The sequence below is a fragment of the Anolis sagrei genome, chromosome 5, assembly GCF_037176765.1.
Source record: "Anolis sagrei isolate rAnoSag1 chromosome 5, rAnoSag1.mat, whole genome shotgun sequence".
NCBI classification, from domain to species: Eukaryota; Metazoa; Chordata; class Lepidosauria; order Squamata; family Dactyloidae; genus Anolis; species Anolis sagrei.
Genome location: NC_090025.1, coordinates 8,060,412 through 8,132,500, shown reverse-complemented (window position 1 = coordinate 8,132,500; position 72,089 = coordinate 8,060,412). Strand labels below are relative to the sequence as shown.

Genomic DNA, 72,089 nt, shown 5'->3' with positions numbered 1-72,089 from the left:
TAATCCAACTTTTTATATATTCATCAAAGAATGGAAATGATTAGAAGGCACATAACAACAACAACAACAACAGATGACCCAGCATAATTTAGTGATTTGCGTATTGGGTTAGGACTGTTGTTGTTGTTGTTGTTGGACTTTAGAGGAACAAATGCAGATGCATAAATATAAATATAACAACAACAACAACAACTGATGACCCAGCTTAATGTAGTGATTTGCGCATTGGGTTAGGACTGTTGTTGTTGTTATATTTATATTTATGCATCTGCATTTGTTCCTCTAAAGCAGGGACCCAAAGCTGCCCACAACCTAAAAAGCAATGCAATTAAAAACATGAAAAAATTAAATATTAACATAGAATTAAACTAGTGGGTTTTTTTTTGTCATGTCAGGAGTGGCTTGGGAAACTGCAAGTCGCTTCTGGTGTGAGAGAACTGGCCGTCTGCAAGGACACCTGGATGTTTTGATGTTTTATCATCCTTGTGGGAGGCTTCTCTCATGTTCCTGCATAAGGAGCTGGAGCTGATAGAGGGAGCTCATCCATGTACTAGTTACAGCTATTAGAACAATTCAGATAAAAGGCAATTTACATTTATAGTTGTTGTGTGCCTTGCAATTGATGCCAACCCTAAGGCAAATCTAGTGTGGGATTTACTGAGGTTGAGAGAGTGTAACTTGTGCAAGGACACTCAGTGGGTTTCCATGGCCGAGCGGGGAATCAGATCCTGGTTTTTGGAGTGAGTCTAATATCCAAAGCTAGGAAACCAGGATCCAAACCCCTGCTGTGCAAGTCACACTCTCTCAGCCTCAGAGGATGGGAATTGCAAGCCTCCTCTGAAAAATTCTGCAAAGAAAACCTTGCAATAGGGTGACCTTAGGGCAGGCATGGGCAAACTTTGGCCCTCCGGGTGTTTTGGACTTCAACTCCTACAATTCCTAACAGCCTACCGGCTGTTAGGAATTGTAGAAGTTGAAGTCCAAAACACCCGGAGGGCCAAAGTTTGCCCATGCCTGCCTCAGGACTTCTGAAAGGCACACAACAAACCAAAAACCTGGAAGATGAAAGGAATTAAAGGCAGCATTTTCTCTCTTTTTCCATGCATTCTCTTTCTTTCTCTCTCCTTCAGTGTTACCTGTCGGATCTCGGTGTCCGGATAGGCCCTCTTTCCTCCTCGAGGGCAGTTCTGGATGTAGCAGGCGGAAGAGAAGGCAAACAGGCAAAAGAGGAAGACTGGGATGGATGCTGGAGTCATGGTGGTGATGGTGGTGATGGTCTCGCAGCTCTGCTTTCCGACTCCTGCCTCCGGACGTTTGCATCTGGCACCAGCCCGGTCCACCTGGCTATTTATGCCTGCCTGCCTTGGCTCGCTTCTGCCCACCCACCACGTAATGCCACATGCGCCAGGGGTGTTCATTTCCACTTTCCGCCCAACCCGGGCTCTGAACGCAGTTGGTAATTGAGCCAATTTGGTGCCGAGACAAGCTCAGGTCCCCAAAGCTTCTCCTGGGTTGTTTTTCATACATGCATCATCAGCATAAATTGGCATGTGATGAAAATAGAGAAGAGGACCACTTTGTGATTTCTCTCTCTCTCTCTCTCTGCATTGCAAAGGCTATTTCGTTAGAAAATAAATTGGGCAACAATTTCAGCAGAGCATCACTTGGCTCCATTATATCTTTTTCTGAGTGTGTGACCTAGTCATATAGATGGATAGTTTTAAGTTAAATATGATAACAGGTGCATAGATGGATGGTTTTACCCTAGTTCTTAGACTGAAGCTAAGTGTTATATCAAATGTAAGGTAAAGGTTTTCCCTGATATTAAGTACAATCGTATCCAACTCTGGGGCTTGGTGCTCATCTCTGTTTCTAAGCCGAAGAACTGGCCTTGTCCATAGACACCTCCTAGGTCATGTGGCTGGCAAGACTGCATGGAACACCATTGACTTCCCGCTGGAGCGGTACCTATTGATCTACTCAAATTTCATAGAATAATAATAATAATAATAATAATAATAATAATAATTTATTTATACCCCGCTACCATCTCCCCAAGGGACTCGGTGCGGCTTACATAAGGCCGAGCCCAAACACAACAATACATGCAATAATCACAACAATACAAGCAATTAAAAATAAAACATAGACGATAACATATAACACTATCAATAAGACAACCTACAATTAAAACTGTGGGAAGGCCAAATGTAAAAATTAAAATTGGAAATAGTGCTGAGGCATGGACGAAAAGGTGATAGTGGCGTTTGTGGAAGACATACGAGCAGACCTAAAAGTATAAAGTGCTTTGGAGGGACAAAGTGCTATAGGATCATTATTCCGGGAAGGCACCCTGGAACAACCACGTCTTCAAGCTCCTCCTGAAGACTGCCAGAGTTGGGGCCTGCCTGATGTCCTTAGGGAGTGAGTTTCAGAGTCAAGGGGCCACCACTGGAAAGGCCCTCTCTCTCGTCCCCACCAATCGCACCTGTGAAGCTGGTGGTACCGAGAGCAGGGCCTCTCCGGATGATCAAAGGGATCGTGTGGGTTCATATACAGAGATGCGGTCACGCAGGTAGGCGGGTCCCAAACAGTTCAGGGCTTTGAAGGTAAGAATCTGCACCTTGAATTGGGTCTGGTAGATGAATGGCAGAATGATAGAATCAAAGAGTTGGAAGAGACCTCCTGGGCCATCCAGTCCAACCCCCTGCCAAGAAGCAGGAATATTGCATTCAAATCACCCCTGACAGATGGCCATCCAGCCTCTGTTTAAAAGCTTCCAAAGAAGAAGCCTCCACCACACTCCGGGGCAGAGAGTTCCACTGCTGAACGGCTCTCAAAGGAAGTTCTTCCTCATGTTCAACCGAAATCAACTGAAGTATGAGTAGTGCAAAATATAGTGGGCTGTTGCTTCCCTTGACTTGGGCACTCTGGTGTGTACTACCATAGCCAAGTCTGGCTTCCCAAGGTACGGGCGCAGCTGGTCCACAAGTTTTAATTGTGCAAAAGCTCCCCTGGTCACCACCAAGACCCTGGGCCCACACAAAAAACAAATATCTATCCTCCCAATTCAGGGAAGCTTCCAAAAAACTGATCAGGGCCCCCATGAAAGCTGGGACAGAAACAGGGCAAGGTTTACCGAGAAAGCACAATCCTAATAAATATTACCACTGCTACTCATAGAATCAAAGAGTTGAAAGAGACCTCATGGGCCATCCAGTCCAACCCCTTTCTGCCAAGAAGCAGGAATATTGCATTCAAATCACCCCTGACAGATGGCCATCCAGCCTCTGTTTAAAAGCTTTCAAAGAAGGAGCCTCCACCACACTCCGGGGCAGAGAGTTCCACTGCTGAACAGCTCTTACAGTACTACTACTACTACTACTACTACTACTAAAATATGGCAATCTATGGATGTGGTAAAACTGTGTTCCTTATATAAAATGGCAAGCCATGGATAGTTGAATCCATGGATGCAGAACCTGTGGATAAGGAGGGAGGAACCTGTGGATATCCTGGATCAAAATGGTTTGCTCCCCTTTTCTCCTCCTGATGAACAATGATACTTCTCTCTTCCCAAAACTGTTCCTCCAGAATTAAATAAGACACTCTCTTCAAGTCCTTGTTTTGTGAACTATGATTTTCTGAAGAACTATTGTGCGAAACCAATGGAAAAGTGCTTCCCAGTATTTCTGCTACTTTGTCCATAGTTTTTTTTTGGGGTGGGGGGGTGGGGGGGAGAGATGAACGAACGAATGTAATGACCGGAGTTTGGAAATGTTGATCTTTTGGACAAAATTTTTGGAAAAGTAACAACTTGAAGAACACACCAACATCGTCCACACCTGAACATTAATGGGACAACACTGCGTTGTGGATGGCATCAGCTTCTCATTGCATTATCTCTTCTTAAAAAATAGCTTCCAGCTCTATGATATATATTATTTAGATATTTTTGTCCCTGGGACAAAGTGGGAGGGAGAACTTGGCACTTCACAGACAAGTTTGGAATGATTCCCTTTGCCCACTCCTTGCGCCAGCAAAATTCCTGGAGGATGGATGTGCCAGGTTGCAGATGGCACCTTGCACTGACTCAACACCATGACGGAGGTGAAACCATCCATCCCCAGTTTGCTTTTCCAAAAACATATCTCCCACTCATCTTCCCATCTGTGCAAAGGCAAGGAGCTTCCATAGCAGCCTTCTCTGGTTCTAGGTTTGCCATTTTATAAGATAAATACGTTGGGAGAACTCAACTTCTACCCTAGTTGTGGACTTCATTAGATGCACCTTTTCCATAGCTTGATCCCATTGAGCCCAAATCTCCCATTTTTGAAGAGGATGAATGTTGGGAGAACTCAGCTTCTACCCTAATGTAGAGTCCATTGGGTGCATCTTTTCCACAGCTGTGTTGTCCCTTCCCTTGATCCCACTAAGTCCCAATCTCCCACTGTATAGGAGTGTACATTGGGAGGACTCAACTTCTACCCCAGTTGTAGACTTCATTGGATGCACCTTCCCTATAGCTGGCTTGGGCCTTCCCTTGATCCCATTGAGCCCCAAATCTCCAATTGTATAGGAGAAATACATTGGGAGAACTCAACTTCTACCCTAGTTGTGGACTTCATTGGATGCACCTATTCCAAAGTTGGGTTGGCCCTTCCCTTGATCCCATTGAGCCCCAAATCTCCAATTGTATAGGAGAAATACATTGGGAGAACTCAACTTCTACCCTAGTTGTGGACTTCATTGGATGCACCTATTCCAAAGTTGGGTTGGCCCTTCCCTTGATCCCATTGAGCCCCAAATCTCCAATTGTATAGGAGAAATACATTGGGAGGACTCAACTTCTACCTTAGTTGAGGACTTCATTGGATGCACCTATTCCGCAATTGGGTTGGCCCTTCCCTTGATCCCATTGAGCCCCAAATCTTCCAATGTATAGGAGAAATACATTGGGAGGACTCACGTTCAAGTTCACTTTATTACGGTCTATGACCAGCTCATTGGGAGGACTCAATCTCCACCCTAATTGAGGATTTCATTGGATGCACCTATTCCACAGCTGGGTTGGTACTTCTCTTGATCCCATTGAGCTCCAAATTCCTCAGTTTTTAAAGGAAATGCATTGGGAGGACTCAATTTCTACCCTAGTTGTGGACTTCATTGGGTGCACCTATCCCATAGCTGGGTTGGTCCTCCCCTTAATCCCATTGAATCCCAAATCATCCATTATATAGGGGAAATATATAGGGAGGTATTCAATATCTACCCTAGTTGAGGACTTCATTGGGTGTACTTCTTCCATAGCTTGATCCCATGGAGTCCCAAATCATCCATTTTATAGGGGAAATGTGTTGGGAGGACTCAATGTCTACTCCTGTTGTGGACTTCATTGGGTGCACTTCTTCCATAGCTTGATCCCATTGAGCCCCAAATCTCCAATTTTATAGGGGAAATGTGTTGGGAGAACTCAAGCTTCTACCCTAAAGTAGAATTTGTTGGATGCATATTTTCTACAGCTGTGTTAATTCTTCGCTTGATCCCATTGAGCCCCAAATCTCCTATTTTATAGGAGAAATACATTGGGAGGACTCAACTTCTACCCTAGTTGTGGACTTCATTGGATGCACCTATTCCACAGCTGGGTTGTCCCTTCCCTTGATCCCATTGAGCCCCAAATCTTCCATTGTATAGGAGAAATACATTGGGAGGACTCACATTCAAGTTCACTTTATTATGGTCTATGACCAGCTCATTGGGAGGACTAAATTTCCACCCTAATTGAGGATCATAGAATCATAGAATCAAAGAGTTGGAAGAGACCTCATGGGCCATCCAGTCCAACCCCATTCTGACAAGAAGCAGGAATATTGCATTCAAATCACCCCTGACAGATGGCCATCCAGCCTCTGTTTCAAAGCTTCCAAAGAAGGAGCCTCCACCACACTCTGGGGCAGAGAGTTCCACTCTCTGCATTCCATCGGATGTACCCTTTCCACAGCTGGGTTGGTCCTTCCCTTGATCCCATTGAGTCCCAAATCTCCCATTTTATAGGAGAAATACAGTGGGAGGATTCATCTTCTATCCTAGTTGTAGACTTAATTGGATGCACTTTTTCCATAGCTGAGTTAGTCCTTTCCTTGATCCAATTGAGTCCCAAATCTCTTTCCTTGTCTACCTTTGCCAGTTCAGGATGGGTTACATGGGGGGCACATTCTCCATTATATCACCCCATTTGGAATTCTGTCTTCTTTCATTACTGAAATTTCTATATAATAATAATAATAATAATAATAATAATAATAATAATAATAATAATAATAATTTGCTGTTATCGACTATAGGTGCACCTACACTATAGAATTAATATAATTTGATATCTCTTTAAATGCTATGGCCCAATGGTATGGAATCATGGGAATTGTAGTTTGGTTAGCCATTACTACTCTTGGACAAGGAATGCTAAAGACCTCGCAAACAACAACTCCAGTGATCCCATAGAATTAAGTCTGAATTAATATAATTTGTAAATGCTATGGCCCAATGGTATGGAATCATGGGAATTGTAGTTTGGTTAGCCATTACTACTCTTGGACAAGGAATGCTAAAGACCTCGCAAACAACAACTCCAGTGATCCCGTAGAATTAAGTCTTGGCAGTTATGGTGTCAAATTGCATTAACTCTACACTACAGAGCCACCTTAACGTTCTCAATGGTGCAAAATTGTCCTGCATTGATAAGATGAAGATCCCTCAAACAGAATAACATAATGCCAATTTTAGGCCTTGTATTCATAGCTATCTGTGACTTGTCTTTATAAGAGACATAGTTTGGGTGTAGAAACATAGTTCTTTTCTGTTTGGATAGATGTAGTTCCTTGTGACTAATTGGCCCTCGAAGTGTATAGGCCAAAACCTAAAATGCCAGCATAAATTCTGTAGCATAACCTCTTTCTCTTAAAACTGAAACATTAACAACCTTAGATATGCAGATGATACCAATTTAATGGCTGAAAGTGAGGAGGAGCTGAGGAGCCTTCTAACCACATAAAAAACCAAGATTTTGGCAACCAGGCTGATTGATAACTGGCAAATAGAGGGAGAAAACATGAAGGCAGTGACAGACTTTGTATTTCTAGGTGCAAAGATCACTACAGATACAGACTGCAGCCAGGAAATCAGAAGACATTTCCTTCTTGAGAGGAGAGCAATGACCCATCTTGATAAAATAGTGAAGAGTGGAGACATCACACTGGCAACGAAGATCCACATTGTTAAAACAATGGTATTCCCCATAGTCACCTATGGAAGTGAGAGCTGGGCCAGAAGGAAGGCTGGGTGAAGGAAGATAGACACTTTTGAACTGTGGTGTTGGAGGAAAGTTCTGAGAGAGCCTTGGACGACGAGAAGATCCAACTAGTCCATACTTCAGGAAATAAATCCCAACTGTTCATTGGAGGGAAGGATAGTAGAGGCAAAGATGAAGTCCTTTGGCCACATCATGAGGAGACAGGCAAGTTTGGAGAAGACAATGATACTGGGGAAAGTGGAAGGAAAAAGGAAGAGGGGCCGACCAAGGACAAGATGGATGGATGGTATCCTTGAAGTGACTGGATTGACCTTGAAGGAGCTGGGGGTTGTGACGACCGACAGGGAGCTCTGATGTGGACTGGTCCATGAAGTCACAAAGAGTCGGAAACGACTGAACGAATGAACAACAACAAACCTATGGATGTGGGAGCTGGACCATAGGGAAGGCTGAGCGAAGGAAGATAGATGCTTTTGAATTGTGGTGTTGGAGGAAAGTTCTGAGAGAGCCTTGGACCGCGAGAAGATCCAGCCAGTCCATACTTCAGGAAATAAAGCCCGACTGCTCATTGGAGGGAAGGACATTAGCTGCAAACAGGAAGTCCTTTGACCACATCATGAGAAGACAGGAAAGCTTAGAGAAGACAATGATGCTGGGGAAAATGGAAGGAAAAAGGAAGAGGGGCCAAGGACAAGATGAATGGATGTTATCCTTGAAGTGGCTGGCCTGACTATGAAGGAGCTGGGGGTGGCCATGGCCGACAGGGAGCTCTGACGTGGGCTGGTCCAGGAGGTCACAAACAGTTGGAAGTGACTGAACGAATAAACAACAACAACCTCTTTCTCCTAGCTCGTCTTTCAAATATAGAGAGACCTAATTTGCCCATGCCTGGTGTAGAAGCACCCTAAGTTGTCTGCACTTTTGCAATCTTCCTACTTGCACTGAGTCCACTTCTCCTCCAATGAGGCAATGAAGCCGAACTTTAACTATGGCTCTCTAGAGCTGAACTGCTTGCTCATCTTTCCGGGCAACTATGAGCCTCCGAGGGGGGTCTTGCTGACGTGCTTCCCTGTTTACAAAGCCCTCCTTTGCATATTCATCCCACGTTCTTGGGGTCATTCCCCCGCTGGTGTCAGGTCTGAGACGTCTCTTCCGTTGGGAATGGCACTGCATGACGGTGAGGGGCATCCAAGGAGAAACGGTTGGGGGCAACGGGAGGAAATTAAAACACAATACGTCAAAACCTAATGAGAAGGGACTTGGGGAAAGAATGGGTTCAAGTCACGTAGTCCTCTCCAAACTCTCTTCCTGTCTTTGGACAAGAGTCATTTTGGAAATGTCAGAAAGTAAACAAGAAGCATCTTTAGAGAAAGGATTAATGGAAACCAATGGTAGGCCATCATACACTCCAGCATTTCTGGTTGTCTATCTATCTATCTATCTATCTATCTATCTATCTATCTATCTATCTATCTATCTATCTATTTATCTATCTATTTGGGTTTAAAAAAATGTTTCCTTTTTTAAAAAAAACTAAAGTTGACTTTCAGATGAGTCTAGGTTTTGGGTTTTGGTGGTGGGTATGTTTTCTTGAGATTTTTGGTAGCTTGTTCTTGGTGCAGTTGGCAACATCAGTTTTATCGTAAGTGTGCATGTGTTAACACTTGTCTCAAAACAGACAAAGGGAATTGGCATTCTGTGCATTGATTAGCAAGAGTGCAGGAGAGACTAGTTGTTTGGAATGAGTTCCTTGTTAGATACATAATGCACTGTTAGACAGGAATGCATTGACTGTAGCCCTATTGTGTAAAACTGGTGGAAAATACAGTTCTAATGGACATGTGGTCACACACCTGCTGAAGGGTTAACTAGGTGGTGATGTGGAACTTGATTTATTTATCATGTCAGGAGCAACCAGACATTTGTATTACATTTTTAACAAATCAAACAAACAGATAGACAAAACACAAAGTTTGCAAGCTTGGTAGTTGATTAAATGTCCTTTGACCAGTAGCTGGCCACTTGTGGAACTTGAGGGACAGGCTGAAGAAGTTGGGTCATGGACATGTGACAGTCATGATGACGGTTACATGGTTCACTCTTGTGCCTGACTGAAGACAAGAGGCAATGGGTGTAAAATAAGTCAGCAAGCATGTGTTCTTTCTTTTGCCATGATTCTCTTGCTTCTCACCATACATCTGTTGCTGATATCTGTCATGAGTATATCTCTGCATGTGCCATTGACTGATAGGACATCCGGGAATCCTGATGCGTTTATATAACAGTAGCACAGCAAATTAAACCGCTAGCTGCAGAAAAAAATGCTGACTGGAAGGTTGGCAGTTCGAAGCTGTGGGTCAGGGTGAGCTCCCGCTGTTAGCCCTAGTTCCTGCCAACCTAGTAGTTCAAAAACATGTAATGTGAGTCGATCAATAGGTACTGCCTTGGCAGGAAAGTAAAAGGTGTCCATGCAGCCATGCTGGCAATCACGACCAGGAGAGTCTATGGACAACAGGCTCCTTGGCATGGAAAAATGGAACAAGAGCACCTCCCCATGGGCAGAGTTGAGCATTGCTTCAAGATGCCGGAGATGGAAAGGGAAACCTTTGCCTTTGTGTATTATATGTCATTGTTCACTTCATAAAAAGCATTGAATGTTTGCCTGTGTGTGTGTGTGTGTGTGTGTGTGTGTGTGTACACATACTGTAATCTGCTCTGAGTCTCCTCGGGGAGACAGAGTGGAATATAAATAAAAATGTTAAAAATGTACATAAAGCAACATGTCATGATTAAAAGCCTCCACTGTGAGTTTGGATGAAAACTGAGTCAATGAGTTTTTGTTAACAGTGAGCAGCACAAAGTCAGATGACGCAGTAAAACTCTGCTGACAACTGATGCGGACTCTGCTATGTTTGGTTTGATTTTTAAAGCTTGCCTCTCAGACAATCAATCCGGTTCGCAGCTTATTATGAGAGGATGCGATTGGAAGGAGAAAACGATGAATCACGCACCTATCCTGCATTTTGACATTCCTTCACCAATAACCCTGCCAAAAATCGATTTACCTAGCAAGTCTAACTTAAGATGAACAGTATTAATTTTTGTGTGTGTGTGTGCAACATCAGAAAGGGCCATAACACAATGACAAAAGATTTGATTTCCTCACAGAAGGTACAAATTCCTCATTCCTTGAGATATAGCATAGAATCCCACAGTTGGAAGAGACTCCAAGTGCCATCCAGTCCAACCCCATTCTTCCATGCAGGTAAACACAATCAAATCCCTCCCAACTGATGGCCATCCAGCACCGTAGCAATCTCTTCTCCAAGCCAAACCTATTCCCTAAGCTGTATCCTGGACGTTTTGCAACTTGTTGTTTTTTTAATTTTAGGGCCCAGAATTGGACACAGGATTATTCCAGGTTTGGTCTGACTAATAAACCAATTCCATGTTTACATGTCCACAAAACCATGCAATGTAAACATGCAAATACGGATATAACACTAGCTTTTCCCTAAGTATTTGAAGGGAAAACTGAAGGTCATCAGGTACCTATGAGAATCATATACTCTACTTTGATAGAAGTAGAATATGGCTTAAATCGGTGCCATTTAGCTTTCCCGCAGTTGCTAAATCTATATAAAATTATATTATCTCTATCCCCGTTCTGCAGTTATTGTTGTGTCTGAGGAGCAGCTGCCAGAACCTCTTACAAGGAGATGACCGAATTAATGGGCGCTATCCTCAAATTGCAGCTAAACTGTACTTTAGGTAATTTATACATCTTTTCCAGAGCCACATACACACTTGATGACATGGCCAAATGACTATAATATAGTTGGCGTTTGAGCACAAACGTTCACATGCAATGAAAGAGGGGCGGGCAAGGTAAAATAAGTGTCAGAATGACCCAGCTGCATTCACTCGCTTGCTTAACAATCGGGCAGGAAGAAAATCTCAATTTCCTTGTTCTTTGGGAATATAACATACTCAGCCTTTGCACGTCGGAGCATCTCTAAGCCAGAAGTGGAGGCTGTTACAATGCAGAGCAGAACAAGGGTTTCCCCATTGGCTGCGCTCCAATTTTATGACTCCATCATTGACTGATCCCCCAATTTTTGTATGGTGCCAACCCCATATTCTAAGTTTCAAATGACTCTCCCAAGGCTCAGTTGCCAACAGGGAGAGCTTTAAGCACAAAAACATTGCTGTTTCCATTCCCACCCTTTTGCTTTGGCCTCCTACAGTGTTGATTCACTCTGCGGCTGAGAAAGTGTGACTTGGGTTTCCCTGATTGGGTGGAGGTTCGAACCCCGACTACCTGGAATCCTAATATATACTTGAAATCCCAACTGCTACACTGGCTTCCATGGTATCAAACTTATATAATTAAGTAGCGTAATATAAGCTTAATGTCTGTAGCAAAAGCAGCAAAGCCTTTTGGGTCACTCTAAGGCAGTGTTTCTCAACCTGGGGGTCGGGACCCCCATGGGGGTCACGAGGGGGTGTCAGAGGGGTCGCCAAAGACCATCAGAAAACATAGTATTTTCTGTTGGTCATGGGGGTTCTGTGTGGAAAGTTTGGTCCAATTCTATCGGTGGGGTTCAGAATGCTATTTTATTGCTGGTGAACTATAAATCCCAACAATTACAACTCCCAAATGGCAAGGCCTATTTTCTCCAAACTCTACCAGTGTTCACATTTGGGCATATTGAGTATTTGTGCCACATTTGATCCAGATCCATCATTGCTTGAGTCCACAGTGTTCTCTGGATGTAGGTGAACTACAACTCCAAAAAACTCAAGGTCAATGTCCACCAGACCTTCCCAGTATTTTCTCTTGGTCATGGGAATTCTGTGTGCCCAGTTTGATCCAGTTCCATCATTGGTGGAGTTCAGAAGGCTCTTTGATTTTAGGTGAACTATAAATCTCAGCAACTCCAGCATTACCAAATGACCAAATCAATCACCCCCAACCTCACCAGTATTCAAATTTGGGAGTATTGGGTATTTGTGCCAAATTTGGTCCAGTGACTGAAAATACATCCTGCATATCAGATATTTAGATTACCATTCATAACAGTAGCAAAATTACAGTTAGTAGCAACAAAAATAATATTATGGTTGGGGGTCGCCACAACATGAGGACCTGTACTAAGGGGTCGCGGCATTAGGAAGGCTGAGAACCACTGCTCTAAGGCCTATTGATGAGGAGATATTGGAAAATTAGATATTGATTTATGTTTTAATTGTATGTACTTTATAAGCACTGAGAAAAATCAGGCTCTCTCTGTATAGAAAGAATGCTAACGGACAAGCAAGCTGCTGTCCAGGCACAGCAAGAGGGGGGCTGAAGAGGGAGGCATGTTGTCTATACATTCCAAGAGAGAGATAAGCCACAGAGGCTGGTACAAACAGCCCAGTGCCTTCCTTCTAGGGAAGGAGCCAATGCCTCTCCCTCATGACAAGTCAAAGTTAGGCCCCTTGATTGATGAATGTAAGATGCTGCTAGAAAGAAAGACACAGAGACATGCTTTTTGTATGTTGGAAGATAGAATTTGATGCTAAGGTGATGTAGAGAATGATGTAAATGTATGTAGACGCATGTTCTTTGTTTGCTTGCATTTGGAGGCTATAAAAGCCATAGTCAACGCCTCTATCATTCCTCTATGCTTTTGGAGACAACTCCTCACCAGAGTCCCAGCTGGAAATAAAGCTGTAAAGGATCTATCTTGATAGTATCTCTCCTATCTATGCCGCAACATTTCGATATATCCTTTCAAATTACAGGAAAGAAGATTTCACTTGAACATTAGGAAGAACTTCCTGACCATAAGGAGAGCTGTTCAATAATGGAACTCTTTGCCTTGGAGTTTGGTGGAGGTTCCTTCATAGAATCATAGAATCAAAGAGTTGGAAGAGACCTCATGAGCCATCCAGTCCAACCCACTGCCAAGAAGCAGGGATATTGCATTCAAATCACCTCTGACAGATGGCCATCCAGCCTCTGTTTAAAAGCTTCCAAGAAGAAGCCTCCACCACACTCTGGGGCAGAGAGTTCCACTGCTGAACGGCTCTCACAGTCAGGAAGCTCTTCCTCATGTTCAGATGGAATCTCCTTTCTTGTAGTTTGAAGCCATTGTTCCGCATCCTAGTCTCCAGGGAAGCAGAAAACAAGCTTACTCCCTCCTCCCTATGACTTCCTCTCACATATTTATACATGGCTATCATATCCCCTCTCAGCCTTCTCTTCTTCAGGCTAAACATGCCCAGTTCCTTAAGCCGCTTCTCATAGGGCTTGTTCTCCAGACCTTTTATCATTTTAGTCGCCCTCCTCTGGACACATTCCAGCTTGTCAATGTCTCTCTTCAGTTGTGGTGCCCAGAATTGGACACAATATTCCAGGTGTGGTCTAACCAAAGCAGAATAGAGGGTAGCATTACTTCCCTAGATCTAGACACTATGCTCCTATTGATGCAGGCCAAAATCCCATTGGCTTTTTTTGCCGATGGGATTTTGGCCTGCATCAGAGAGCTTTAAACAAAGGCTAGGTGTATTGTCAAAGGCTTTCATGGTCAGAATCACTGTGTTGCTGTGAACTTTCCGGGCTGTATGGCCATGTTCCAGAAGCACTGTCTCCTGATGTTTCGCCTGCATCTATGGCAGGCATCCTCAGAGGTTGTGAGGTCTGTTGGAAACTAGGCAAGGGGGGCTTATATATCTGTGGAATCATGTTCAGGGTGGGAGAAAGAACTCTTGTCTGTTCGAGATAGGTGTGAACGTTGCAATTGGCCATCTTGATTAGCATTTAATGGTGCAGCAGTTTCAAGGTCTGGCTTCTTACTGCCTGGGGGAATCCTTTGTTGGGGGGTTATTAGGTGTCCTGGTTATTTGTTATCTGGAATTCCACTGCTTTTGAGTGTTGTTCTTTATTTACTGTTATGATTTTAGAGGTTTTTTTTAATGCTGGTAGCGATATTGTTCATTTTCATGGTTTCCTCCTTTCTGTTGAAATTGTCCCCATGCTTGTGGATTTCAATGGCTTCTCTGTGTAGTCTGACATGGTGGTTGTGAGAGTGGTCCAGCATTTCTGTGTTCTCAAATAATATGCTGTGTCCAGGTTGGTGGGAACAAGGGACAGGGCCTTCTTGGTGGTGGCCCCACAACTCTGGAACTCCCTCCCCAAGGACATCAGGCATGCCCCAACATTGGCAGTCTTCAGAAGGAGCTTGAAAACATGGATGTTCCAGTGTGCCTTCTCAGATTAAGGAATCCCAAGCAATATGTCCCAAATGCACTTTATGCGAGAGTTAAAAGTGTCTGCACACCCACTTACCCCCCAAAATATCCATCCTCTTTCACCTGGTCATGCCCAACATTTTTTGAAAAAAATTAATCTTTACATTTGGCCCTGCCAGGTTTTTAAATTGCGTTGTGATATTTTGTTATTGTTTTTGCTTTGCTATGAGTTATTTATTTCTGTATTGTATTGTTGTGGTTATGTTTTTTGTTCTGATGTATTTTGGGCTCGGCCTCTTGTAAGCCGCACTGAATCTTGCAGGTGATGGTAGCAGGGTATAAATAAAGGATTATTATTATTATTATTATTATTATTATTATTATATGTCATTGTCAATAGAGCCTGAGAGCATTCAACTTGTTCCTGCTTCTGGAAAGGTGTGAGCAGTTGAGGGACCCAGCAATCGGATACCTTATGCATGGGAAAACGGTCTTGGGTGATTTTTTCCACAGACCTCCACACTAATTTTGACATTTTGGGCTAGGTGGTGAATGGTTATGCAGCGATTTTCCAAAATGTCGACCTCCACTTGATGGATGGTGTGTTAATCAATAGCAAAATGGTGTTGTCTTGGAATTGGAGCTGTCTGCGCCAAAGTCCGACCACATTTGAATTGACGACGCCAATTCTGACTCTATCATATGATGGGGAATCATCACCATAAACCTCTTTCATCTCATCAAATGTCTCCTTTGGTGTGCAGCCCTTCAAGTAAAGGAACTTGAGGACTGCTTCATATTCCACTGGGTCCATTCTCAAACCTCACACCACTTCAGCACCTATGACATCAAGACCCTTATCAGTTCTGAGTTGTAAATTGGCATGTAATCTGTAGAGACTTATATCATTACACCTGTGTGGTTTCAGCATCCTGTGATAAATAGAAGTGATTCAGGGGAAATCTTTAATGAACCACCTTTGTATATGTTGGTATCACATAATGTATATATATGTGAGAGGAAGTCACAGGGAGGAGGGAGCAAGCTTGTTTTCTGCCTCCCTGGAGACTAGAACGCAAGGGAACAATGGCTTCAAACTACAAGAGAGGAGATTCCATCTGAACATGAGGAAGAACTTCCTGACTGTGAGAGCCGTTCAGCAGTGGAACTCTCTGCCCTGGAGTGTGGTGGAGGCTCCTTCTTTGGAAGCTTTTAAACAGAGGCTGGATGGCCATCTGTCAGGGGTGATTTGAATGCAATATTCCTGCTTCTTGGCAGAATGGGGTTGGACTGGATGGCCCACGAGGTCTCTTCCAACTCTTTGATTCTATGATTCTACTCAAGCTATACCTCCTGGCTACTTCCAATTTCACTTGAACAATGTTGAGTTCCTTAACAATACCTGTGTCTTTTACCACTTAACACATTGCATTCTACCTGTCTGTTCTGACCTTTTGCTTTAAGAAGTTAAAACAAAAGTTTTGAACATCAGTAAATTGCCATTCATTTCATCTCAAATTTCCATCCCCTTCTGCTCTCAGCAGGTTTGAATGAGACTCTATTACATTTTGCAAACAGACGAAAAAAATTATGACACAGACGGAGAACTTTATTAATATTCTTATTTTTTTTCCCAAAAACCCAGCCACTGTTCCAAGTGTCATTTCCAGAATGAATGAAAGCATTAAAAGACCAGACCAGACTGTATCTCAAAAGTACATTAACAGGAATTATCCCCCCGCAAATGAACCGCTGTCTAGAATGATAATGCAGGAATAAAAGATTAAAATGCAATTACCCTCTTAAAAGTCAAGGGAGGTTAATGAAATGTTTTTCACCAGTTAAGGAAGATCTGCACAACCCAGCCTGGAATCACTTAATGGAATTTGCTAACTTACTAATTCAAGGGTTAAAGGCAGAAAAGCGGCTATTAAGCACCGTGGAGGAGGCAGCAAAAGGCTGAAGCGTCCAGCAGGAACCTCTTCCAAGGTCCAGAATGAGCAACGGTCCAGCTCCACAGGAGGGGAAATAAAACATGTGCCTCGCATAGTAGATTCCCAGCTTCTCAGTTTGTCATTCTTATCTAAGCAGGGAAGATTTTCCTAAACATATTATACCTGGGGCCTGGTCTGTTGAAGCTGCTTGCAATTTATAATGTAGATTTCAAAGTATGTATGTATGTATGTTTAAAATGCAGTAGCTATGTGTGACGATGTGTAACTTTTATTCTTATGGTTATGTATTGTTTAAACAGTAGTTAATAAACGGTAAGTATGTAGGATTATACTTTGTTAGAGATAGTGGCAGGTTTGGCTTGAGCAGAGTTGCCATAGCAACAGGGGCGGAGCCAACTGCCAACTGCCTCTTCACGGGGCAGCTGTTTGAAAGTGGCAGTCTGTAAGCCGGTGAGCTACAGGGAAGGACTGATTTCTCTAGTGGGAGAAACAGGGAGTTAGTCTGTGACCAAAGAGTTACAGGAGAGGTTGTTGATCCTGTGGTGTGTGGAAAACCATCAGGAATACTATAGTTAGAGAACTATAGGGAAGACTGGTTCTTTAATATTAAGAATCAGGGTTTGGCTGTGAGCCAATAGAGTTAGATAAGTCAGGTGGCTTACTTGTAGTAAAAGAACGCTTGTTGAAGAAAGATATATCTACTCAAAGAAATCTCTTAAAGTCTGTACCTAAAGTTACTCATGAAACCTCACTAATGTAACCTATCAAGATTTGTGCCTCTAGAGAAGAAACATCGAATCTGTTATACCTTGCTTGTTCCAATAAACTTGTTACTGTTTTCCTCAAGCCTTGCCTGATACAGTTTCTCCTAAGTCAAACAGCCTGCATAAGAAATAAAGTCAAACCAGGGACAGTAAACGCTACGCTATCAAATGAATAAAGCCTTCTGTAAATAATAGTCCCTTTATAAACCAGCTCCTAAGCTGATATTGATCATTGCCCGGCTTTCCTCACAAATTTGGTGGCAGTAATTTTACCCTCCTTCACACTATGTGCCAAGTATAATGTATTCCTGTGTGGAAAGAGTGAACTGAACCATGAAGGGAACGGCATTCCTAGAGAGGTCATAAATCAAGTGTATAGAACAAACAGAGGCATTGTACGTCATACGTCACTCTAGAATGCAAGAGGTGTGGACTAGTACTGATAACAGTTAGTGTGTTTGCAATGTTACAATCGGACAGTAAAGAAACAAGTTTATGATGTGCTGAGTGTTAAGTAGCTTCTAATGTATATAGCTGTAAAATAAAGTAGTTTATAACCTAAGGTGGCTGTGATTGATCTGTTCCTGCCTTGCTGTGCTGCCGATGTCACTGACATGGTCCTCATGGATAAACTTGGAAAATGTCCCTCTTGCACTGCAAATATAATGCAGACCTTGCAATTCTCCATCAGGTTGAACAGGGCAACTCTTTGCATGCTAAGCACCGATAAGGCTACAAACTTCTCAGGCTAAATGGTCAAGGTTGCAAGGTTCACTGAGATACAAGTGAATGTACCAATGTCCATGCACATGTTTGTACAACACCTATCTGTGCACAATGCATGCATGTATCAGTGTGAAATAGTACCACATGCACATTTCCAGAATGGATTGAAGCCACTCCGCTTTGAACAAAAATGTCCATCCACTTCCAGCACAAACTTAGGCAGGAGGAAGACTGTTACCCAGCTGTTGTCTTAATTTGACCTGGAACAACAGGACAAACCTGTCTTACAAAAGCTGGGCAGCCCGGTTCATACTGATTTGGTGTTGTGTGCCTTCAAGTTGCCATTGCCTTTCTCAAAGACTGAATGTGACTTTCCATGGCTTAGCAGAGATTCTAACTCTTGTTTTCATAGAATCATAGAGTTGGAAGAGACCTCATGGGCCATCCAGTCCAGGGGCGGTTCAAGGCGGTACACAAATTACGCTTTTGCAGAGCATGCGTCTCGGGGGGCACTCTTGATGAGCTCTTGAGTCGCCCCTGCCTGGAGGCAGCTCACTCTCCCTCCCTCCTTCCCTCACAAGTGTGTGCACGCATTGTCTTCCTCTCCTCTTCCTCCTCGTAGGCCAAGGGAGACAACAATGCCGGCGTGCGTCCCTCTCCCGGCGTTAGGTTGTGCGCGGGGAAGGAGGGGCGATGCAGGGTGCGTACTTCCTAATGCCGGAAGAGGGACACACACCGGCGTTGCCAGTCGCTTGGGAAAAGAGGCCTTATGCAGGGAGCATTACTTCCCTAGATCTAGACACTATGCTCCTATTGATGCAGGCCAAAATCCCATTCGCTTTTTTTGCCGCCGCATCACATTGTTGGCTCATGTTCAACTTGTCCATGAGGACTCCAAGATCTTTTTCACATGCACTGCTCTTGAGCCAGGCATTGTCCCCCATTCTGTATCTTTGCATTTCGTTTTTTGTATCCAAGTGGAGTATCTTGCATTTGTCACTGTTGAATTTCATTTTGTAGGTTTTGGCCCATCCCTCTAATCTGTCAAGATCGTTTTGAATCCCGCTCCTGTCCTCTGGAGTATTGGCTCTCCCTCCCAATTTGGTGTTGTCTGCAAACTTGATGATCATGCCTTCAGAATTAAGGTCCAGCACTCAAACCACTACACGGATCTATATTGATTTGTGGAGTCCACGACATACGAGTGTGGAGAAGAGCAAACCACAGACCACCTATTACAATGCAGCCTGGGCCCTGCCACATGCACCATGGAGGGTCTTCTCACAGCGACACCAGAGGGCCTCTAAGTGGCCAGCGACTAGTCAAAGGACATTTAGTATAATGGCAAGTTTTTTAAACTTTGTGTTTTTTAAATACATTACAACTGTATCCTTGGTTCACTTTTGACACGATAACTACATTCGTGCTCTATGACATTCTCCTTTGTCTTGTAAGCTGGGACTCAGGATGCAATAATGCCAGCTGATCAGTGAGGTTCTTCTACCATTCCTATTAGTGTTACCCAGTAGAAACTCCATCAAAGTTATTTTAGGTTCCATGTAGAAGGAAAGTGGGGTATAGTGGGTTGCTGTAGGTTTTTTCGGGCTATATGGCCATGTTCTAGAGGCATTTTCTCCTGACATTTCGCCCACCAAGAAAATCCAATAAATGCTACGTCCAGCAAAGGACAAGAGGGATCCTCTTACTTCTGCAGGAGTCTACCGTATACCATGCAGCTGTGGACAAGTCTACAGAGGGACCACCAAACACAGCCTTGCCCAAACACAAATCCAGGAACATGAAAGGCACTGAAGACTACTTCAACCTGAGAAGTTGTTGTTGTGCTGATGTAATATTTTTTTTAATACTGGTAACCAGACTTTTTTCATTTTCATGGTTTCCTCCTTTCTGTTGAAATTGTCCACATGCTTGTGGATTTCAATGGCTTCTCTGTGTAGTCTGACATGGTGGTTGTGAGAGTGGTCCAGCATTTCTGTGTTCTCAAATAATACGCTGTGCCCAGGTTGGTTCATCAGGTGCTCCGCTATGGCTGACTTCTCTGGTCGAAGTAGTCTGTAGTGCCTTTCATGTTCATGACTTAGTGGTCATTGCCTGATGTGTGATGGAAGACTGCTGTTTCTTTTGAGATTTTGTATGAGACTTTAATTTGTGTCTGCATTAAGACTTGTTTTCTTTTGCATTTTTCAACTGCATTTGCTTATCCTTTGTGTTTACTGAAGTAAAGCATTTTTCTTTTACTTGCAACATTTTATTAAGGCTGTTTTTGAAGGGCAACTCAGGACACTACTCACAGCTCACAGCTGTTTCCGAACTGCTTAGGTGGACAGTGAGCTGGGCTGAAGGTCAGGTGCTCACCCCAACCTGGGCTTCGAACTGCCAACCTTTCTATTGCTGCTGGTGATTAACCAGCTGTGCTAAACCCAACCCATCTTTGCACCAAATAATACAAGCGAAATAAAACAGAATACCATGGTTGCAAAAGCCCAGAAGAGATCAGCGGATTCTGAGCATCGTTTTATTAAGGCTTACATATTTATCTGACGGACAGGAAGAGAACGGATCACCTCTCTGACCAAGTTGCACAACAGAAATCAAGAGCAGTCACAAGTAAGTGTGCAAATACAACACACCGATGTTTTGTTTTTAAATACATGTTGCACAACTAACGAGAATTGGCACCAGCACTTTTTCAAACATTGTCCATGGCCCATCTCTCCCAGGTAGGAACTTCTGAAGATAACCATTTTAATGCCTGATTTAAGTAGCAGGAACAGTGGGATACTCTGTTTCATGGGTTCTTTGGGGAAGAAGAGGCCAAGGATGGACAGGTGCCACAGCAGATCACTCTTTTTTTAAGTTGTGTATTTTTAATTCACTATAACCGTAAAGGGAAAACGTGGCAGGCAAACGTATGCCGCCTCCTTTCCCTGCCAGTGAGAAAAAAGCTACGCTTGGTCAAAAAACACAAAAGAAACCATAGCGTGGTTACGTGGATGCCACTTTTTGTCCATAAACAAGCTTTCTGGAACAAAACAAAACAAAAAAAAAAAGGAAATAGAGAAGCGTATGGCTTTATTATCCTTTGATCTCTTTAGCTCTGGCCCAAGCTTCAGTGCTACAGCGCCGCCTCTTTCTCTCTGAGGGCAAAACGAGTCTTCTTCAGAACCTCCCGAAGTTCTGTCCTGCAAGGCTGGCATCAGTTTCCATCCTTGCAGAACCCAATGTCACCTTCCTCTGCTTTTTCCAAGCCCCATCCCCACCCCATACACAGTTTACATACTCCTCGGGTCGCATCATTCCAGAGAGAAGGGTGCTAGAAATGGACTCTCAAAATGTCGTGTGTGGCGACCAACCTTTTGCAATTCATACACAGTATCGATAAAGACTTCTGCTTCTCTGCCAGGCAAGCGCGGCAGACCAAGTGGCCACAAGGCAGCTGATACACGGGTTCCGCTTTGAAATATATAGAAAAGGTCCGAGAGCAGGAGGAGCAGCCCTGGCCACCAGCACTACTGCTGCTGTTGAGATCTGCAGAAAAACACAAAAGGGAAAGGAAAGGGAGCAAATTCGCCATAGCCATTTCTCATCAGCGATTCCTTTTAATGCTGAACTTCCTCCCACTTTGGATCCCCCTCCCCATAAAGAAAAGCCACCTCCCTTTTATAGTATAAGATCTGCCAAAGGTACAATTTTAGGCAAACATTCAGGGCTCAGGAACAAAGTTTTAGAATCGTAGAATCATAGTTGGAAGAGACCTCATGGGCCATCCAGTCCAACCCCCTGCCAAGAAGCAGAAATATTGCATTCAAATCACCTCTGACAGATGGCCATCCAGCCTCTGTTTAAAAGCTTCCAAAGAAGGAGCCTCCACCACACTCCGGGGCAGAGAGTTCCACTGCTGAACGGCTCTTACAGTCAGGAAGTTCTTCCTCATGTTCAGGTGGAATCTCCTCCCTTGTAGTTTGAAGCCATCTCCTAGTCTCCAAGGAAGCAGAAAACAAGCTTGCTCCCTCCTCCCTATGGCTTCCTCTCTCATATTTACACATGACTATCATATTTCCTCTCAGTCTTCTCTTCTTCAGGCTAAACATGCCCAGCTCCTTAAGCTGCTCCTCATAAAATTTTATTAAAGAACAGGCTGTATTGTTTTACCTGAGCGTTGTCAGATTAGTTTAGTGTTTACACTGTGGTTATTTAATATTTAATTGTTATTTTACTTAAGTGATATTTGTCTTTACTGTTCTAATGTAGCACAAATCCTATGTAAAATCATACTACGTATTTTTGATATTAATATTGAAATCTGAAATATATACAGAAAGTCTTTACTTTGACGCAGCTGGCTAGGAGTCAGCTACATTAAGATCACTACTGACCAAAATGGTCATGAGTTCCAAGCCAGTCCGGGTCACAGTGAGCTTCCGACCAATTTGTGTCGCTTGCTATCGACCTTTGCAGCCCGAAAGAAAGTTGCATCTGTCAAGTAGGAAATTTAGGTACTGCTTATGTGGGGAGGCTAATTTACGACGCCATAAAAATCTCGAGCAAGCATGCAAAGAATGAGGAAGTACGCTGAAGTCCAAAACACCTGGAGGACCAGTTTGCTGATACCTGCTTTATAGGTTTCTGGAAATTCAGGTATTCCAAATCTGAAACTTAGAACAGTCCCAGCAGTTTTAAGAAAGAGAATCCTAGGAACACTATCTCAACCCAGAGCCTCTTCCCAGCCTCTATTGGGAAGAAAAACTCCAGGATGATTGTCACCTACAGTATTTTTTCTTAAACACAGTAACTTTTTACCATGTGCGCTGCTTGCGTTCCATGGGCTGCTAGAACTACCATGCGGCTGTTGCTGTTGCCCCTTTGCCAAGGTGGCCGTGAACAACGGCATGTTGCTGAGTGCGGAGTTCAAGGCGCTATCCAAGCTTTCCGAAAGCCTCTGTTCGTGAGAGACCAGTTCTGCAAAGAGAAAGGTGGGGGGAAAATACACATAGAAATAGACATTCTGGACATCCGTGCAAGGATTGAGAAATCAGAAGACGATTCAGTTATCAACAGAAATCCAAATGGAAATACAGACATCATTGCTGGTTGAGAACAGGGGTCCAATTCACATTACTACAAGCTACCAGAGGGATCCTTTTGGGAAGATGACGGCAGGGCACAAATACATGTATATGATATATTGCTTTACTTTGAAGATACCTCCAAGGGCCATCCAGTCCAACCCCGTACTGCCATGCAAGAACACACGGTCAAAGCCCTCCTGACTGATGGCCATCTAGATTCTGTGTAAAAACCTCCAGGGAAGAAGTCTCCACCATACTTCAAGACAACCTATTCCACTTCTGCACAGCTGTCTCTACCAGGGAGGTTTTACTAATTTACTTGGACAGCAGTGGCTCCCAAAGTGACCCATTTAAGGTGGAATCAGGTGTCAAACAGGGATGTGTTATTGCCACAACTTTATTTTCCCTCTTCATTGCTATGATACTTCATCTTGTTGACGGGAAGCTTCCCACCGGAGTGGAAATCATCTATCGGACAGATGGCAAGCTGTTTAACCTCAGCAGACTGAAAGCCAAAACCAAGGTTACAACAACATCTGTTATAGAATTCCAATATGCTGATGACAACATCATCTGTGCGCATTCGGAAGAAGACCTACAAGCCACTCTAAACATCTTTGCAGAAGCATACAGGCGGCTCGGCCTGTCATTGAACATCGAGAAAACCAAAGTGCTCTTCCAGCAGTCACCAGCCAATCCCTTTCCAATGCCAAAAAGACAAATTAATGGTGTAACATTAGAAAATGTTGACCATCTCCGCTACCTTGGCAGCCACCTCTGTACAAAAGTCAACATTGACACTGAAATATAACACCGCCTGAGCTCTGCAAGTGCAGCATTTTTCTAAATGAAGCAGAGAGTGTTTGAGGACTGGGACATCCATAGGGATACCAAGGGGCTTGTTTATAAAGCTATTGTCCTCCCAACCCTGCTATGTGAGACGTGGACTGTCTACAGACGTCACATGCAACTCTTGGAACGATTCCATCAGTGCTGCCTCCGGAAAATCTTGCAAATCTCTTGGGAAGCCAAGCGGACAAATGTCAGCATGCTGGAAGAAGCAAAGACCCCCAGCACTGAAGCGATGGTCCTCCGCCATCAACTCCGCTGGACCGGCCACGTTGTCCGGATGCCCAACCACCAACTCCCAAAGCAGTTGCTCTACTCTGAACTCAAGAATGGAAAACAGAATCTTGGTGGGCAGGAAAAGAGATTGAAAGATGGGCTCAAAGCCAACTTTAAAAACTCTGGCATAGACACTGACAACTGGGAAGCCCTGGCCCTTGAGAGCTCCAGCTGGAGGTCAGCTGTGACCAGCAGTGCTGTAGAATTTGAAGAAGCATGAATGGAGGACAAAAGAGAGAAATGTGTCAAGAGGAAGGTGCATCAAGCCAACCCCGACCAGGACCGCCTTCCACCTGGAAACCTATGCCTGCACTGCGGAAGATGCAGATCAAGAATAGAGCTCCACAGTCACCTACGGACCCACCAGAACACTGACCTTGGAAGACTATCCTACTCGGACAACGAGGGATTGCCTAAGTAAGTAAGTAAGTAAATAAAGCTAACAGCTACCAGAGGGATCCTTTTGGGAAGATGACGACAGGGCACAAATACATGTATATGATACATGGCTTTAGTTTGAAGATCCCTCCAAGGGCCATCCAGTCCAACCCTGTTCTGCCATGCAAGAACACACGGTCAAAACTCTCCTGACAGATGGCCATCTAGATTCTGTATAAAAACCTCCAGAGAAGAATTCTACACCATACTTATTCCACTTCTGAAAAAGCTCTCTCTGTCAGGGAAGTTTTACTAAAGTTTATGTTGAATCTTGTTTCCTGCAGTTTGAATCAATTCCTCTGCATCTCAGTCTCTGAAGCATCAGAAAACAAGCTTACTTCCTCAATAGGACTTCCTTTCAAATATTTAAACATGGTTACAACAACATGTTATAGAACTCCAATATGCTGATGACAACGTCATCTAGGGAAGTAATGCTATTCTGCTTTGGTTAGACCACACCTGGAATATTGTATCCAATTCTGGGCACCACAATTCAAGAGAGATATTGACAAGCTGGAATATGTCCAGAGGAGAGCGACTAAAATGATAAAAGGTCTGGAGAACAAGCCCTATGAGGAGCGGCTTAAGGAGCTGGGCATGTTTAGCCTGAAGAAGAGAAGGCTGAGAGGGGATATGATAGCCATGTATAAATATGAGAGGAAGCCACAGGGAGGAGGGAGCAAGCTTGTTTTCTGCTTCCCTGGAGACTAGGACATGGAACAATGGCTTCAAACTACAAGAGAGGAGATTCCACCTGAACATGAGGAAGAACTTCCTGACTGTGAGAGCCATTCAGCAGTGGAACTCTCTGCCCTAGAGTGTGGTGGGGGCTCCTTCTTTGGAAGCTTTTAAGCAGAGGCTGGATGGCCATCTGTCAGGGGTGATTTGAATGCAATATTCCTGCTTCTTGGCAGGGGGTTGGACTGGATGGCCCATGAGGTCTCTTCCAACTCTTTGATTCTATGATTCTATGATTCTATGGCTATTGGTTGGCATGATGACAAACCTCAACACATTGACCTTTAACCCTGAAAGTCACAGGAAGCCCAAGACCATAAATAAGTGATGAAACACATCTACAGTTGATACCTTTGGAGAAAGATCTCTCTTTCTCTTTGCAAGTTGCTTCCAGAAGTAAACAGGAAGGTAGCCATATACTTGGCCCTCTGAACTGGAGCCCAATTGGAAGCAAAACAAGCAAGACACTGCAATTGGCTTCTGACATAAGGTGACACAGAGGAAATAAGCATCATAGAGCTTCTCTCTTTAACCATGCATTCAAGCACTGACATTATCCAAGTCGTGATGATTTTGTTGCAAGGTCACAGCATTCTGAGAGTATTTTTGAATTTAAAAGCGACCATTTAGTGGTTTTAGAATGAAATTGACTCAAATAATAATTCTCTTAAATTGTAATTATAATGGGTACCGATTTAGGCGTCGGAAATTACAACTGCAACTCATTGCAACTCATTACAATTGCAACTCATTACATCAAAAGTAATTTCAAATTCTGACCTGGGTTGAATAAAATTTCAAATTTACTTTGACCCTTTTTGACTTTTAAAACTCTCCAAATAATCAACACATGGTGTGACCTCTAGAAGGAACAAAGGCAATAAACAACTGACTACACAGAAACAGATGTAAAAATGTATTGTCGAAGGCTTTCATGGCCAGAATCACTGGGTGTTGTGTGTTTTCCAAGCTGCATGGCCATGTTCCTGAAGCATTCTCTCCTGACATTTTGCCAGGAGAGAGGCATGAGCTTCCGCTGACAGCCCCAGCTTCTGCCAACCTAGCAGTTCAAAAACATGCAAATGTGAGTAGGAAGGTAAGGGTGCTCTGTGCAGTCATGCCAGCCACATGACCTTGGAGGTATCTATGGACAACGCCGGCTCTTCGGCTTAGAAATGGAGATGAGCACCACACCCCAGAGTCGTACACGACTGGACTTCATGTCAGGGGAAAACCTTTACCTTTTACCTAATATAATGTAATATATTGTATATACATATAATATTTGTAATATTATAATGTAATACAATATAATACTACTAATAACATGATATTATAATTATATAATTTATATTACATGTAATATTACTAATAATATTACAATATACAATATAATGGTACTAGCTGACCCCTGCCACGCGTTGCTGTGGCCCAGTCTGGTGATCTGGAAAATAAAGTAATGAGAAAGTGTTGGTTTCTAATCTATGTAATTTCTTTATGCTTGTGGGTCAACAGTATTTCTTGCTGTTTCTTTGTCAGTGTTAATGTGGAGAGTGTCTGGTTTGCCCACACTGGAACATGCAACATATCATTGCCCTTCTTTAAGGGTCCCTTTCAAATCTATGATACTATATCTCTGCGTGTGTCAATCATGTCTGTCTGTCTGTCTGTCTGTCTGTCTGTCTGTCTCTCTCTCTCTATCTATCTATCTATCAATCAATCTATGGCTGGATGGCTCTTTGTCCAGAGGGCTTTGATTACGGTTTCTTGCCCTGATGAAGGGAGTTGGATTGGATGACCTTAAGTATTTTCTGTTGGTCATGGGGGTTCCGTGTGGGAAGTTTGCCCCAGTTCTGTCGTTCGTGGGGTTCAGAATACTCTTTCATTGTAAGTGAACTGTGAATCCCAGTGACTACAACTCCCAAATGTCAAGGTCTATTTCCCCCAAATTCCGTCTGTGCTCATATTTGGGCATATTGAGTACTCGTGCCAAGTTTGGTCCAGATCCATCATTGTTTGAGTCCACAGTGCTCTCTGGATGTGGGTGAACTACAACTCCCAAACTCAAGATCAATGCCCACCAAACCCTTCTAGTATTTTCTGTTGGTCAAGGGAGTTCTGTGTGCCAAGATTGGTTCAATTCCATCATTGATGGAGTTCGGAATGCTCTTTGATTGTAGATCAACTCCCAAATGACAAAATCATAATTTTTGAGTGATGGTCACTCCTTGCGTTGTGAGATGTTTTGTTGCCAAATTTGGTGTGATTTCGTTCATTGGTTCTTTTGTTTTTAAGGTACTCATTATGCACATAGCATTTTTATACTTATAGATGTCCATATTTTCATTGTTTTCTTTTTTCCATAAACCTTGTTAATAAACTCTAATGTGCTTTTAATTTAGATTGTTTATTCCTTAATTAGATACCGCTCCGGCAGGAAGGTAATGGCGCTCCATGCAGTCATGCTGGCCACATGACCTTGGAGGTGTCTACGGACAACGCCGGCTCTTCGGCTTAGAAATGGAGATGAGCACCACACCCCAGAGTTGGACACGACTGGACTTCATTTCAGGGGAAAACCTTTACCTTTTACCTAATATAATATAATATATTGTATATACATATAATATTTGTAATATTATAATGTAATATAATGTATAATACTACTAATAATATGATATTATAATTATATAATTTATATTAAATATAGTGGTATAGTACAATATAGTAATATATAACACTGATATTGTACTATGCCAATAATATAATATATTGTATGTATATATATCTTGTAAGCCGCTCTGAGTCCCCTTTGGGGTGAGAACGGTGGCATATAAATGTCGCAAATAAATAAATAAATAAATAAACAGTATTCAGTCATACTTGCATTCTGGGCAGGAACATATCCCTCCAACAACTCCTAGATTTCAATAAGACCTACATATGGTGGGGACGCGGGACAGGGCCTTCTCTGTGGTGGCTCCCCGCCTCTGGAATGCCCTCCCGAAAGATCTCAGACAGGCCCCTACTTTGGCTGTTTTCAGAAAGAACCTGAAAACCTGGCTGTTCCAACGTGCCTTCTCAGATTAGGAACCCCACTACCAAAGCCCAGAAGCACTTTAGTAGAGTCAAGATCACCCTCATCGCACACTGCACTTATATTTTAATCCCATATCCCTCCGACACTTCAGCACTTTTTAATCCTGTACCCTACTCCAGCCGGCTCAGTTTTTAATAATGTCCTGTTGTATTGCTATTGCTATTGTTTTCTGCTTTAACTGTTTTATTTGCTATGTATTGTATTGTTGTATCGTGTTGGGCTCCGGCCTGTTGTAAGCCACATCCAATCCCTTGGTAGATGCTAAAGTTATAATAATAATAATAAAATAATAATAATAATAATGGTGATCTTACTCAAACCTGAAGATTGCTTTGAGCAACTGAAAGAAATTACACTAGAAATGAATGTGTGGGAATGCCTAGGCAAATGAAGACAGAGGAGTTTCGGTACCTGTTGAGCAGTCCATCTGGGAGGAGTTTGCATCACACTCCATTTTCATTTTTTTAGCACAGGATTCCAAGGTAGAGGTGACCAGAGAGTTTGCTGCCGAAAAGCGGGGAGGCTCCGTCACCTCACGGTGGCCGCCCAGCTTCTGTTCCACCAGGTCTATCTTCCTTTTGAGAGAAGTCATGGCAATAGAAGAGGCCACCACTGTCCCCAAGGACTGGGCTCGCCTCCCGAGGAGGTTGGTGCCAGGGATGCTGTGCTGGAGGAGGAAGTGGTCAATCCTGGCCTTGAGGGATGAGTGGGGAAGGGGTTGGGAGTGCTGGCTGAAGGCCACCCCGGTGAAGGGGTCGCTGGGCACTCGCCCCCACGAGGCCTCGCTCCGGTTGCACTTCACCAGGGTGCCTTGGTCGATCACTTTGCCGGAGGGCAGCAGCATGGGCAGCGTCATTACCTCCAGGGTGATCGGGTCCAGGAATTCCTCGGGGATGTCCGGAATGGCATCGATCAGCTTCTGCTCCTGGCTGTCTGGGTTGCCGAAGGGCACCACATCGCTCTCCATAGGAGACGGGAGGCTGGCGGCTTGACCTCCGAAGCCTGGCGCCAAGGAGACGGAGGCCACCCGCAGCACATCGTCGACCACTTCGTGAGAACAGGATTTGGCCGGCTGGCCCCAAACCTCCACTTTCTTAAGGCAAGGAAGGCCTCCGCCCGCCACGTGGGTGATGCAGATCTTCAAATGTGACACACTGCTCAGGGAGGTCGGGCCTTTATTCCACAGGTCCAGAGAGGCCGAGCCAGAAAAAGAGAAAGAAGTGTCCGTCTGGTGATGGAAAGGAGGCCTGGGCTTGAAGCCTCGGTTGCTGAAAGCCACTTTGCTTTGATTCTTCAGCACTGCTTTGCCCACTAGCGTGAAAGTCTCTTTGTCCAACGCAGGTTGCCCAGCTGAGAACGGAGACTCTGGGCTGGCCCAAGATGGTTTGCTCAATGAGGTAGATGTGTAAATATCCAGCCCTGTGATGTTGTGACAACCGCCAGAGGAGACGTCTATGTTAATCCGGTAAATTTCTACATTGAACGGGAAAGACAGAGTCACGTGGACCGGGGGTTTGAGGAAATATTCGCAGCGGAAGCCACGGTTTCTCTTGGCAAGATCTTCTGAGATCAGGTTTTCGACTTCATAGCCGTCAGCAGAGATCTGCCAATAAAATTTTTCAAAAAAATAAATAAATCTGAATCTATTGTCAACTCTTTGATTGCTATTATAATGAACACATGGAATACAATTGAGAAACATGAAAGTTGGGCTCGAAAGACTCAGACTGAATTAAAGCCTTTGAAAAGGAGAATGAGAAGACATGCTTAAAAGTTTTAAACTAAAATACCTGAGAAGGACGCTTTTGAGTTCATCTCCTACTACAGCAAGAGATTTTGTTGTTCCGGCTCCGGCTCAGCGTACCTGTCCGAACGTATCTCCTTGTATGTCCCACCTCGGAGTTTAAGATCTTCTGGGGAGGCCCTACTCTCGGCCCCGCTTCTATCACATGTGAGGTTGGTGGGGATGAGGGACGGGGCCTTCTCAGTGGTGGCTCCTTGCCTGTGGAATTCACTCCCCGGGGAAATTAGGTCATCAACATCCCTCCTCTCCTTCAGAAGGAAGCTGAAAACATGGATATGGGACCGGGCTTTTGGGTAATCTGGCAGACTGACAAGGTAATGACGACCAGAATTTGGAATGGACTATGGTAATGCTGAATGGACTTATAGATTTTAGAACTCGGTGAACGTTGGCCACTAGATTGGCTTTTTAGTTGTTATTGTATTAATTGAATGTTTTAATTATTGTGGTTATTGCTGTCATGTATTTTATCTGATGAATTGTTGGCATCGAATTGTGCTGGTTGTAAGGGGTTGAGAAGGGTGGGGTAGAAGTGCCCGAAATAAATAAATAAATAAATAAATTGTTGTTGTTGTCGTTGTTGTTACGATTATCATCCCACTGATCTTGCACTGAAGTTGTTTAATGTCTTTACTAACAATCAGCCACAGCCATCGCTCACAAAGAACTTTATATATGCTGATGACCTTGGCCTAACAACACAAGCAAAAGACTTTGAAACAGTTGAAAACCAACTTCCTAATGCCTTGAAAGATCTTTCCAACTACTTCAAAGGTAAACACCTGAAGCCTAACTCTTCCAAGACACAAATTTGTGCTTTCGACCTACGGAACCATGAAGGAAACAGGAAATTGAAAGTTACCTGAGAAGGCTAAGTGCTCAAACACTGTTCTCACCCTAAATACATCGGCATCACCTTAGATTTAACACTAACATTTAGGAAACACGGCATGAACACAAAGTAGCTGCACGCAATAATATCCTGCGGAAACTTACCGGCTGCGTATGGGATACAGACCCAATATTAATAAGAACATCAGCCCTGGTCTTGTTTTACTCAACTGCTGAGTATGCTTGCCCTTTTTGGCACAAGTCTGCCCACACGAAGCAAGTGAACATAGCACTGAACGAAACATACAGAATATTCACAGGATGTCTCAAACCTACACCTGTTGATAGATTCCATAAGCTAGCTGAAAGCCACCCACTACATTGCTATCAGCCTCCTCCCAGTAGACTCAAATCAAGGAAAAGCTTCATGAGAACCACCACCTCTTACTCTTCCTCCAGCAACAGCAAGAGCATCCCTGTGGGCAGCTAAACCAGGAAATCCCAATTGGATGGTCCCCCATGAGAGTCTTCCTTCAGGGGCAAACCAAGAATGGTCAACTTGGTCCCTGAACAGACTCAGAAGTGGAGTGGGCAGATCAAAAGACAACCTAGCAAAATGGCACTACGTAGAAGAATCCTCTACCTTGTGTGACTGTGGAGTAGAACAAACAACTCCACCCCTGTATGCTTGCTCACAATGCCCTGCCTCATGTACAGAAGAATGCTTTAAAGCTACAGACAATGCGGTCACTGCTGCCCAGTTTTGGTCAAAATTTATTTAGCTGCTTCTGCTCCTTCTATTTTTATCAGTTTCATACTTATGTCTACTTAATCTCGCTAAAACAGTGAGCCAAAACAGGGAAGAAGAAAGCTATACACCATATTTTCTTAGCATGTTTTACCAGCACTCTAATGCAACGTGGAGTTCTTGGGGCATGGATAGGGGTACAAAAGCAAAGCTGGAAACAATCAGAAATAGCAGAGATTTGTGACTACCATGTTTTGGAACCTTTCTAATCAACAAGAACATGTCCTTTGCAGCCTAAACAGAAAATGTAGAGCTCAGATGGAGAAGGAAGATTAACTTTAATCCCAAACAGATATCAGCCTGATTTAAATAAGGTCTTCAGGCAGAAAATATCCTTCTGATATGCACCAAAGCTGCAGCAGGGTAAAAGTAACATTTCCTTTTAAGATAGCAAGAAACAAGTAAGCTGCTTGACAATAGGGTCATAGGTTTGGAAGAGAACACAAGTCCAACTTTTTGACTTGTAGGAAAACAAAAATCAAAACATTCCCGACAAACAATAAGTCTCATTGGAGATACAGAGGAAGGAACTTGCAAAACCACCTCTGAGTATTCCTTGGCTAGGAAAAGTCTATGGAATTCATGAAGACATAACACATAATCACTCTATGGGCTCAACCTGGGACCATCTGCAAAGCATGCAACTCTACTCGTCTACTTGGGGAAGCTCCAAAAAGTAACTTTTCTAAACTCTGGCTCTGCAACTGAACAGGGGAGGCTCTTCTGAAAACTCTGTGTCTTTCTCCCTTCAACAGGGAAGAAATCTGCTTTGTGCTTCTGTACTAAGAGAACACAACAGCCTCCTCCTTCTGGGAGTATTTGTGTTTTTCTTCTGGTGCCATGCAAATAATGTGTTGGGAGAACTCTACAGGTGCCATTAGCCACGTTTCTCAGAAAAGATATGCACGAGCAGCAGGGAGCTCTTATACATAACTATTGCTGATTTAGTTCTGCAATTAGCTGTCGAGTCAAAATGCCCCATGATCCTGAAATGAATACTTTCCCAACCCAATGTTGCTTCTGCCCCCCCCCCTTTTTTTTTTGTATTGCAGACCACGTACCTTATTACAGTGGATTCTTGGCTTAAATTGTGGGAGGCAGACATTGATTACCATCTTTATGGTCCGAGGGGGAGACCACCTCCCAAATCTTCAATGGGATTCTAAAAGAAAAATACACAAAAGCTGTGGTTGCTTTCAAATGACGGTGGACAAATGATGTGAGAGATGTATTGCAAGGAGAAATGTGCTGGATCACTTCAATGCCCTTTTTGGCCCATCACTGCTCTCATAGTGTAGAGCCAGATACTTCTGAAAAGTCCACAAACACATGAGCAACTGGGTTGTTGTAGGTTTTTTCGGGCCATATGGCCATGGTCTAGAAGCATTCTCTCCTGACGTTTCGCCTGCATGAGCAACTCTCTAGTTTCTCATTCATTTTCTTCAGACAATACTATCTTTAATACAACCAGGCCTTCCACACCTATGGGTTTAACTTTTAGATTTCATTAATATGGTCTTCAAGCACAACTATATGGTCAATATCTTGCAGACGTTGACAACTCTAGAGATTCTAATGTTTTCTCAAGTTTTTTATTCGGTTTTCCCACTTAGGGTTTGTGCACCGAACACAAGCAAATACAAAGGGCTTGCTGATATTACGATGAGGAACAACTCATAAATTGCTTTCATATTGACATCCAACCCCACAGTTGCCACATGTGAAAATAGTGCTGTAATTTCTAAGCTATGATCAGAGATATAAAGAGTATTTACAAACGCTGTAGTCCTCAATGAGGAAGTTCCTGGTCTCTGGAGGAGCTTGTTTTCTGCTGCTCCAGGACACAGCACAATGGATTCAAAGCAGATTATACTTAAATTTCCTGACAGTAATTTGACAATAGAATATGCTGCCTGGGAGTTCAGTGGTGTCTTCTTCTCCAGAGGTTTTTAAACAGAGACTGGAAAGCCTCCTGTGAGGAGTGTTTTGATTAGATGTTGTCGCATGGCAGGTTGACTAGATGGCCCTTGTGATCTTTCCCAACACTCTGATTCTATGAAATTTCTAAACAGTTGTTTGTATAACAACAACAACAACAACTGCATTTATTACTCACCTTTCCTGATGGGTAGAGACAAGGTACAACAAATTAAAAAACAAATGAACATAAAAATTACTAAATTCCATAGAAACCACCCCCCCTCTCTATATATACTAGTTGTACCTGCCATGCGTTGTTGTAGCCAACCTTCCCTCTCTCTTTCTTTCTTTCCTTCTTTCTTTCTCTCCTTCCTTCCTTCTCTCCCTCTTTCCTTCCTTCCTTCCCTCTTTTTCTTTACATTCTTCTTTCCCTTCTTTCTTCCTTCTCTACCTGTTTCTTTCCTCCCTCCCTTTGCTCTTTGGTTCCTTGTCTCTTTCCTTCCTTCCTTGCCTCCCTCTTTCTCTCTTTCATTCCTTCTCTCCTTCCTTCTGTCTCTCTTTCCTTCCTTCACTTTTTTATTTCCTTCTCTCCTTCCTTCTCTCCCTTTCTTTCCTTCCTTCTCTCCTTCTTTCCCTTTCTCTCCCTCCTTCTCTTTCCTTCCTTCCTTCTTTGTATATGTGTTTTGTGTGTGTATATATATGCATATATGTGTGTATATATTTGTGTATATGTGTGTGTTTGTGTATATATATATATGGTTTTGCGCATGTGTTGTAATGCATTTTTGGGGGTTTTTTTTGGCTCTTTAAGTCACTCGTTGGCCAGATTGGTGTTGTGTCCAAATGTGGTGTCAATGTATCCCGTGGTTTTTGAGTTATGTTAATCCCACAAACGAACATTACATTTTTATTTATATAGATGAATGAAAATTAATACCAAACACAGATAGAGAATTGACATATACTAGTAACAGAATGCTAATCAAAACTCATGATTGAAAGTTGATTGGGTAGGTCTGCTGGAAGAGATAGATCTAATGCAAAGGAGACAATATGTCTCAATTTTGCTCTTGCAATCTTTAGTTTTCCTTACCAAACACAAAATAGCTGGGTGGGCAAAAGACACCCACTTAATGTAGGTTAATGCAGAAGATTGGGTTTGCAACCAAGGTTGGCCAGCTGCAACAACAAAAGGACTTGGAAATGTGTCAGGATTTCAGACCACTGCAAAATGGAAGACAGCATTGTGGAAAGGATCCCAAGACTTGACTGGAATGTGAGCAGAGCTGGGTTCAATCCTTGGATTGGGAGGGTTCCTCACCTGGATAGCTCTGAAAGTCCCTGCAGAAGAACATTGTTGGCCAAGAGCTTCCAAGAGTCAGACTACGTTTTCCACCATTTAAATTCATGGATAACTAAATGAGTTCTCAAAATTTGACACAAATAAAGACCTATTTCGTCTGGCAGGCCTACCCATGAATTTCAACTTTACATTGTATTAATGTTTACATTCTATTAATAAGAGAATTTATCTTCTATTTGTATTGTACTAGGTATTTTACAGTAATGTGTTTTCTCTGGATGTTTTAACTGTGCTGTACTTCACCTTGTTAATAAATAATACTTATTGTTGTTCTTGTTCTTCAAAAGCAGCAATTCCCAAACTTTGGTCTTCAACAGAGGTTCGCAACCTATGGGTCCCCAGGTGTTTTGGCCTAAAACTCCCAGTAATCCCAGTCAGTTTATCAGCCATTAGGATTTCTGGGAATTTAAGGTCAAAACATCTGGGGATCCACAGGTTGAGAACCACTGGTCTTCAACGTTTTGGATTTTTAACTCCCAGAACTTCTGTTGGCCTAGATGACAAGGGCTTCTGGGAGTTGAAGGACCAAAGTTCGGAAGCCACTATTCTAAAATATTCTTGGCCCTTCAGAATCCCCCTCCTTTATTTATATTGCAGCCTCATTGTGTTCTATATTCATTCAGACCCTCCAGTTTCATTCTCCAACAATTATTTTGAAATTGCTATACCGCCAAGAATGTGTTCTGTGGGACTTCAATTGTTATTGTCTTTTCCAAGATGTCTGATTTTTAGCAACATCATAGACCCATGCCTTGTAATAGGAAAAATAATGATACAGAGGGGTCATATGCATGATCCTAGGCAGATCCCACAGCAGGAATTCCTACCATCAGCTGCAAATGCTTACAATGCTAGATGTGGTTCCTAAAGGTTTTCAAGCAAAATAGCCCCAAGGTTTCATGTACTCACAGGAGAAAAGTAAGCTATGGAGCGTGTGTCTCAGACACTGCCATATTTAAGAATGATGAGCATTGCAGAGAAGTGTAATTTTAATAAGAAATTCAATGTGCAGATTTAATAAATGTGAATTTAATATCATGTTTGGGAATGAATGAAAGAATGGAAGATGTATAGATGGAGCTAATAATTTTGGAGACACCAGCATAATATTAAGGGCTGCAATGACTAAACCTGCTTGCTGGACTGTAATTAAAAGTTGCTAATAACAACTGAAAAGTAAACTCTGATAAGAACTGGGACAGTGATAACAGAAATGTTTACAACATTCTGTTGGGGTTCAGCCTGAGTTTGAACTTGAACCTGATTCTCTGTTTGTTCCTCCTGATGCTAATGAAAATATATTTACTGATGCTAATGGAAATGTACCTCTTGATGCCAATGCTCCTGAAATTAGTGAGGAAGAAACTGCTGTAGGTTTGGAAAATGCCAATGTTCCTGAAATTAGTGAGGAAGGAACTTCTGTAGATTTGGAAAATGAAAGTACCAGTGCTCATGAGAATGTTTCAGAGGGAAGCCTTGACCTTTTCCTCCCTTCTGCACCTGCTAAATGTAATGACAACAGAAGGGGCCAGATCTGGCAAGACAGAAGTAAATCACTCAGCTTGCGAAGGTCTTCTCGAATTAAAGAATTAAAAACATTGGCTTCAAAGCAGAAGGGCGGTTCACGGAACCAATTCTTGGGCTTTAATTGCCTTCCGCCGGGTTGACTTTCTCAGTTCAGGCATCGTTTCAGAATTGATGAAGACCTTGGCAGTTCTCCCGGTTTCCCTGGCCATGGTACTGAAAGATTTCTAGGATATCAAGTACGGTTAGTGGATTGCTAACAGGTTCCAGTATTTCAGTGTGGCTTTGGGTTTTGCTTTGTCCATTTAAATTCATGTTTGCTGATTTTGCTGTGGCTTTTGACTTGCATTTTTCCTTTATTTTGTAATCATTTTTCTTCAATAAAAAAGGATTGTTTTTCACAGTCAAGTGTGGTGGATAGTTATCTTAGGGTCTCGTTCCCTGCTCTGGATCGCAACACATTCCTTATGTTAAAAAGGAGGTCAACACAAGCCTTGTGTTTGTTAACACCAATCAAGAAGATCAATATTTGGCCAGGAAACTGAGATGGAGCCAAGATGGAAGAAGTCTATCATTAATTTACAACTTTGGGACTACATCAACAGAATATTCCTATAAAAGACTCTAATAATGCTCAGACCTGTGTGGCAGACCTGAGGAGTCTGTTCCACCCGCTATGCTCTGCTCCATGGGAAGGAGAGAGATAGTGTACCTATGGAGAGTGGCAGATTTGCAAGGTGGATGTCTGGTCACTTTGGGCCTTCTTTCTCAAGGGAAGAGGAAGAAGTGCGCTTTGGAGTCTTGCATTTTGTGCAGGGAGTCAGGTTCTGCTGTATGGAAAAGAGATCTGGTCCTTGGCATCTTTCTTCGGGAAAGAAATTTTGGCATTTCAGCAGTTTGTAGTTTTGGTGTTATGTAAGTTATGGAACCATGTGTTGGCAGGCTGCAGGAAAACAGGGTCTGGCCTAACAGGTGCTTCTCCAAGGAGGAAGAAAAGGATATGGTAATATCTGAATGCTTGAGGATGGATGCATGTTAATATGTGTGTGAATGCTGAGTGAAAATGTAATTCCTCTTTGTTTCTTTGTTAACTGATGTAATTGTAAATCCAATGTAGTTGCACAGAATCTGTGTGTCTATATGTCCAATGTCATTCTTTGTTTAAATGCTTTAAAGTTATTGAAAAGTCATTCATGACATAATGAACCATCTACAGTGATGAAACAGTATGATACAAAATGGGAATTCTCATAAGGCATCAGATATTCAGGTAATTTGAGTGCTGAAAAGGAACGAAGATCACAGTCTTCTAAAATAGTCTATCCTAGGATGCCTTACAAGCATCTTAGGTTTGTTAATACCTAATTCTAGTTTGAATCAAAACTTCCAGTTACTAAGACCTAAAAATGACAGCAACAGTTCCTAGTGAATGCCATTAAGCTTTCCTTACAATGTAAGTCAGGTGAATAATATCCTTATAATTTCAGAAGAACATTATTACTGGATCCCAACTTCCGAATGGGAAAACCAGTTGCTGCAACTCAGGAAAAGGTTCTCCTGCAGTGCCAGATAATGGCATGTAGCCTACATGAAGAAGAAGAAGAGTATAATCTGGAGGTGCTTGAAAGGGATTGAAATGCAGTTCAGCAGCAACTTTACCTGATACTGAAGGAACATGCCTGTGAAGTACCACAACCAAGTTGCAATGGGGGAGTCTGGTCACACAGAACAGTCAAAATACTGACAAGTTCATGCTATCGTAGAAAGGTTTGGAGGCTAAAGTTAATGCTGCTATTGCATCTACCAGGAACACGTTCAGCTCTGGACAGTAACTGAAACATCTATTTCAACGATAATACCATCACTTGAAATAATAGCTCACAGCCAAGGAACAGGATTAAACATATTTCAGATTCCAATGAGCCATTATGACACCAGTACAAAAACTTCAGAGGGAAATTTGTCATGTGTTAAAACATCAACTATGCATCATCAAAAGTGGGCTGCTGCAGAAAACTAGAGAGCTGCATTAGCCTTTCAGGAGATCATGTAGGGCTGCAGGATACACCTGTGTTTACCCAAACATGTTTTTTGCCCAAAATATTCTATCTAGGAGACATGGGACATGATTTGGAGCCTCCTTGCATCCCTATGAGACTTTTTAAGGCATCCCCTCTCTTTAAAAAAAGTATTTTGACCTCTAAGGGATCTAAAGAGCCTTAAATCCTCGTGGAAATCTCCTATGCAGGCATTTTCTGCAAAATCTTTTTTGGCATGGAACTTCCACAGGAATGGCCATTACAGTCACCCTTTCCTACTCTTGGTCTATATCAGTGGTTCCCTTTGGGCCTCTCACAGTTCCTAATGGCTGGTAAGCTGGCTGGATTTCTGGGAGTTGAAGTCCAAAATGCCTGGACAGCCAAAAGTTTGCCTATATTCAAATAGAATACCAAGGGATCTTCAAACCAACAATACCAAATGTCTATTCAATCCTTTGATGTGAATTTAAATGGGGGATTTGGTTCTGTTCTTGTGTTTACAAAACAGTTTTCTTTCTAAAGGAATCACTATTTAGTGTGATCAACACATGTAAGCAGAACAAATAAATGAAGAACAATAAAATCACTGTATGCTTCATTTCCAATAATATCCTCAGAGGAAAGACAATTAAATTACAAAGAGAGACTTAAACATGTTATGTTCATGTGAATATTAACTCCATCGTGTTCATATCGATCACCACTATACAGGTAAAGCTAATCTAATTTTTCCTACCTAAAATCAAAACTGAAAGATCGATTAACTCTTGCTATTTTTAAACTGGGATTTAAATCCCAGTCTTGTCACAAGACCATCCTGATATCATTACTTCTTGAAAACTTTCCCTTTCCCCATGAACTTTATCAGGGAAAAAGGACACAAAGCTATACCAACATAAAGTATTTTATTTACAGAAGAGTCACTGTCAAATCCATTTATAAGAAGGGAACATGCTGGATGTGAGCATTATCCATTCCAAGAATACTGACAAATTGGCACTGCGGAGAGATCACAGTTCTTTAGCAGTTTCGAAAAGTCAGTTATGTGCCAGTAGAAAGACAACTGATTGCGTCAGCTTGGCTCAAACTAAAGACACCAACATGTCCGCTTCCTAATATTCTGATTCTGTGTGATATTAGTTTTTCTCTCAAACCAAAGATCCAAACACTTTATAGTGCAAATAGCTCAGTTTTTCGGAACGGCTGCGACGGAGTAATGGAAACCATTCCCAGAAAGGTATTTCTATCATGACATATCCAATTCGACTGAGTTGCCTCCTCTTCAAGCTATGAAGCCCTAGTAGGCGCTTGGAGCCATAGCAGTATTGGTTCCTATGTGACACCTGAAGAGCTAGTTTCATGCCTCCGTTTTGCTCCTTGTTTAGAGGAGGAAGAGGACTCTCAGAAGGTGTCTTGGGTTGGGTCACAGCATCCAAGATGGCCCCAGTAAGGGGAACTCCATCAGTAAATGAAAAGCGATCCCAAGTGGAGAGAGAGTGCTCCTGCAAGGCTGCCCTTTCTTGGAGGCACACATCCGTCTTGTCTTCAGTATCAATCACAATGGACTGGCTTGTAGGCTTCCCCTTCACAAGCTGAGACATTAAATCATCTGTAAGCACCACCCCGTTCTCTTTTAGTTCTAATTTTACTTTAGAAGGAGCTTCTGAGTTAAATGGCAATGGTTTCCGGTCACAGTCTAAATGAATCTCGAAATCAGTTGATCGTGTGTGAGGCAGGATCATGTGGTGCTTGATATACTGGGGCCCACCCAACATATCCTGCAGCAAAGAGAGGGCTTCAGTCACTTCTTCTTTCATGGAGATCTCCTTCTGGGCAAGGGTCCATAACATCTCTGCTGCCTCCTGCCTAAACTGCGAGGGAAGGCGATGCCCTGTGTAACCAGGGCATTCAATCTCCACCGTGCCATCAAGGGTGAAAAAGTCCCTGTGGAGATCAAATTTACTACTGCTGCTTAGTTTGAGGAACTTGGGACTCAGCGCATAGTCGATCAAGTCGTGGGGGAACCGCTTTGCAAATGCCAGCGCTAACAAGCAGGTGAGCAAATGCTCTGGGAATCTGTCAAACTCATGTAACTTTGCGTGCACCTGTTCCTCGAGGCTGACATAAAATTCCTCAGCATTGGGTGGCTCATAGTTCAAGCATCCAAACGACCATAACAATTTGGCAATGTCTTTGCTTCGGCAATAAGCTGCCCTGGGAGGCACTGAAGCCGCAACAGCATTCATAAGCTTTTCATTCAGATAATGCAAAGACGAACAGGCGAGGGTTATGTGCATAACGCCCTGAATGCCTATAGTGGGTATCCGAGGGGGAATCGTGTTCTCAAGTTGCTTCAGAAAATCCACATGATCAACATGGGTGTAACGAAACATCTTAAGGACATTGACTAAGGCATAATTGCTGATGTCTGCCATATGGGCAGATACTTTATCTCCAATTTTTCTCATAGTCTGTTCTGAAACACCGTTTTGAGACTTAAAGAATCCTAAGCAAATAGCACCTACTTCCTCCAGGGTGAGAGAGTCCAAATACTTCAACATCAAGATGTCAAGTTTCTTTACCAACTCCTCAGGGGCTTTGCGCCCTTCACCAATGAGGTAGGCCAGCTGGACCAGTTGAGGCAGAGTGAGGTCCTTCCAATGGAGATTAACATAGCTCAGCACAATCTCTAAATACCGTGGGACAACCCGCCCCAAACATCGCCACAGATCAGCCACCAGCAGCTGCTGGTCCAGGTTCATGCTCCACGCTCGACGACAACATTCGGTTTCGTACACATTCAGCATGGAGTGCGTGGGGGGAATGGCTAGGCCCACAAAAGCCCTCAGAACCGCAATAAGCTCAGAAATATCAAACGCTTGGATGTTCTCAACTCCGTAACGGCACAGCATAGCAAACCTGGTGTTGGACATCAAGGCTGAGCGCTGTTCTTCTGGCAAACAGCTCAGTTTGAGAAAATAATCAGCAATGACTCCAGGTTTCAGGCTGCTTTTGAAAACAGCAACTTTCTGCAGGATATTATGACACTCTTCCATGGAAAGGGGCTCGAGGAGTTCGTATCTGCTGTAACACAGAGATCCGTATTCAGGCCTTTGTTTCTGGAATGTCCTGGGATCTTCTTTAGTGTCATAATCTTCTACATTGGCAGTTTCCCTATCATCTTTCACAGGGACCAACCTAGTTGGCTGCTTCAAGAAAGCTTGGGGGGAGAGGACCTTATTGTTTTCCAAATCCAACAGTGTGTTCTTTGTGCTCGAAAGTCTCCGTGAGCAGGTAATGCTGTATGTATTTCGCACCTGTTTGGCACCAATTCTGCCATAATCACTCTCAAGCATTCTACCCTCCAAACCCTCAGAGGCATTTTCATGGTACACACACTTAACCCCTGGATATGCCGAGGGATTGAAGGACACCCTGTATTCTGGAGGCTTCCACAGTCGGAGCATAGCAGGAGGCTTTGGTTCCTTGTCTCTCTCTTTGGCGGTATGGCATTCTTCTGCCTTCCTGGGGAATATCTTCCTCCTCCAAGCCTGTGTTGTTGATGAAAATGCCGCCGCCCTGCAAGATCGCCCTGCAAATCTTCGGCACATAATCCCCGCAGTCATGGTCACAATTAGCAGGTGGGAATAGGTTCCAGGTACTGAAAAAAGGGCAGATGAAGAATGAGTGGCTTCCACCTGTCATGATGGGATCTCTTTTCTTTCCTAACATTACAACAAAGCATGATCTGAAAGGCAACCCTCATCCAGCGTTTCAACAGCTGCGGCACAAAAGATGTCCAACAGAAAGATTACTCGCTCAAGAGTCAGATGGCCCTGACTATATCCCATCACAGCAGACATTACTCAAATGCATTAGTGTTTGTTTACATACAATTGTGCAGCATGTCTTAAGCTATCCATGAACAGTTAGGTTGGGTTCAGAGCTATCACATGCAGTGAGGAAAAAAAAGATCAAAAGGAACTACAACCAAAGATAAGGGTCTATGATGGCTATCATGCATCTTGTTTACATAGCTTACAAAGCTCATTTCAAGAAAGCATTGGTGGCAATCCTTCTGAAAACACACATTCACTCTGGATAACATAGGTGTGGGATGTATACCCTCAATGATTGGGACTGGAAGGAATCAGTGATGGAAAGAAGCCTTTCATTTTCTCTTTCTTCCACTTATAATATCCACTTATAACATTCACTAGGAAGCCTCCGGTGGTGAAGTGGGCTGAAACGCTGAGCTGCTGAACTTGCTGACCAAAAGGCTGGCGGTTCGAATCCAGGGAACAGGGTGAGTTCGTACTGTTAGCCCCAGCTTCTGCCAACATAGCAGTTCGAAAACATGCAAATGTGAGTAGATCAGTAGGTACCGCTTCAGCAGGAAGGTAATGATGCTCCCATCGGTCATGATGGGCACATGACCTTAGAGGTATCTATGGACAACGCTGGTTCTTCGGCTTAGAAATGAAGATGAACACCACCCCTCAGGGTTGGACACAACTAGATTTAATGTCAAGGGGAAACATTTACCTTTTTCTAATACTTATAAATTCCACGGAACCACAGGCTCACCAAAACTCATTTTATTAACTCTACTCAGTCAAGAGAAAAAGCTAAATTCCTGACACAATCAAACCAAAACATACCCTTGCAAAACACACATATTCCTAAAGAGAAGAACTGATAGAAAAAAACCCCCAAATATTCTGTTCTGGCCTTTATAAAACACTGTTGTTTTTACTAGTGAAATTATATTAAAGTATGGCTATGTATGTGATGCATAAAGCATATGGAATAAAGTAAGCAATCCGATGGGAAGGAATGAAAGCATGACTACAGATTGGTTGTACGTTTGGATGGGATTTTGAAAAGGACAGGGAGAAATGTGAATCAGTCACAGCAATTTATGAGTTTGAGCCAGAAATGTGAATTAGAGTTATAATGAGGAGGAGAGTAAGAAATGAGACGGTGAAAGGGATGAGTGTATTTCAAGGTAATTTACAAAAGTTAGTTTGGTTCAGCAAAGCTTAGAGATAAAAAGTGAGATGTGTTAAGGGTCCATCAGAATTACTAACCAACCCTCGAAATTCTGTAACTGAATAGTATTAGATTATTTACATACACAAAAGTATCTTTAACTTCCGTTTAAAAAGTATTCTTGCATCATATCCATATAGTACTAGTGGAGTAGTTAGGTACAGGTACCAGTCTGCTGAGGATCTACAGGTGAAAAAAGGTCCATTCTCCACGACCACACAATTTGTCATTTTCCCAGTTTCTGTGCAGGGTTTTCCCCATTTTAAAAAAGGAAACACCTCTCCTGAGGTTTAGTTACAAGCATAAAGATTTTGAAGGGAGCTGGTCATTTAGTCCCACCTATTTGCTTTGGTTACCTCCCGACACTGGAAGTATTTGAAATTAAGTCTGAGGCAAAAAGGTATTTCCCATCCAAATGTCAAGAACATCCATGAATTTTCTTTTTTCTTCTCAAGGTATAAGATCTTGATATGTTGAACCATCCTGTACCAACATCAACAACACTGGCAAGTTTTCACATCCCCCTCACAATTCTCTTTCCCTGTTGTTTTCATAATTTTCTATACAAAACTAGTCTCTTCTCTTTTCGTGAAGCACACATAAAGTATAAGTGACAGCATGACAGGCATATTGATGAAAGGGACGCAAACAACCCAACCACGATGCCTGGTTTTTAGAAGTCCATTCAACAAGGCAGTAGCTATTTTAATTTGGTGGTGCAAACTACAATGTGGAATGTTTTATCTATACAATACTTAAAAGTGTTACCAATGGCATAGAGATTCCCTGAGAAATTCAACATTCCCTACTTAAGAAAGGAGCAGTTAGCATCACATAGGAAAGGGATGGTCGGATCCCAAGAGAAGTTACTTTTCTGTTGCTAATGGAGTTGAAAGTTTGTGACCTGTGTTCTATTGCTCCTCATGAAAAGTGAATGGTTTCTCTGTGTACAGTACTGAAATCTTTCAGTCTTAACTGGCAAAACCTCAGACAAGAGTCCAGACAATGGGGCTGTCAACAACATCACAATTTTTCTCCTGTATGATTTAAAAAAAATCTTTTCTGGATGAAGACAATAGTGAAGCTTTGAAAGCTTACATAACGTATTTCATATTTTGAAGCTGACCCCAAAATGGTATCACTGCTTGTGGGTTTTGCTGCAATTTGAATTGTATTACCATAACTGCAGAGCTGGTCAGAAGTAGATCCTGAAAGTCTTGGCATACAATTAATATGGCTGGCCTCCAGAAAAGGTAGACTGGAAATCTGAATGAACAAACTTGGGCTTTAGGAAACTCTGGCTTATCAGGTCAGTGACTATTCCGGTCCATATAAGCAACAGTGGCTGTTTTGGGAATGTTGCTGGAACAACTCTTCCAGATTTCAGCAGAAAAGTTTTCTGATGACTTGCATCCTGATCCTTTTTTATTGCAAGTTCGATAGATTCTATTACTGATTAGAACCCTCCTCTACAAAGGCAAATATTCCAGACAAACGTTTGTGTCTTTCCCAAATTCTTTTCATACTTTTATAAAAGACAGCACAAAAATAAATGGTACACAGAAGAGGAGCTCCTCCATTCTTTCCCTTCACTCTGACTTTCTACTGAAAACACCCTCTTAAAATGCTTTCGTTCCTGACGGAAAAGGCACAAAACAAAATCTGTAAACAGATAATTATGGAACTGCAAACAATACAGAGAACTACTTTTCCAAACAGATCTTGATCTAAAAAGGAAAGAAGTCTGATACTGCCACCTGGTGCTGAATAAGTTAAACTACAAATAGGTGTGGAAACAGAACCAAAAAATCATATACATACATACATACATATTATAAATAAATTCTGGAAGAAGAGCTTTTTTTAACCCATTATGTAGAATATGTCAGTAAGCTAATCCTGTGCTGTGGAGGCTGGCCTAGGTGACAAACTTTCCATTTCTCTATTAAAACAAGTGGTTTTGGAGAAAAAAATGTTCAGCGTATGGAAACAGAAAGCGGAGAACAAAATGGAGTTTTAGTTTGTTAAAGGTGGCCACACATCACCATCTAGATAAAGTCAATCATACAAAAGGACTGAGGTAGGTCCCTTACACACAGTTGTATAAAATCTACATTGAACTGGAATATATGGTGTGTATGTATGTATGTGTGTGTATGTGTGTGTATGTGTGTGTGTATGTATGTATATATGTGTGTGTATATATATATATATATATATATATGCGCCACTCTGAGTCCCCTTCGTTGTGAGAAGGGTGGGATATAAATGTCGTAAATAAATAATAAATACGTGGGAGAAAGACCTCAGTCTGAGATAGCCCTCAGTGTGAGAAGGCCTCAGTGGGAGAAAGACCCCAGTTTAGGTAGGCCTCAGTGTTAGTAGGCATCAGTATGAGAAGGCCTGGTGTGAGAAACTTCGGTGAGAAATGCCCCAGATTGAAGGCCATCATGTGTGAAGGCTGCTGTGTGTAAAAAGCTGCTGTGTAAAGCTGCTGTGTAACTTCAGTTTGAGAAGAAGCTCTGTGAGAGCGAATCTGTTTATCTGCATGAGAAAGAAGCCCAGCATGGAAGCAAAGAAGGAAGTATAAAGAACTGTCTTTGTGCTATGGAAATTTGTTCTTGTGAATAGCGCAACCATATGATTTTGCTATAAAGAAAAGCCTCCTAAGGAAGAGATAACATTGGTCTGTGTGTTTTTGTTCTTTTTATCACTTTTGGTTACTGGTGCTGGGTCACACTGCTGCTAATAAGTTACTCTGCTATGCATTTATGAGGAGGGTCTTTTGTCAATAAGCCCATTCACCCAACATGTCTCACCCACATAAAAAAGATTGTCAGGACTTTGTTTGCCAAAACCACCACATTCTCCTTATGGTTCTTGTATTAGTAGGTTGACAAGCAGATGGGAAGGGAACTGGTATTTCTCAGGGGTCTGGATTTAGCTTTTGGGACTGACCTAAGAGTCACCCACATCTATATTAGGAAGAAAGAAACTGCATTGCATATATAAAATACACAGAGACAGAAAGTATGGCTTCAAACTGCATTCGTTCACCAATGTGATGAAGGGAAGCAAGCGGAAAATTCCCTGTGCATGCAGAACGCATACAGGGATGCTTTGCCCACTCCTTGTAAGTTTAAATAATGTATCTCTGGCTCCTCAAAGAAACAGGATGAGTTGCTCCCAGGGGCTACAACAGCAGCAAATAATATTAAGATTCAATGGGGCGTTTCTGCCCATGATCAATGTGGCTGCATAATACAGGCCTCCTTGGGGTTTATTTTTACTGAGTCACTCTGCAGAATTCTGTAGATGAAAAGATCCAGTAAGTGCATTCGCTTCTAAATCAACACTTGCAAGCGTACAATGGCCTTAAGCTCTGTTATCTACCATATGCCAATAATTTACGTCCATAACCTTTTGGGGAGGGGACTTCTTCACAATGATGCTCTCCTTAATCAGCAGACATACACCTTCTACTGTTAAAATAGTGCAGTCATCAATGTTGCTGCACTACAATTCCCAGTGTTTTTCAAAACCGGAGTTGCAATTCAGCAACATCTTGAGGAATGCAATTTGCTCTCTAATCTGCAAACAAGCATCATACATGCACTCTATTCATGAATGAGCAAAGAGATACCAGGTTCCTTGTACTGAGGAAAAGCTAATAGTCCATCTAGCTTTGCGGATTTTCAAAGAATTCAGGAGTTAAATCTGAAATGTGTAGTGCGACAAGCAGACAGTCTTCCACTGCATTATGACACTGAACTGAAAAGAAGGAAGAATCAGCTGAAAAATACAAGAACAGATCCTGCTATCCGATGCGTGCAGAGGGCCCTGTCATCTGAGTTAATTCCCAGGTTACATAAACAAAAAGCACACACAAATTTCTGAAAATGCACACTCATACATTAGATAGTATGTCTATAGTTGACTGAGTCCACAGTGTTTTCCAATAATAATATTTGAATAATAAACATGTTAACAGAAAAAATGAGTATCTTTTACTTCTGTGTTCCCATCTTCAGTGGAAGCTTGTAAACATTAATTTTTATTCATTACATTTGGCCCGGCCTCAGTTTTAAATGCGTCGTGGTGTTATTGTCTAATGTTTATTGCTATTGTTTTAATGTTTATTGTTTTGCTTTATGAGTATTTATTGTTGTATTGCTATGCTGTTGTTTTATTGATGTGTTGGGCCTTGGCCTCTTGTAAGCCGCACCGAGTCCTTCGGGAGATGTTAGCGGGGTACAAATAAAGGATAATAATAATAATAATAATAATAACAATGGTAGTACCTATGGCTTATTTTATGCAAATGTAAGGATAGGCTGGTTTTAACCTTTAAAGTCCTGAACAGTTCTAGCCCAGATTACCTGTCCAAACGTATCTTCTGCTATGAACCATCACAAAGTTTAAGATCATCAGGAGAGGCCCTGCTCTCGATCCCGCCACTCTCGCAAACACGGTTGGTGGGGACGAGAGACAGGGCCTTCTTGGCAGTGGCCCCCCATCTGTGGAACTCTCTCCCTAAGGACATCAGGTTGGCCACCTCCCTCCTGTCCTTTACAAGACAACTGAAGACCTGGCTCTGGGGCCAGGCATTCGATTAGAGGCCAGCAGCAATAGGAAAACGAAATTTGGATTTTGCGACATGGATTCTCCCGGCTGGCATGTTAATCTATTAATGTATTGTTAAATTTTACTGATGATGTTGTATAATGTTTTAGAATGATTTTATTGTGAATTGTAATTTTTATGGTATTTATGCTGTTAGCATCCTCTGATGCTCATGTGAGGCTGCGTTGAGTCCTCCTTGTGGGGAGAAGGGCGGGATATAATATAAATATATTAAATAGATAGATAGATAGATAGAGAGAGAGAGAGAGAGATAGATAGATAATAAATAGGGCCCTTGTCTTAGTTTATGGTAATCTAAAGATGGGGCTGTGTTGTTCAAACTGTCTGCCTAGAAATATGATTACTATTTGATTGTTATAATAGAGCAAAGATATACATAATTTATCCAGAACTATTCAGAAAAGGTAAACTACACAGTCAGATCTCCGCATTCCATGGGGTTAGGTGAACAGGACCCCCTGTGAAAGTGAAAAGCCACAAATAAAAAAAGACATTTTTCTAGGTCTGAAGGTGACCATCATTGCACTGAAGGACCTAGAGCAGTGCTTCTCAACCTGGGGTCCCCAGATGTTTTTGGCCTTCAACTCCCAGAAATCCTAACAGCTGGTAAACTGGCTGGGATTTCTGGGAGTTGTAGGCCAAAAACATCTGGGGAGCCCAGGTTGAGAACCACTGACCTAGAGCTCTTCCACACAGCTCTATATCCCAGAATATCAAGGCAGAAAATCCAACAATATCTTCTCTGAACTGAGTTATCTGAGTCCATACTCAGATAATGTGGGATTTTCTGCCTTGATAATTCTTGGATATAGGCCTGTGTGGAAGGGCCCCTAGAGATTCCTAGAAAGATGTTATCTCTAGAGCCCCATCCACAATGTCATATAATCCAGTTTCTGAGGCTGCTTCCACACAGCTGTATAAAATTCACATTGCACTGGTTTATATGGCAGTGTGGACTCAAATACTGGGTTGTTGTAGGTTTTTTCGAGCTATATGGCCATGTTCTAGAGGCATTCTCTCCTGACATTTCGCCTGCATCTATGGCAAAACGTCAGGAGAGAATGCCTCTAGAACATGGCCATATAGCCCGAAAAAACCTACAACAACCCAGTGATTCTGGCCATGAAAGCCTTCAACAATACATTGGACTCAAATAACCCAGGGCCCTTCCACACAGTCATATAACCCAGAATATCATGGCAGAAAAATTCCATGATATCTGCTTTGAACTGGGATATCTGAGTCCACATTGCCATATATTTCAGTCCAAAGGGCCTTCTTTGCTGTGGCCCCCAACTTCATAACTCACTACCTGGTGAGATCGGACAAGCCCCCACCTTAGCAGCAACTTTTTTATTCCTTCCTCGTCCATTTGGCCTGCCCATTGTGTCCAATTTTATGCTATGTTAATTTGCTTTATTTATTTCACTTTGCTACTGTATGTATTTTACTCTGATGTAATTTTTTTTCTTTTTCATTTTATTCTGTTGTATTATATCTTCGGGCATGGCCTCATGTTAGCCGCCCGGAGTCCCCTTTGGGGAGATGGTGGCGGGGTATAAATAAAGATTGTTATTATTATTATTAAAGGAGGTAATGTGGGATTTTATTCAGCTGAGTGGAAGGGGCCCCAGTTCAAAGCAAATATTGTGGATTATCTGCCTTGATATTCTGAGTTATATGGCTGTGTGGAAGGGCCCTGAATCTACATTATCTGCTTTGAACTGGATTATATGGCAGTGTAGACTCAGGTCCCTCCTACACTGTCATATAATACAGATTATCACAGGAAATAATCCACATTATATGCTTTGAACTGGTTTATATGAGTCTACACTTCCATATATCCAGTTCAAAGCAGATAAACTAGGGTCAGAAACTGGATTATATGGCAGTGTAGATCCAGTCCAGGAATCACTAGTGTGACTATGGTCATTTTCCGGAATCAGAGAGAACATTTTACTCAAATCCATGAATAATTCAAACCTGTAAATATGGAGGGCTGACTGTACTTCTATGCAGGTTACACCATGGGGAAGAAATCTGCAGGAACCGAGTGCCCGTGTCTGTGCGGAACAGAAAGAACACATTCTCTTCAAAGCTGCTTAGAAAATGCAACACAGAGAAATAGAGGACAGAGTGTCTTTTTGGACTGTTGCCTCCCAAAATATCCTATTTTTTATGATAGTGTAGACACAAGCATCTACAGCAGTGTTTCTCAACCTGGGGGTCGGGACCCCTGAGGGGGTCGTGAAATGGTGTCAGAGGGGTCACCAAAGACCATAAGAAAACACAGTATTTTCTGATGGTCATGGGGATTCCATGTGGGAAGTTTGAGCCAATTCTATTGTTGGTGGAGTTCAGAATGTTCTTTGATTGTAATGAACTATAAATCCCAGCAACTACAACTCCCAAAAGTCAAGGTCTATTTCCCCCAGGCTCCACCAGTGTTCACATTTGCACATATTGAGTATTTGTGCCAAGTTTGGTCCAGATCCACCATTGCGTGAGTCCACAGTGCTCTCTGGATATAGGTAAACTACAACTCCCAAACTCAAGGTCAATACCCATTAAACCCTTCCAGTGTTTTCCGTTGGTCAAGGGAGTTCTGTGTGACAAATTAGGTTCAAATCTATCGCTGGTGGAGTTCAGAATGCTCTTTGATTATAGATGAATTATAAATTCCAGCAACTACAACTCTCAAATTACAAAATCAATCCTCCCCCAACCTTACTAGCATTTACATGTGGGTGCATTGGGTATTTGTGCCCAGTTTGGTCCAGTGAATGAAGATACATCTTGCATATCTGATATTTACATTATGATTTATAACAGTAGTAAAATGACTGTTATGAAGTAGCAACAAAAAAATGTTATGGTTGGGGGTCACCACAACATGAAGGGGTCACGGCATTAGGAAGGTTGAGAACCACTGATCTACAGCTACATTCCCAACCCGGAAGGAATGCTGAGGAATCCCAGGAGCCCCTTCTACACTGCCATATAATCCACATTATCAAAGCAGATCATCTGGATTTTATATGACTGTGGAGAAGAGGTTTCAGGGGAAGGAACTGACAAAACTACCCTTGATCCTTCCTTGCTGGTGAAAATCCTGTGATAGATCCATCAAGTGCCCATAAATGGACCCTTTGGCACCATCTACACAGCCATAATCCAGGTTATCAGAGCAAATAACCCATATTATCTGCTTCAAATTGGATTATATGACTACACAGCCATATAATCCAGGTTATGAAAGCAGATAAACTACATTATCTGCTTTGAACTGGATTAGAAAAGGCCATACTGCCATATAATCCGGGTTATGGAAGGGGATAACTCACACTATCCACTTTGAACTGGATTATATAAAACTACATTGCCATATAATCCATATTATCAGAGCAGATAACCCATATACATTCGACAATACATTCAACCCATATTATTTGCTTCAAAATGGATTATATATAATAATAAATAATAATAAAACTTTATTTATACCCCGTCACCATCTCCCCAAGGGACTCGGAGCGGCTTACATGAGGCCAAGACCAACAACACATCAATATGACTACACTGCCATATAATCCAGGTTATCAAAGAAAACAACCCCCATCATCTCCTTTGAACTGGATTATATAAACTACACTACCATACAATCCAGGTTATGAAAGGGGATAACCTAAATATATTGTTGAAGGCTTTCATAGCTGGAATCACTGGGTTGTTGCAGGTTTTTTGGGTTGTATGGCCATGTTCTAGAAGCATTCTCTCCTGATGTTTCGCCTGCATCTGTGGCAAGCATCCTCAGATTATCCCACGTTATCTGTTTTAGACTGGGGGCGTTTCCACACAGCCTTATATCAGGGCAGGAAATCCCACATTATCTGAGTGTGGACTCAGATAACCCAGTTCAAAGCAGATATTGTGGGGTTTTTCTGTCTTGATATTGTGGAATACTGGGCTATGTGGAAGGGCTCTGGATTATATAAAACAGTGGTTCTCAACGTTCCTAATGCTGCGACCCCTTAATACAGTTCCTCATGTTGTGGTGACCCCCAACCATAAAATTATTTTCATTGCTACTTCATAATTGTAATGTTGTTCCTGTTATGAATCGTAATGTCAATATCTCATATGCAGGTTGTATTTTCATTCATTGCACCAAATTTGGCACAAATGCCCAAATTTGAATACTGGTGGGGTTGGGGAGATTTTGTGATTTGGGAGTTGTAGCTGATGGGATGTATAGTTCACCTACAATCAAAGAGCATTCTGAACTCCACTAATGATGAAATTGAACTAAATTTGGCATACAGAACTCTCATTACTAATAGAAAATACTGGAAGGATTTGATGGGCATTGAGTTTTGGAGTTGTAGTTCACCTACATCCAGAGAGCACTGTGAACTCAAACAACGATCAATCTGGACCACACTTGGCATGAATGCTCAATATGGCCAAATGTGAACAGTGGTGGAGTTTGGTGAAAATAGACCTTGACATTTGGGAGCTATAGTTGATGGGATTTACAGTTCACCTGCAATCAAAGAGCATTCTGAACCCCACCAATGATAGAACTGAGTCAACCTTACCACACAGAAGGCTCATGGTCAAAGATGGTCTTTGGTGACCCGTATGACACCCCCCTCCTTGCGACCTGCTCAGGGGTCCTGACGATAGCGAAAGCGCGAGGTGAGCAAGGGGGCTTTGTGCAAGGCCAGGCCTCATGCCAAGGACCCCGTGCCCACACCAGATAGTGAGAGTTCGGGCAGGCGAGGCGGGTTTTGCGCAAGGCCGCGCCCTTGGGACGGAGCTAACAGAGGCGGCCTCGCGACCCCTCCGAAATGGCCAGGCGACCCCCCTGGGGGTCGTGACCCCCAAGTTGAGAACTGCTGATATAAAACTACACTGTTCAAAGCAGGTAATCTGGATTGTATATGGCAGTGTGGAAGGGGCCTCATATAATCCCGTTCAAAGCAGATAATCTGGATTATTTGCTTTCATCACCTGGATTATAACCCAGATTATCTGCTTATACACAGATTATAATGTGTAGGAGCAGCCTTGGAAAGGTAATAGGGATTCCCACAAGAGAGAAATGTATGGGGTCGCCAAACTGGACTCTGTGCAAGAAGATTTCCCATAAGAGGCCCCTGCAAAAATGCATCAAGTGAGAGATGTATATGGTGCACATAACTGGGCCTTGAGACACATATATGGGGTCCCACCAGTGGATCCTATGGAATATCCAGGGGGTCCCCATAAGTGATTAATTCATGGGGTTCCCCAGAATTGGCCCCAAAACAAATCAATCAGCAAAAGATTCCCCCTTACCTTGACAGAGAGAAAGAGGTGGGAAGGGGGAGGAGCCTAGCTCGCGTGACGCAAGCACCGGGGGCGTGGCTGAACCAAGGCCCCGCCCACCCTGCGTCTCTCCCCGGGAAGCCACGCCCCCTCATAGCCTGGGGCGGGGCTAAGAGGAGCCGATTGTGACGTAGCGCGAGGGGGCGTGGTTTCACCCCCCTCACCCCATTCCTCCTCCTCCCATTTCTCTATGAATGTCAAAAGATTAAAAAAGGCATGCTTATTCCTTACTCCGTTACCCTTCTCTCACTCACTCACCGGGTTACTCTTCCTCCTCTTCCTTCTTTCGTCTTTTTTTTCTCCTCCCTCAAGGAGACTTCCCGTCACGTGAGTTCCGGGAGGAAATGAACTACGGTGGCCGCATGGAGTCTAAATTCCTAATTTAAACGCGGTGGGAGGGGAGATGAGGGAGGGATGTGACGTGCGCATGCGCTGTTGAAAGAATGGAGAGAACGCGGTGGGAGGGGAGATGAGGGAGGGAAGGGAATTGCGCATGCGCTGTTGAAAGGAAGCCTTCAGGGAGGAGCGGGGAAGCGTTTCCTTTCTTTCTCTCTGCGTTTGCAGCGCGCATGCTCAAAGAAGCCGATGCAGTGGCCGACAGAGGGCGCTGCTGCGGTTGCTATGGCAGCGTGGTTGCCATGGTGAAATCCAGCAGTTAGTGAGGCCTACAAAACTGAGAGAGAAATAGAGAATACTCTTTACTAAAAATGGGGGACAATGCCTGGCTCGAGAGCAGTACATGTGAAAAAGATCTTGGAGTCCTCGTGGACAAGTTAAAGATGAGCCAGGAATGTGATGTGGCGGCAAAAAAAGCCAATGGGATTTTGGCCTGCATCAATAGGAACATAGTGTCTAGATCTAGGGAAGTCGCACTCCCCATGCTCTATTCTGCCTTGGTTAGACCACACCTGGAAAATTGTGTTAAAGAACTCCAATATGTTGATGACAACGTCATCTAGGGAAGTCATGCTACCCCTCTATTCTGCTTTGGTTAGACCACACCTGGAATATTGTGTCCAATTCTGGGCACCACAATTGAAGAGAGATATTGACAAGCTGGAATGTGTCCAGAGGAGGGCGACTAAAACTATCCAGGGTCTGGAGAACAAGCACTATGAGGTGCGGCTTAAGGAGCTGGGCATGTTTAGCCTGAAGAAGAGAAGGCTGAGAGGAGATATGATAGCCATGTATAAATATGTGAGAGGAAGTAAGAGGAAGTCACAGGGAGGAGGGAGCAAGCTTGTTTTCTGCTTCCTTGGAGACCAGGATGCAATGAAACAATGGCTTCAAACTACAAGAGAGGAGATTCTATCTGAACATGAAGAAGAACTTCCTGACTGTGAGAGCTGTTCAGCAGTGGAACTCTCTGCCTCGGAGTGTGGAGGAGGCTCCTCCTTTGGAAGCTTTTAAACAGATGGCCATCTGTCAAGGGTGCTTTGATTGCAATATTCCTGCTTCTTGGCAGAATGGGGTTGGACTGGATGGCCCATGAGATCTCTTCCAACTCTATGATTCTATGAATGACTGTTAACCAAGTGCAAAGGGAGCAATTAGCAAGTTTTGGAGTGGAATCCCTCCATTAGCATAGGAGTAAATATGAAGATGGCACAATAACTAGTCCAATGTGTTTGTTGTTCATTCATTCAGTCACTTCTGACTCTTCGTGACCTCATGGACCAGCCCACACCAGAGCTCCCTGTCGGACTATGACATATCGCCTAAGTAAGTAAGGGTAAGGGTTGGCTCGGGGTTAGTTGGGGTGAAGGGAGATTATATTTTGGGGGAAAGAAGGAAGTCCTGCTCTAAGGGCTGTGAGGGCTATGGGTTCATGCGGTTACCATGACCAGCTGCCAGAGGCGAAAAGGAGAGAAAAACACAGGAGACAAAAAGGATAAAAAGAATCCAATATAAGGACAACACACCACAGTGTACATTTATTAAAGAGGTTACTCTGTAATAAAGGGGGAAAGGGCTTTGGATAGAAAGTATCAAGGGTGCTGGTAGCTGCCGCTGGGCTCCTCCGTTCTTCCGATCATTTCCATGTCCGATCAGCTCCCGCTCTCCGCCGCGGTTCCAATTATGTTTTTAGATTAATTTGACGGGGGGGGGGGGGGGGTGTCAGTACTCAACACTAGCATCACTGTGTTTCATTTTTACCTTTCCATCCTGTAAGACACCTACTTCTTAGTATTTTGATAAACTAATTTGCTGATTCGACATACTTTGTGTCCAGAGAATTCTTGACTAAAGGGCCCCTTTTTACTTACTTACTTAGGTGATCCCACGTAGTCCGAGGATGATGGTCCTCCAAGTTCGGTGTCCTGGTGGTGGGTCCATAGGTGACGGTGGAGCCCTATTCTTGATCTACATCTTCTTCCGCAGTGAGGGCATTGGTTTCCAGGTGGAAGGCAGTCTCGGTCGAGGTTGGCTTGATGCGCCTTCCTCTTGGCACGTTTCTCTCTTTCACCCTCTTCAAATTCTGCAGCACTGCTGGTCACAGCTGACATCCAGCTGGAGCGCTCAAGGGCCAGGGCTTCCCAGTTCTCAGTGTCTATGCCAGAGTTTTTGAGGTTGGCTTTGAGCCCATCTTTAAATCTCTTTTCCTGTCCACCAACATTCCATTTTCCGTTCTTGAGTTCAGAGTAGAGCAACTGCTTTGGGAGATGGTGGTCGGGCATCTGGACAACGTGGCCGGTCCAGCGGAGTTGATGTTGGAGGACCATCGCTTCAGTGCTGGTGGTCTTTGCTTCTTCCAGTGACTAGGGGCTACCAGATTTCACAGTCCTGCCCCCGTCGCCACTCGCTGATTGCCATGGGACTTTTGTTGGTTTGTTTTTATTTTCTTTGGAAGATGCCTGTATGTGAGATTTTTTAATGTGTGGAGGTCAGTGCACAACTGATCAACACACAGTCTTCACAGAGTGAGATTCCACTGGTGGTGTAGTTTAACACAATGACCATGGCTTCTCAATCTGTTGCAGCCTTCTTCCGCCTTCACAGCCTTTGTAACATGTACCATGTTATCCTCTGCCTGCTCCGCTGTTGAGGTCTTTGGGTCTTCGGACTGTGCTTGGTCTGGAACCTCCACCGTGGCCACTCCTGGGAGTGCACGACTCCAGTTGTTGTGCCCGCAGGTTCATTGGAACACACAAGCCCCCTCACCACGACAAGGTGACAGTCCATCGAGGGGGAAAGGGACCCCCACTAATAACACCGAAGATTTCATGATGCACGTTACAATAGCTGTGAAAGCAGACAAATAAGATAAGAGGCCATAGTCAGAGTAACCATGCTATTTTGGATCAGAACTTCTTTATGTGAAGACTGTGTTGGTTGCACATTTATTTATCAGTGCACATTTATTTTATGTGCACTGATTTCCACACATAAAATAAATCAACACAGAGATATTATCCAAGCAAACCAAGCCAAATGAAGTTCCATGGCGATTAGTGAGTGGCAATGGGGGCAGAACAATGTAATCTGGATGCTCCTAGCACATGGACGATGGATATGGATGAAGGTCCAAGACAGTTGAGCAGATCCGGAAGAGGTCTCCACAGTCACTTTCAAACCCACCGCCAAGACCCTACCCTTGGAAGACAGTCAGACTCGGCCATGAGGGATCCTCAAAGATGATGACGAGGAGATAGATATAAAGAGATTTCTTGCTGATGAGATCCAAGTCTAAATGGTTGACAACCACATTAACAGACTACTTAATGATTAATGTTTCACATTATTTGATTCCTTTGGGTGGGTGGGGGGTTGCAAGTTCTAATCATTTTAATTACGCAAAAAGAATTAAAACCACCACTGACTAATGTGTTAATAATGATTCATGTAATGAATTTCATAAATTCTACTTAAATAATTATTGTTAATGTATTCACGTCCTGATTAGTGTCGGAAAATTAGCTGTTAACGCTCACCTTTCCAAGGTTTGCTCCCAAATGTCGGAGTGTTCATCATAGAAGAAATCAGAATGACATTAAAATAGCTGGATTTCTTTTCTTTTTTTCATCATTTTTAAAAACTTCTTTGAATTATTTGTGATTTCATAGTTCATTTTCTTTTTTGCTATCTTTCTTAGGAAAACTGGAGCTTGTGTAAGCGCTGTATGAAAGACTGTATTATAGATTGCAGTGTGCATTTGGAGGAACATTGTACTGATGCCATGGCATAGCTGTTGGTTTCCAAGGAGTTGCCTTTTTCAATGCAAGTAAGAATCGGAGCATTCTCTGTTAGCTGTTAAATTCTGCTGAACCATAGAAGTGATAGATATTGAGAAAAATGATCCACATCCGGCCATGCTGCACACTTGCTGACCACACTAATAAGCGTGAAGAGCACCAGGTATAAAAGAAATGATCTGGAAGACAGATGGGCATTTAAAATGGTCAGTGGAAGTAATTCTAAAACACTGAACATATGGGAGATATTTTATTACAATAGCCGATTGCTGCCTCTATGGCTCTTTCACACTACATTCTTATAGTTACATTCATATAGTTATATGACAGCACCCTATGATCACTTGGGATATTAAGTCTGGTGAGGCACTAAAACCCAGTGACAGAAAGTTGTAAATGGCCTTTCCTGGACTCCAAATTCCAAAATTTCATAGGTTATACATATCCATGGTTGTTCAAGGGGTGGTTTGTGCTCTATCTAAATACCAAAATGCAGACAGTCCCCAGATTATGAGCAAGATAGGTCCTGTAGGTTTGTTCTTAAATTGAACTTGTATGTAAGTCGGAATAGGTACATTTTTAAGTGTAACTCCAGTCGTGTGTGTGTGTGTATATGTGTGTGTGTGTATACACACACACACACACACACACACACACATGTATATGAGAGGGAGGGGGGCATTGGATAGCATAGGAAAAGGTTAACACTAAGCTTGTGCATTGAGGGTAAATCTTGACCTGTTTCATGCCCCAGATTTCTGTGGGGACCCCGATCCATTTTTTGGGAGCCTCCCAAAACCGAAAGGGCAAGTATCTGTTTTTGCTCTAGGGTGCTGAGAGATCTGTTTTCTATTGGCCCATAATTGGGGGTGGGGCTTCCCAGGCTTTCCTTCCTGTCATTTTCGGCATTTAAGCTGTTTTGCTCTAGAGGAGAGATGCTCAGCTGCAGGCAGGTCTGCGGATTAAGGAGGTTTCTTACCAGTTTCTACTCATTCTGCACTCAGTTGCAGACAGGCATCCACTTTAAGGTGGCTTCTTAACTGTTTCTACTCTAGAGGAGAGGCACTCAACTGCAGACAGGTGTGTACTTTAAGGAGGCTTCTTAACTGTTTCTACTCTAGAGGAGAGACACTCGGCTTCATGCCCGTTTCATGCCGCGGCTTTCGGTGGGGACCCCGTTCCGTTTTTTGGGAGCCTTCCAAAACCGAAGGGGAACGTATCTGTTTTTGCTCTAGGGTGCTGAGAGATCTGTTTTCTATTGCCCTTTTATGGGGTGGGGGGCTTCCCAGGCTCTCCTTCCTGTCATTTAAGGCATTTAAGCAGTTTTGCTCTAGAGGAGAGATGCTCAGCTGCCGGCAGGCGGGTGGTTTAAGGAGGTTTCTTACCTGTTTCTATTCATTTTACACTCAGTTGTAGACAGGCGTTGACTATAAGGAGGCTTCTTAACTGTTTCTACTCTAGAGGAGAGGCACTCAGCTGCAGACAGGTGTGTACTTTAAGGAGGCTTCTTAACTGTTTCCACTCTAGAGGAGAGACACTCAGCTTCATGCCTGTTTCATGCCCCGAATTTCGGTGAGGACCCCGATCAATTTTTTGGGAGCCTCCTGAAACCGGGAAGGCAGATATCTGTTTTTGCTCTGGGGTGCTGAGAGATCTGTTTTTTATTGGCCCTTTATGGGGTGGGAGGCTTCCCAGGCTCTCCTTCCTGTCATTTGCTCTAGAGGAGAGATGCTCAGCTGCAGGCAGGTGTGCGGTTTAAGGAAACTTCTTATCTGTTTCTACTCTAGAGGAGAGGTACTCAGCTGCAGGTGGGAGTGTGCACTTTCTGGGCCTCCACGCCAACCCCCCCCCCCCCCCCACACACACACACACTTTCCAAGGCAAGGAGGGATGGAGTGCCAAATGCTCATGAAAGCAGAGGGGGAGCAGGTGATCAGCTCCTGCTTGCTTTTGTGTGAAGTGGGGGGGGGGGGGGTTCTGTTACATATTCCCAAAGGTGCTGGTTGTGCTGCAGGTACCAAAGGAAACGGGATCCATGCACAACCCTAGTTAACCCCCCTGTGATGTTTGTTTTGCTGTCTGTGCCCCTGTTCAGAAGATTTCATCAAACTTTGTGTACTTGTAATAATTGGGTCTTGGAAAATTTGGCTTGTTGTGGAAACAAGGATTGATGATAAACCTTCACTGAAGACCCCTTTTCAACATGATAATAAATCTTTCAGGAGTGAATTTCCTTTCCAAGGGGTCATTTCTCTCCCTTATCTCACCTCCATTCTTAACTAGGAGTCATTTGTAAGTTGGATGTCTGTAATTCAGGGAATGTCTTTATTCAGTACACTGTGTCGAATTATTTCTATTTGATACCATTTTAACTGCCATGGTTCAATTCTATTTTTTTGTGATCTGTGATCGTATAACAAAATTCATTCAATGCTATGGAGTCATAGGAGTTGTAGTTTTCTGCTATACTAAACTACAAATCCCTGGATTCCATATCATTTAGCCATGACAGTTAAAAGTGGTGTCAAACTGCATTCATTCTACTGTGTAGATCAGGCATGGGCAAACTTGGGCCCTCCGGGTGTTTTGGACTTCAACTCTGACAATTCCTAACAGCCGGCAGGCTGTTAGGAATTGTCAGAGTTGAAGTCCAAAACACCCGGAGGGCCCATGTTTGCCCATGCCTGGTGTAGATGCACTCTTTGCCAAGTTATATTTTGTATACTATTGTTTAACCCAAATAGACTAGATCCATTACATAGACTGTATATGAGTCTGTTAATATATTGGTGAATCCCATTGATTCAGAGGGTCTACTTTAACTGGGACTAGAAACAATATTCAGGAATTATTATTATTATTATTATTTGCTACTTTTTTCTACCAAGGGAGACTCAATCGTTGTGACTCCTCAGTTTGGCAGATGTTTTTGGCAGTGATTTTCTGCTTTCAGTGCTGCTTGACAGGCAAAACAATGATGAAAGCCAGCATTGAGATGCAGTGAAGGATTGCACTTGCTTTCCTGTTGAACTGCCTGGGAGCGGTACAGGTTTCTCACCTGGGAAATCCAAGCAGCCTTTCAGAACATTCCTTAGAACTACCATGAACTTTGAAGTTTTCTATACTGTTAACAAAGGTGGGGAAAATTACCCAGGTAATGAGTAACCCCATTGAAATCAATTTGGGCCATTCATTTCCCCAGAGCAAACATTCCATGCACCCACCCAAGCCATGCGCTCAGGCAACAGGCTGAATTCGAGAGGAAAAGAGTATTTTTTAAAACTGAATTTTCAAAGCATTTTCCATGTCTTAGTAATATTCTAGGGTGCAGGGGGAGTATTTGTAGTTCTGCTCACAAATGTTTAACACAGAGCTTTCCAAACTGTGTGTTTTGACATGTTAGTGTGCCAATGTGTCACGTGAACATAATGAGAAATGACCAAAATCTTGGAAATCCATGTTAACCCGTGGTAGTGCAGTGGGTTAAATCATTAGCTTCAGGAAATCTGATCACTGGAGGGTTAGCAGTTTGAAGCCACGATTCAGGATGAGCTCCTGACTGTCAGCCCTAGCTTCTGCCAACCTAGCAGTTTAAAAGCATGTAATGCGAGTAGATCAATAGGTACTACCTTGGTGGGAAGGTAAAGGGGCACCCTATATATATATATATATATATATATATATATATATACACATGAAAGATTGGAATGTTGTGTGGCTTCTGGGCTGTATGGCCATGTTCTAGCATCAATGAAAGATTTTCAAGAGATATGGTGTGTCTCCATAGATTTGATTTATTACAATTTATTTATGTGTCTGTATCATCATCATCACCATCACCACCATCATCATCATATTTGGACACCACTTTATCTCTCTGAAAAGAGACCCAAAGCAGAGACAGACAGACCAACAGATAGATGTCTGTCTTACTAGGAGATTAAAACAACCCTATAAAGATAGCAAGATAAATACTTCATAACCTCTGAGGATGCCTGCTATAGATGTGGGTGAATCGCCAGGAGAGAATGCTTCTGGAACATGGCCATACAGCCCAGAAACCTCACAGCATCCCAGTGATTCTGGCCTTGAAGGCCTTCGACAACAGATAGATAGATACACAGAGATGTAGGGTTGGTTTAACCTTCTAGTAAAACTGAATTACTGTGTCGCAAAGTAATGCAAGTCTAAAAAGTGTGCTACCAAACTTAAATGTTTGGAAAGCTCTGACTTAATGGCTCATGTTCTTCATAAAAGTGCATATATTTTGCTTTCTGGGTTGTTGTAGGTTTTTTCGGGCTATACGGCCATGTTCTAGAGGCATTTCTCCTGACGCTTCGGCTGCATCTATGGCAAGCATCCTCAGAGGTAGTGAGGTCTGTTGGAACTAGGAAAAAGGGTTTCTATATCTGTGGAATGACCAGGGTGGGACAAAGGACTATTGTCTGCTGGAGCTAGGTGTGAATGTTTCAACTGACCACCTTGATTAGCATTTGATTGTCTGGCAGTGCCTGGAGCAATCTTTTGTTGAGAGGTGATTAGATATCCTTGTTTGTTTCCTCTCTGTTGTTGTGCTGTTCTAATTTTAGAGTTTTTTTTAATACTGGTAGCCAGACTTTGTTCATTTTCATGGTTTCCTCCTTTCTGTTGAAATTGTCCACAGGCAAAAGTACAAATAAATGGCCAAATTTCCGACGAATTTGGGATCGGGAAAGGCTCTAGACAAGGTTGTCCGATCTCACCCTTGATCTTTATAATGGCATTAGAAATTCTGCTGAAAAATTTAAAGGATGATCAGAACATCAAGGGGGTAAAAATCGGTAAACAAGAATTTAAGGCCAGAGCCTATGCCGACGACATAATAGGAATAATAGAAAATCCACGAGAAAATATTAAAAATTGGCTAAATACGATTGAACAGTTCGGGAAACTGGCAGGTTTTAAACTAAACAAACAGAAGACTGTTATTTTAACAAAGAATATGTCAAAAGAAAAACAGATAGAACTAAAGGACATCTCGGGCCTCACAACGGTTAATAAGATGAAATATTTGGGCATCTGGATTACCTCAAAAAATTCCCAACTTCTTACGAATAATTACGAAAGACTTTGGAAAGAGATTCAGAAAAACTTAGAGAAATGGAAGTATCTAAACCTTTCCCTTTTGGGAAGAATTTCACTGATTAAAATGTCAGTCCTTCCGAAGCTATTATACCTTTTCCAAAACATCCCAATAATTAGAAATCTGAAGAAATTTAAGGAGTGGAATAAAGACCTGATGAAATTTGTTTGGAAAGGTAAAAAACCAAGAATAAAATATCAAATTTTGACTGATAAGAAAATAAGAGGTGGGTTCGGACTACCCAATTTTAACCTATACCATGATGCAAATGCCCTAATTTGGTTAAAAGACTGGATAGCTTTAAAAAGAGAGAACCTCCTCACATTAGAGGGCCATGACTTACGTGTAGGCTGGCATGCCTACCTTTGGTATGGAAGAGAACAGAAGGAAAAAAAATTGGAAATCATTTTATTCGATCGTCACTAATTAGAATCTGGGATAAATATAAAAGAAATTTCTACTCCAAAACGCCTCTATGGGTTTCACCCATGGAAGCGAAACAACGAAAGTTACTGGGCTGGACAACCTGGCCTACATATAAAGAACTTTTAAAAAGTGGCACAGAGACATTAAAATCTCAAGCGGAAATAAATCAGAGTTTCCCTAAAATCACATGGTTACATTATATGCAAATAAAGGAACACTATATGCAAGATTTAAAACAAGGCTTCCAAGTGAAAGAAGTTTTCTGGGATAAGTTTCTAAAAACTGATACGAAATGTATAACTAAACTATATGAAAAACTATTAGAATGGTCAACAGAGACTGAATTAATAAAAGGTTGTATGGTAAAATGGGCGGAAAACTTTAAAAGACCAATAGCAATGTGCGATTGGGAACTAATGTGGAAGAAAAAACTCAAGTACACCTATGCAATGGACTTAAAAGAAAATTGGATGAAAATGTTTCATAGGTGGTACTTGACACCAGTAAGTTTGAATCGTATGTATGAAAATGTATCGAAAGCCTGTTGGAAGTGTAACGAATATGATGGGACCTTTTTTCACCAATGGTGGAGTTGTAGAGAGTCTCAAAAGTACTGGAAAAGTATTCATGAAGAAATGCAGAAATTATTTAAAAAGAAATTTCCAAGAAAGGCTGAATATTATCTATTGGGAATTGTTGACAGAGACATTGAACTGGACTCCAACGAAGACATCTTGTTCACATATTTGACAACGGCAGCCAGAATTGTTTATGCCAAAGTTTGGAAACAGAAAGAAACACCAGAAAAATCCCACTGGATTAACAAGATAAATGAAATAAAGGACATGGACAAGTTAACATTTTTATTAAAAAAGAATACAGGCAATCCAATTAAAGAGACTAATTGGTCAGCAGTCGAAGACTATATGAAAACAATATAGAACACTATTATTTGAACTGAGGAATTTTCCTTTTTTTGTTTTTTATATATATATATATATATATATATATATATATATATAGTAAAAGAACCTATTATGCGAGCTGAATCAGAAGGGAGTCGACATCCCTTTTTTATTTTTTATTTTTTTTATTTTTTGGAATTTTTCATTTTTTTTCTCTCTTCTTTCTATTTTTTCCTACTTTTCTATTCTCTTATATTATTCCCCCTCTTTCGTTGTAATTGTAAAAAACTTAATAAAAATTGTAAAAATAATAATAATAATAAATACTTGTTCAGGCCTTGGTGGTGGGGTTATGTGTTTGTAAAATATTCATTCTTTCATGTTCTGTTTATACTGTATTTATGTATGTAAATAAAAATATATAAATAATAATGAAATTGTCCACATGATTGTGGATTTCAATGGCTTCTCTGTGTAGTCCGACATGGTGGTTGTTGGAATGATCCAGCATTTCTGGAGAATTGCCTCTAGAACATGGCCATATAACCCGAAAAAACCTACAACAACCCAGTGATTCCAGCCATGAAAGCCTTCGACAATATTTTGCTTTCTTCCATTTTGAGTTTTGACATACCCAAAGGTTGACACTTGCTTCAAAATAAAGCAGGTTGCTTAATGGTGTTGATGAGCCCAGCTCGGCTCTGCAAAAGCATCCGAACGCGGCCGTGACTAAATGCCATGGAAATGCTTGGGCAGATCTATTAATTAAATAAGCTGTTCAGCAAAGGCCTTAATTAGGCTGCGACAAGCTCCCGGAACAATTGTGACGAGAGCCTATTCCTCATCCGTTCTTCTTATTAACTGCTGTTTTCGCTCCGCAGAACCTGTTTCTCAAGGCCAGAAAATGGAGAAAAGTCTTTCAAGAGCACAAGGACACACCTGAAAGGTGAAACCAAAGAGGGCAGCCAGGTAAGTGGGAACCCCTACCCTCCAAGTATTGCAATTTGTCAATTATAGTCCTGCTAAACTCCCTCCATCCCACTCTTTTTGCTACTTTTTCAATGTTCCAGTTCCTATCATTCCCTTTCTTCTTCTTCCTTAGCTTCCTTCAGTTGGTGCAAAGTGAGTTCAAAGTGCAAAAGTTGGGCTTTTTTGGTTAACTCAACAGAAGGGAGGGGAGAAGTTGAACCTTGCCCTTCCAAGTCGATAAAAATAAACTGTTATATCCTTTCCCAACTGTGTATTCTTTCTTCATTAATAACCTTTTGCCGTTTTGACCACACTATGATGTTGCTTGGTTGCACCTGTTCTGGTTTTAATCTGAGAAATGTTGGAGGGTGTGAATGAAAGAATAATTAACAATGCAAAGCTGTCCATGCAGAACATACTTGGATTCTGATTATTCCCCCCAAAGCTGAAACATACATTCCACAAGGACATGCCTATCCACTGTAATGGGGTGTCCTAGGTGTGCATCTACATTGTAGAATTATTGCAGTTTGATGCCATTTTCACTGTCATGGCTCAATGCCTCTAGAATCCTGGGAGTTGTAGTTTGGTGAGATACTAACACTCTTTAGGAAAAAAGAATAAAAGCCCTGTAAAGCTACTGCAGCATTGAGCCAAGGCATTTAAAGTGGTTTCAAACTGCATTAATTCTACACTGTAGATCAGGCCTGGGCAAACTTTCTAACTTGGGGGCCACATGCTAGCATTCATGCCAGGAGGACTGGATTCCTGGTAATGGAAAGAAGGAAGGAAGGAAAGAAGGAAGGAAGGATGAAGGGGAGGAAGGAAAGGATGGAAGGAGAAAGAGGGAGAGAGGGAAGGAGGGAGGAAAAAAGGAAGGAAAGAAAGACAAAATAGAAGGAAGGAAGGAAGGAAGGAAGGAAGGAAGGAAGGAAGGAAGGAAGGAAGGAGAAAGATGGAGAGAGAGAAGGAAGGATGAAAGGCTGTAAAGGAAGGATGGATGGAAAGAAGGAAGGGAAGGAGGAAGGAAATAGAGAAGGAAGATAAGACAAAAGGGAGGGAAGGATGAAAGGATGGAAAGGAAGGATGGATGGAAGGAAGGAAGGGAGGGAGGAAAGAAAGAAGGATGAAAGGAAGGAAGGGAAGGATGGAAGGAGAAAGAGGGAGAGAGAAGGAGGGAGGAAAAAAGGAAGGAAAGACAAAATAGAAGGAAGGAAGGAAGGAAGGAAGGAAGGAAGGAAGGAGAAAGATGGAGAGAGAGAAGGAAGGAAGGAAGGAGGGAGGGAAGGAAGGAAGGAGAAAGACGGAGAGAGAGGAGGAAGGATGAAAGGGTGGAAGGGAAGGAGGGAAGGATAAAGGAAAGAGAAGGAAGATAAGACAAAAGCGAGGAAAGGATGAAAGGGTGGAAAGGAAGGATGGATGGAAAGAAGAAAGGGAAGGAGGAAGGAAAGAAAGAAGGAAGGATGAAAAGATGGAAGGGAATGGAGGGAGGGAGAAAGAGGGAGGAAGAGAGGGAGGAAAGAGAGAAGGAAGGAAAGACAAATAGGAAGGAAGGAAGGAAAACGAGGGAGAGAGGGAAGGAGGGAGGACAGAGGGAAAGAAGGACAAAAGGGTGGAAGGGCAGGAAGGAGGGAGGGAGAAAGAGGGAGGTAAGAAAGGAAGGGAGGAAAGGAGGAAGGAAAGATAGAAAGAAGGAGAAAAGGGAGGAAGGGAAGGATGGAAGGAAAAAGAGGAAGGGAAGGAAGAGAAGGAGGGAGGTAAGGAGGAAGAAAAGGGAGAAGGAAGGAAGCACGAAAGGGAGGAAGTGAAAGATGTGGAAGGGAATGGAGAGAGGGAGAAAGAGGGAGGGGAGGGAAGAAAGAGAGAAGGAAAGACAAAAGGGAAGGAAGGAAAGGACAGAAGGACAGGTGGAAGGAAGGAAGGAAGGAAGGAAGGAAGGAAGGAGGGAGGGAGGGAGGGAGGGAGGGAGGGAGGGAGAAAGAGAGGAAGAGAAGGAAGTACGAAAGGGTGCAAGGGAAGAAAGGGGAGAGGGAGAAACAGGGAGATGAGGGAGGGAAGGAGGAAGGAAAGAGAGGAAGGACGAAAGGATGAAAGTGTTAGAAAGAGGGAGGGATGGAGGAAGAAAAGAGAAAAGGAAGGAAGGAGAGGATAGTGAGAGAGAGGAGAACCTGAGAAAAGAGCCCAAGGGGCCACACTTGGCCCTGAACCTGGGTTTACCCATAACTGCGGTAGATGCAACTCCAATCCCATTTCTCTCAACACAAAAACGACAACCACTTTCAGATTTTTAAAGGGGGTCTTTCTCCATTTTTTAATTTTTGCTTGAATAAAAACCCTTCACAGTCAGATGGAGATATAGACAGATACATGTATAATGTATTTATATATATATTTATATATGTACACACACATATGTACACATACCTCTATATAGATATATCTATTTACACTATTAAGGGGGGAAAACTCGAAAGGCAATAACTGTTCCCAATGAAGATGTACAATAGAATAGGAGACTGAAATGTGCAATAAGCAACCGTTCTAGAATGATATCTCTGCTGAACAAACAAAAGATAATGACTTTATTTCATTCTATTAGATACAACAACCAGCAAAAACAAAGTTGATGGAACAATGTTGCAATGCAAGAAGTAGAGAGGAGGCTAACCCAAAATTTTAGTGTTCTGAAATCGGATATTTTTCCGTCGTTTTATAAATGTGTGTACATATGTATATAGATCACCCCTTTTATTTTTATTTTATTTTTTGCAAATCTCAGACATACGGTAGTTCAAAGAACCATCAACAGTCAATGTTTTTGACAAAGGATTAACAGTTTTGATCAGTACACTTCAGGCTTAAAATTCACAGTAAGAGCAGATAAACAAAGAAATTGAGGCTTTGTTTCATAAATTAATATTAAGGATTTGACGAAGGCAGTTTTACTTCCAAACTGCTGACGCAGGGCCAGTCTAGATTTTCCCCCGATTGTTGGAAAGATGGTGCATCCCGTATAAAATCCGAAATGTGTATAGACTGGCAGTTATTTATTATTGCTGGTGAAATCAAACACTATGCTGGATTATCCCAACAAATGTATTTAGCTTTTTGTGCATTCTTTCCAGAGTTTGAAAAAGTTGGGAGGTTTTTGGAGGGGGAGAACTACAACTCTCTCAATCACCAAATCCCCCCATAATGAAAAGTTACTGTTCCAGGCTCCGATTCCCTTACTACAGGGCTGTCATCGAGGGCCACATCAGCCTTATTATGGTTGCCTTCAAACAGCCATTGAACCCATGGAGAATTAGTGGAAACAGAGGGCAAACTATATATTTTTTCATATAGTGCTTGGTGCTTTTTGTCAGAATAGTTGGAAGTATTATATGTATGTTTTTCAATGTGTTAATAATGGATTCATATGTATTTCAAAATGGATTCAGTTATGTTCAGTTTTGTTCATTTGTGCATTTGTGTTATTATAAGAGAGAGAGAGAGAATAGGCCAGAGAGTAGAGTCCTTGTAACGAGATAACAGGAATTCCTTTGCTTTGGGAAGAAAAGGGAGTATACCAGCTAGAAGACAGATAAGGCAAGAGGGCAGATGTTCTTTGACTGTGTTTTGTGCTGTGCTTTGTGAGTCGCCATTTTTCACCGCCAAGATGTAGACCTGTCTCGTAATGCTTTCAGTAAACTTTGTTATTTTTAAAACTGAAGAAGACTGCAGTGTCCTATTTGCGTCTGTGTGATCCGGTAACCTCAAATCCACTGTGCAAAGACCCCAGGGGGTCTCACTCTGATACTTTTCAGTTTTTACCCAATTTGGGTTCCCAGGTGTTATTGAACGACAACTCCCATTACTGTAGGATTTATGAGTTGTAGCATAGTGGGTTAAACCACCAGCTGTAGAAAATGTTGCTGATTGAAAGGTTGGCAGTTCAAGCCTGGGTTGGGGTGAGCTCCCACTGTCAGCCCATCTTCTGCCCACCTAGCAGATCAAAAACAGTAATGTGAGTAGATAAATAGGTACCGCTTTTAGCAGGGAGGTAATAAAAGGCGCCCATAAGACTATGTTGTTGATTAGATCAGGAAGATGTCTATGGACAACAAAGCTCCTCCAATGGAAGATGGAGCAACATCACCACCCTGTGGCACAGCCTCCAGATGCTGGAGACAGAAAAAGATGGGAAAGCCTATATCTCGGTTTATGTATTGTCTGTCCTTGTTAATTGTATAATGGTGTTGAATGTTCACCGTATATGTGTTCTGTAATCCTCCCTGACTCCCCTCAAGGAGATACGGTGGAATATAAAGTATATTATTATTATATTAGTATGTTATTAAAGGAGCTCCCGGTGGCACAGTGGGTTAAAGCACTGGGCTGCTGAACTTGTTGACTGAAAGGTCACAGGTTCAAATCCAGGGAGGGCGTGAGCACTCGCTGTTAGTCCCAGCTTTTGCCAACCTAGCAGTTCAAAAACATGCAAATGTCAGTAGATCAATAGGTACCGCTCCGGGATTGTGACGAAGCAGGCTGAGTGTCAGCTGCATTAAGATCACTCTGACCAAAAAGGTAATGAGTTCGAAGCCAGCCCGGGTTGGAGTGGGTTTCCAACCAATTATGTGTAGCCTGTTGTCGACCTTTGCAACCTGAAAGACAGTTGCATCTGTCAAGTAGGAAAATAAGGTACCACCTTAAAGTGTGGGGAGGCTAAATTAGCCATAAAGAAGACTCCAGCAAAGCATTCCAGCGGGGAAGCATGCGGGAATGCGGAAGTGCTTCATCAGCATCGCAGATGGATGATGAAAGCGACAGCTCCCCTAGCGGCCAGAAAAAGTTAAATAGCCTCTATCTATGTCTGTATATGTTTGTATGTCAAAATTGGCATTGAATGTTTGCCATATATGTGTACATTGTAATCCGCCCTGAGTCCCCTGTGGGGTGAGAAGGGCGGAATATAAAACCTGTAAATACAATAAATAAATAATACCGCTCCGGCGGGAAGGCAACAGTGCTCCTTGCAGTCATGCTGGCCACATGATCTAGGAGGTGTCTATGGACAACTCCGGCTCTTTGGCTTAGAAATGGAGATGAGTACCACACCCCAGAGTCGTACACGTCTGGACTTAATGTCAGGAGAAAACCTTTACCTTTTACTCTGTTATTAAATGTAGAAATGTGAAATAACATTTCTTAAAAGAGAATGGACTTGTTAGTATTCGAAAACCAGCAGACAAGAGAGTGAGCGGTCTGTACCCTAGTATTTTTGTTAGTCTTGTTTTAGTATATGTATATTCTATTTGTGGGTTTTTTCATTTTTTTTTTTTTGTGTTTCTATGTTTTGTACTTTTTTTCTCATTCTGGGGAGTGGAGAGACTCTAACTGAATTTTCCACCTCAGATTTCAAGATGTTTTGCTCTTGTAGAAAGCAAAGGGTACTTGTAAGCTTCCAGGTTCAAACTCTGTACCATTCGATGATGTCCCAATCCTATTCACAGTGCAGCCATTCATTGAGTTCATATCACAATAGGGAAAGCTATTTCTTTGCAAATTATGTTCTCAAAAGAAACTATGAGTAATCATACTCTTCTTCCCATTGCAAGAAACCATTCAGAACTTACTTTGTTTGCTGTACAGTAAACAGATTTTTGTTGTTTTTTGTGTGTCAGGAGCGACTTGAGAAACTGCAAGTCGTTTCTGGTGTGAGAGAATTGGCCATCTGCAAGGATGTTGCTGTGGGAGGGTTCTCTAATGTACCCACATGAGAAGCTGGAGCTGACAGACAAGAGCTCACCCCACTCCCCAAATTTGAACCACCTACCTTTCGGTCAGCAGTAATGCCGGCACAAGGGTTTAACCCATTGCGCCACCGGGGGCTCCTTTGTTGTTGTAGGTATGGGCCAAGGGTGTGAATTTTGCGCAGACTATAACCTAAATTGCAGAAATTCTTGCAAGTTCAGGATTCTTTTTGCCTAGGTTTTTTGAAACAAGAGAAACATATATTCTGACCATTTTCCACATATTTTTGAATATTCTGTCCATCCCCATTTATTACCAATTAAAAGACAAGTAGTATCCGTTGTAGAGGCTGATCTTTTGCACACTACAAATCCTTGCTTCAGAAGCATCAGCCGATTTGTTTTGAGAATATTTCATGTTCACAGGCAACCGCCAATCTGGCGAAACCAAAGCCATGATTTGCTGTGCTCCTTTCCCTCTTTAGTAGTATTTTTTTGAGGAATCATGTAATGGGATCTCACTGTGCATTGTTTGGTCTTAACTGTGAGCATCAGGAACCAATGCACAAGCCAACGGCATGTGTTACGCACAGCCACGTGATGAGATTCACCCATTTCCCTGGTTTAGAACATCACTTGTGAGCCCTCTCCAATGGCACACTTGTGTGATCACATTCACTGGTATGTGCATGTGCATGTTAGCCATTGCAATCAGCTTGGAGAGACAGTAGAAATTCTGGTCCACATATTCTGTCCTTTCCGCGTGTGGCATTTACAACGCATCTTTGTGCTCACAAGGAGAACGCATGTTTGCTGAGGCACACACCTCTGCAGATTTTGCGGGGATGTTATCTACACGTGACGCTCCACCAACTGTGATTACATTTCTCA

The 72,089-nt window shown here is 42.6% G+C and overlaps 3 protein-coding genes across 5 annotated transcripts in view; all 3 read right to left on the bottom strand.

Moving 5' to 3' along the window:
- Window positions 1–1,433, bottom strand: part of LOC132777280 (vasotocin-neurophysin VT-like) — an 8,616-nt gene extending 7,183 nt beyond the window's left edge. The window contains exon 1 of the mRNA XM_067468359.1: window positions 1,137–1,433. Coding sequence (XP_067324460.1) covers window positions 1,137–1,418 — 282 coding nt within the window. The 5' untranslated portion in view covers window positions 1,419–1,433. The remainder of the gene's footprint in view (window positions 1–1,136) is intronic.
- A 19,052-nt stretch (window positions 1,434–20,485) lies between these two features.
- UBOX5 (U-box domain containing 5) lies at window positions 20,486–54,170 on the bottom strand. 2 transcript variants are annotated; one of them, XM_067468551.1, is made up of 5 exons: window positions 54,107–54,170; window positions 32,995–33,095; window positions 28,902–30,093; window positions 22,818–22,976; window positions 20,486–21,545 (listed from the first exon to the last, which is right to left on the bottom strand). In XM_067468551.1, exons 2-5 carry the CDS (start codon window positions 33,046–33,048, stop codon window positions 21,331–21,333), a joined length of 1,620 nt encoding a protein of 539 aa, XP_067324652.1. In that variant the 5' UTR covers window positions 33,049–33,095; window positions 54,107–54,170; the 3' UTR covers window positions 20,486–21,330. The 2 variants fall into 2 exon arrangements, with proteins under 2 accessions (XP_067324652.1, XP_060635418.2); XM_060779435.2 differs by lacking the exon at window positions 54,107–54,170 and adding an exon at window positions 50,462–50,541.
- Window positions 39,672–54,168, bottom strand: FASTKD5 (FAST kinase domains 5). Of its 2 annotated transcripts, none has more exons than XM_067468550.1 (2): window positions 54,107–54,168; window positions 39,672–42,440 (listed from the first exon to the last, which is right to left on the bottom strand). In XM_067468550.1, the coding sequence occupies exon 2, from the start codon at window positions 42,403–42,405 to the stop codon at window positions 39,928–39,930; it is 2,478 nt and encodes an 825-aa protein (XP_067324651.1). In that variant the 5' UTR covers window positions 42,406–42,440; window positions 54,107–54,168; the 3' UTR covers window positions 39,672–39,927. The 2 variants fall into 2 exon arrangements, with proteins under 2 accessions (XP_067324651.1, XP_060635417.2); XM_060779434.2 differs by lacking the exon at window positions 54,107–54,168 and adding an exon at window positions 50,462–50,539.
- Window positions 54,171–72,089: the final 17,919 nt, after the last annotated feature.

What these genes read in the sequence shown, in the direction of transcription:
- UBOX5 (XM_067468551.1), bottom strand. Translation starts at nt 33,048, where the DNA reads ATGGTAATCAATGTCTGCCTCCCACAATTTAAGCCAAGAATCCACTGT. An exon ending in CCAGATGGACTGCTCAACAG is followed by an intron (nt 22,977 to 28,901) that starts GTACCGAAACTC and finishes TTCTCTTTGCAG; the next exon opens with AACTGGTCTCTCACGAACAG. An exon ending in GAACGCAAGCAGCGCACATG is followed by an intron (nt 21,546 to 22,817) that starts GTAAAAAGTTAC and finishes GTTTTTCTGCAG; the next exon opens with ATCTCAACAGCAGCAGTAGT.
- FASTKD5 (XM_067468550.1), bottom strand. Translation starts at nt 42,405, where the DNA reads ATGACTGCGGGGATTATGTGCCGAAGATTTGCAGGGCGATCTTGCAGG.